At 46.5% G+C, this 72,089-nt stretch overlaps 1 protein-coding gene across 1 annotated transcript; it reads left to right on the forward strand.

Annotated features, from left to right (window-relative positions):
- Positions 1 to 11,989: 11,989 nt before the first annotated feature.
- Positions 11,990 to 37,339, forward strand: CGA (glycoprotein hormones, alpha polypeptide). Its single transcript, XM_069236765.1, has 3 exons — positions 11,990 to 12,071; positions 25,541 to 25,728; positions 37,177 to 37,339. The coding sequence occupies exons 1-3, from the start codon at positions 11,990 to 11,992 to the stop codon at positions 37,252 to 37,254; spliced, it is 348 nt and encodes a 115-aa protein (XP_069092866.1). The 3' UTR covers positions 37,255 to 37,339.
- Positions 37,340 to 72,089: the final 34,750 nt, after the last annotated feature.

The raw sequence follows: 72,089 nt of genomic DNA on the forward strand, positions 1-72,089 counted from the left end.
GACAATACCAATCCTTGGAGCTGCTCAAGAGTGCGTGATCGCGTGAGTATGACTCTACTGTAGATTGTTGTAATATATGATGGAATCAAGGGGGAGTCCAATCAATCAATCAATCAATCAAAGGCATTTGTATAGCGCACTGCTCACCCGGAGGGTCTCAAGGTGCTGGGGGGGGGGGGGAAACGCTACTGCTCGAACAGCCAGGTCTTGAGTTGCTTCCTGAAGGCGAGATGGTCTTGCGTTGTCCGGAGGTGGATGGGGAGGGAGTTCCATGTCTTGGCTGCCAGGTAGGAGAAGGATCTTCCTCCGGCGGTGGCTCTGCGGATGCGGGGGACGGTGGTGAGAGCGAGGCTGGCGGAGCGGAGCTGGCGGGTGGGCTTGTGGAAGGTCAGGCGGCTGTTGAGGAACTTGGGGCCCAGGTCGTGGAGGGCCTTGTGTGCGTGGGTGAGGAGTCGGAACGTGATTCTTTTGTTGACGGGGAGCCAGTGCAGGTCTCTCAGGTGTTCGGAGATGTGGCTGTGTCGGGGGATGTCCAGGATGATTCGTGCTGAGGCGTTCTGGATCCGTTGGAGTTTCTTCTGGAGTTTGGCGGCGGTGCCGGCGTAGAGGGCGTTCCCGTAGTCCAGCCGACTGGTGACGAGGGCCTGGGTGACCGTCTTCCTGGTCTCGGTGGGGATCCACCGGAAGATCTTTCGAAGCATGCGCAGGGTGTTGAAGCATGAAGATGAGACGGCGTTGACTTGTCTGGTCATCGAGAGGGAGGAGTCCAGGATGAAGCCTAGGTTGTGAGCGTGGTCCGTTGGCTTGGGGGTGGCTCCCAGGGCGGGGGGCCACCAGGAGTCGTCCCAGGCGGATGGTGATGATCCCAGGATGAGGACCTCCGTCTTGTCTGAGTTCAGTTTCAGGCGGCTGTTCTTCATCCATTCGGCGACGTCTTTCATCCCTTCGTGTAGGCTGGCTCTGGCGGCGTCCGGGTCGCTGGTGAGGGAGAGGATCAGCTGGGTGTCGTCGGCGTAGGTGATGATCTTGAGGTTGTGTTGACGTGCGATGGTTGCGAGGGGGCTCATATAGACGTTGAAGAGGGTGGGGCTGAGCGATGACCCTTGTGGAACTCCGCAGATGACTTCGGTGGCCGCTGACCGGAACGGGGGGAGGCGGACTCTCTGGGTTCTTCCGGCGAGGAATGAGGCGATCCACTCCAGGGCCTTCCCCTGGATGCCGGTGTTGTTCAGGCGCTGTACCAGGGTGCGGTGGCAGACAGTGTCGAACGCTGCGGAGAGGTCCAGGAGGATGAGGGCCGCAGTTTCCCCATTGTCCATTAGGGATCTGATGTCGTCTGTGGCTGCGATGAGGGCGGTCTCCGTGCTGTGGTTGGCTCGGAAGCCGGATTGCGAGTGGTCGAGGGATCCGTTGGTCTCGAGGAAGGCAGCTAGCTGTCTGTTGACGGTCTTCTCGATGACTTTGGCAGGAAACGGGAGGAGCGAGATGGGGCGGTAGTTCTTGAGGTCGGAGGGGTCTGCAGTTGGTTTCTTCAGCAGGGCACTGATCTCGGCGTGTTTCCAGCACTCCGGGAAGGTGGCGGTGTTGAAGGAGGCGTTGACGATGTCACGGAGGTGGGGTGCGATGATGTGGTCAGCCGTGTTGAAGATGTGGTGTGGGCAGGGGTCCGTAGGGGATCCGGAGTGGATGGTGTTCATTGTGCGTGTTGTGTCTTCGGTGCTGACTGGGGTCCAGGTGCGGAGGGTGGCGGTGGGGGGCATCGGTTCGGTGGTGGGGTTTGTGGTTGGTGGGCCGAAGCTGTTGTGAATGTTGGCGATCTTGTTGTGGAAGAAGGCTGCGAGGGAGTCGCAGAGGTCTTGCGAGGGAGTGATGTCATTGTTTCCGGCGTCGGGGTTGGAGAGCTCTTTGTCTTGTTGTAGTCCGGGAAGGTGTCTGTCTTATCCGCCCCTGGGTATTTATGATGGAAGCAGTCTCTGATCCTCCCGCCTCAGTGCGCAGCTCCTCTACTACTGCATCCCATGCCCAGGCTATCTCCAATGAGCATTGTCCTCTTTGGCCTCCTGGAGCAAGGTCACACCCTAATATTTAGCACATTTCTGCAGCTCCACATCCATTTAGAAACCTGTGGTCCCCACACTCTTCTCCAATTAATTGTAATCTGCTGTTTCACCAGAATGAACATGAGGTCTATGAACCTTGTCGCAACTTTATGTTTAGCCAGACTTGGGAACATCCCCAAAAGACAGATTGCTGGTTCTGCCGGTAAGGTGCGCTCCATGGCCTCCATAATCAGGGCCACTGCTCTCATTGGGAACTCCGCCTTCTGAGGACAAATCCATACCATATGGTACATGTCCATGTCCAGCAGGTTGCACCTAGGGCACTGCGACCCAGCTCCTGCGTAAAATGTCTTGATCTTTGCTGGAGTGAGGTATGCCCTATGTCGGTAGTAAGAATTGATTAATTTGAAATGAGCATTTCGGGAAATCCGGGATATCCCAGCGAGTATTCTAACCCAGTTTGCATCTGCAATACAAGTGCCAGTGTCCGTCACCCAGGTGTCTCTTAGGGTGGTAAGGGGCGTACTCATATCCAATCAGGGTGCCACATAAAGGCATGTGACCATCTTGTGTCTATCTGAGAACAAGCACAAGACTTGATAGCCCTGTAGAGATGGAGGCTCATCCTGTCCCCATTGCCATCATCTCCGCAGCAGTGTGGTGATGCTCCCTGAAAGAGTGAAATGACCCACCACTGATTGTCAGTAGTCCCAAAGCTGCCCAGTCCGCCACTCGCAGGCCTGCGTGCTCCAATAAAGGTGCCCTAGCCATCAGAGGGGTATTGCAGGGGAAAATGGGGTGACCTGGCCACTCGCTGCAGTATTCCATGCTCTGCTCTGACCTTTGTAGGCTCCAACAGGAGCTGCATTCACCAGGGCAGTGTCGGTGACCCCCTACACAAATGGTCCTCCTTGCTATACAGCATCCATCTACCTGGTAACCTGCTGCAGCTGGGATGCCAGGTTGTATGCCTCAAAGTCAAGGGCAGCAAGCCGTCCATTTTGGAGTGGATGCTGCAGTTTCACCAGAGCAACCTGCTGGTGGCCCATCCTCCAGATGAGATCCACCAACATGGAGTGCATTGGCTTGAATTTGTAGAGAGGGATCATGACTGGCAGTGTGGCAAAATAATACAAGAGTATGGCAGCGTAGCCATCTTGGCGATCGCTATTCGCCCCGCCACAAAGATAGGGAGAGTTTTCCAGAAGGGGTTAGACACACGGAGCACCAACAGCACTCTGTCCAGGTTACCAAACAATAGTGTGGTCTCGGTGTGATACAGCTGCACACCCAGACAGTGAGAGGTGTCATTCTCCCACTGTAGGTCCCCAAGCAGGAGTGGGATTTCTGTGGTCTCCTGCAGGGAATATAGACTGGTCTTTCTCCAGTTCACATGTAGATCCAACAGAAACCCAGTCATGCCAGGGACATCCATCTCATAGTCCTGGAGGAAAAACAGCATATAATAGGCATATACTTCTATATGGTGCAGAACACCCCAATGCAGGATGCTGCTATAATACTAATACTCACCTGATAGGCACCTTACTCGCCAACGGCTCCACCGTTAGGAGACAGCCCGGTTGTGTAACCCACTCCACTGCATAGGAGTCCGACATCACCCCTCCAGTTCTAACCCTAGCAGTGGGTGCCATGTACAACAAGTGCACCCATACTAGGAACTCATCTCCCAGGCCCATCTAGCACAGCACAGCATATAAGTAGTCCCAACCCGGTATATCAAAAGCCTTCTCAATATCAACTGTAAAGACCCACTCATCAAGGGTGAAAGCGGCAAGAAACAGGGCCATCTCCTATCTGATATTGAACGCTGTGCACCTCCCGGGGATGAAGCCCATTTGGTCACTGTGGATGAATTGCTGCACATAGGGTAAGAATTGTGTTGCTAGCATTCATCTCAACACTTTATAGTCGACAGGGAACTTGGAGTGGGGCCAGTAGGATGCCAGGTCCTGTACAGGGCGGCGTAGTTGGAGCAAGGGAACAATATAAACTTCCTGTTGTGGAGAGGCAATATCTGGGCATCGCACTCTGATCTGTGCATCTTAACCAGCTGTGTGTCTAACTGAGTTATTTACGCAGCATAAAACTTGACAGGTAATCTGTCCGAGCCCTGTACATTGCCTCATGCCATGGTCCAAATTGCAGCAGTAACCTCTCCAGGGGATATATCAGAACATAGGTCTCCCTGCAACTTCTAAAATCAGCAAAGTCAGCAGTCCCAGTAATAGATCCAGGGCCAGCAGGACTGGTATACAAAGTCATGTAGTACACATAGAAGAGTTTGTTTATCTTAACCGGGTCATAAATCTGAGCACTACCTCATTTAATATCTCCGATATGGGTGTGCCTTGTTTGGTGGGATTTGCTAGCCAAGCAAGTAATGCACCAGTCTTATCCTGCTCAGAATGGGTCTTGGGTATGTATTCTCTATAATCAAATTAACATAGCTGCTCAACTATAGACACCAGGTTTTCTTTGTCCTGTAATAATGTGCAGTGTACCAATGGGCCAGTGTGTCTGGGATGTGTTAATGCACATAGTGTCACCTCTTTTGCTCGTGCCTCTTCCCACAATGTCCTTTGGACCCCACCTGTCCAAGCAATACAACGTCCTCAGACGACCTTTTAAAGGCCTTCCACTCGTCTAATGCTGACACAGTGGATCCTTCATTGTTGATGAAATAGTTATGAATATGTTTCCCCAGGCTCTTGTGGAACACCTGGTCCTCCACGTTTTCACAGTGTGAGTCAGTTAGTCATACATGTGCAGGCCAGTACCCAGGGCAAGACCACCATAAGTGGGTTATGGTCGAACTGTGTTTAGGCCCAAAATTCTGAATGTTGCACTTGTGTATGGACTCCCAGGGAGCAAAGAAATTGATCTAATCACACATGGAGGTCGTGCAATGGGGGAGTAAAAAGAATAGCCCTGTTCCGTGGGATGTTGCGCACGCCAAGAATCCACTAGCCCCAATCACTGTGTCCAGTCTACTACCTTTTTGCAGTCCGCAACACTAGGTAGTCCCTTAGAGGTGGAAGTGACCTGTCCAAGGAAAGGTCTGGCACACAGTTAAAGTTCCCTCAGTGAGAATGGGTTTAGTGAGGTATGTGGTTAAGACCTTTGACAACTCATCTCAGAATTTCAGCTGGTCAGTACTGGGGGCATAGACATTAACTAGCATTAGGTTTGCCCTTCCTAGGCGCTCACTCACCACCGCATAGTGCCCCACCTTGTCCACCTTCTCTTCCAGCACTTGGAACTGCACCCCAAGTTGGATCCAAATTAGCACTCCCCACGTGAAAGCTGAATATGTATTGTATGTTAAGTGTCCGACCAGTGTTTCTGCAGAGCCCCTCCCTCCATGGCAGTGATGTGTGTCTCTTGCAGGGAAGCAATATGGACTCCCGCCTCTTAAGGTAAGCTTCAATATTGTATCACTTTGTCATGCTATTAAGCCCCCTAATGTTCCAGGAGATCACCTTAGAATCATCCAGTGTATAGGCCATTGCAGTCTCCAAGTTCAACTGACCCGCCCTGAAAATGGGGCCTCCCATGGCCACCCTTTTTGGCTCAAACACTCATGTGTGAGTCATACAGTAAACAGTTGTGGGGTTGTGGCGATCTTCGAGAAACGGAAACCCCCAGGCCTTTGTGCGCCACTCCGGCCACATAAGGACATATCTCGGCCAACAAATAGTCAGTGTTGATCCAGACGGTCATTTAGTTAAATGCAGGGTAAAGTAAAAAGGAAGGTAACCCCCCACCCTCCTCACAGCATGTTACCAAACAGCAGTGCCCAGAGTTCATACAGTGCCATCATACTACACAAGGGATGATTTTCAGTAGCTCCACATTAGAGGTTGGTAGCAGCATGGAATCAGAAGGTGCGTTGGAGCCCGAGGCCTGTAAACCTGCTCCATCGTCCAGTGAACTCAGTTCTGAGCCAGGCCCCCAAATTCTAGTCACTGCTGCCACCGCCTATAGGTGACCCTATAGAACCTGTTCCTGGGAGGGGCTGCTGGGGGATGCAGGGCCAGGGCAAGTTCTTCTCCACTGATGTCCCTGAGAATACTCAGGCACTCCAGTTACCTCTGAGTTCCTCAGGTGAGCCTCGATCCATGCCCAGACCTCCTTTCAATAATTACATTCTGATGTCCCCATGATCTTTAATTTGGCATACATATTTAACTCCCCACTGTCAGAGCCTTGTTTTAGCAGCTGAGAATGAGGAGTGTTACCACTGTACCAACAGTGTGAAGTCCAGAAATAACATAACCTTGTGGTTGTCCACAAAGATGGCCCTCTTGTTCCTGGCCATTTTGAGGATATGGTCTTGATCTTGGTAGTGTAAAAGCCGGGCTACCAGAGTTCGCAGTGGGGCATCTGGCTATGGGGGTTTTGTTGGCACTCTCTGCACCCTTTCCAATGCAAAGAAAAAGGGGAGGCCCTTAGGTGCCACCTCAAAGTGGAGATAGCCCTTCAGGAAGGAAACTATGGGGGTCATTCCAACTTTGGCGGGCGGCAGAGGCCGCCTGCCAAAGTTCCGCCGCCAGAAGACCGCACCGCGGTCAAAAGACCGCGGCGGTCATTCTGGCTTTCCCGCTGGGCTGGCGGGCGACCGCCAAAAGGCCGCTCGCCCGCCCAGCGGGAAAGCACCAGTAACGAGGATGCTGGCTCCGAATGGAGCCGGCGGAGTTGCTGGTGTGCGACGGGTGCAGTTGCACCCGTCGCGATTTTTAGTGTCTGCCAAGCAGACACTGAAAATCAATGTGGGGCCCTGTTAGGGGGCCCCTGCAGTGCCCATGCCAGTGGCATGGGCACTGCAGGGGCCCCCAGGGGCCCCACGACACCCGTTCCCACCATCCTGTTTCTGGCGGCGAAAACCGCCAGAAACAGGATGGCGGGAAGGGGGTCGGAATCCCCATGCCGCTGTGGAGGATTCCCTGGGGCCACGGGAAACCGGCGGGAAACCGCCGGTTTCCCTTTTCTGACCGCGGCTGTACCGCCGCGGTCAGAATGGCCCCAGAAGCACCGCCAGCCTGTTGGCAGTGCTTCCGCGGTCGTTGGCCCTGGCGGTCCATGACCGCCAGGGTCAGAATGACCCCCTATATCCCATCTCTCAGTTAATTCCAGGAGTCCCACAGGACTTGTGTGCTCACGGGGTGTCCTGCCTTCCGTGTCCTCTGCACTGTGTTGTAGGATGCGGATCCGCTCCATCACTTCGGTCATTTGTTTAATGAACGCCCCACCTCAGGTTGTATGTCAGCCACAGAGCGCTCCATTGTTGCCAAGCACTCTGGCGGTGGTCATTTCTAAGAATTCCCAAGTCTATGACTACTGGATCCAATTTTTGTTCCAGGGCCTCCCTGGAGTCTGTTATAGCGGTCAAAATGGAATCCAATGTGGTTGAGGAGTCATTTGTTATTGTTATGGAGCCCTAGGCAGTGGGGTAGGAGTGACGGGTCTGTCAGTGCTCAACCATCGGGCACCTTATATTGGGAGGCGCGACCCACGTCGTCGGTGTCAGCAGTACTGTGTGATAGTGAGTAAAGCTTCCCAATGCACAGCAACCCCCAGTGCCAACCACTGTGTCCACAGTGCAGGGATCCCGCCCTTGCGATGCGCCCGCTTCTCGCCCTGGCAGTGAGGCACCGACAATGAAGAAGGAGGGGGGTTTGCCCCACTGCCACACCGAGCCTGCTAGACCCACACCGTGGGCCCCAGAGCCCGGGAAATGGCCTCAGACGCCAGTCACAGGAGCTGCCATCTTTAATGGCCTCACAGCCGCAGCAGTTCACTGTTCCATCAGGATCTTCATCTGTACCACATCAGGATTGCTTTGGCTTTTCCAGTGTACTGGTACATGGTCCTGGGGTCCCCCCCACTCTCTAGACAGGCCCTCCATGGACTGTATAATGGATGTATGGAGCCGGGTAGTGGCGCGGCCACAGGCGGTCACCAATGGTACCCTTACTTCATCAGCTCCTAGGCCAGGAACCCCAGCAACCCTTTCCCACAAGTGAGGGATCACAGGGATCCATTTTATTGGACACCAGGGTGATTATGGGCATGGCACTCTATTCTCTCCTCCTGGATAAATCACTCTTTTGCCCCAGAGGGGGTCGAATCCCACCAGGCACCAGAAAATGGCCAGTGCACTGTTTTGTTTCAGGGGAAGCAGCCTCCCTGGGCATTGGCCTGTGCTCCCACTCACTCTATCGCAAAATAGTCTTTCTGCACCCATTGGGGATGGCTAGGGGGTATTTACTCCTAGAAATCCCACTAGGCACCAGCAAATTGTTCTATGTATTGTTTTGGGGGAAGTGGTCCCCCTGGGCATGGGCCTGTGCTCCCCTTTCCCTTAAATGTCGTGGTTTTTCTGACCCTCTGGGGAGGGACTAGGGGGTTTTACCTCCAATCTGCCCACCCTGCTGGTGGAGCAGAAAGCCTATTAGGTCCCAGGGAATTATTTAGTTTATTGTTTTGAGGGGGGATGCTCCTCTGGGCACAGGCCGTGCTACCCCACCACCAGCCCCCATAGTTTGTCTGCACCCCTAGTTGTAGATAGGGGGTGTGTACCCCCATTCAACCTCTTGGAATGAGACATCAGGGAAGAAATGATCAAACAAGTGAAGGGGTAAGGGCGTCTTTCCAAAGCATTAGTCTGTGCTCCCACCCCAAAACGGGCCCACCAGAGTTTCTCCTCTCCACAGGATAGATTGGAGGAATTGCCACGATTCTGTCCTTAGGGAGGCAAAAAGCCCATTAGACATTAGGGTTTTCTTTAAACACACTCAAATCATTTCTAATCTTAATACAACTTGATTATTGTGATCCAATGCATTTACCACTGTCTCAGCAGTCACCGGGGAACCCTGCTCTCAAACTGACGGTAGGAGTATAGTCATATATATAGAGTTTGAGGGCATGACCTCCCACACCAACATAAAACAGGGTGTGTGTGTGGGTGGGAGTCAAAGAAGGGAGTGGGGACTTCTCGCTGCATTTGGTAGGGGCAGGATGGTCTTTGGCAGAGATGCAACTTGTGTTCCAACTCCAGCTGCAGTGAAAGGACTACGAGCTAATCAGTCAGCATTACTGTCCCTTCTGAAAGGCACAGTACCCCACCCAGTCTAGAGTAATGAGCTTTGGTGACACACTTTGGGTGCAAACTTGTGCTGTGTGACTGTGATGGACTCTATCCTTTCGCAGAAGCGCTCCACTTCTCTTCGGCTTGAGCGAGCCTCATGCTGTGTAATTTTAATGGCAAATTGTGCTCCACTACCCCTTTAAAGGAGAACACCTCTACTTGTTTACAAAGCAGCAGGCCCAGGGTATGCTGGTTCCTTCCGGCGTGCTGCTTTTTTTTTTTTTACTTTGGACAGATATACATACGCTTCCTGGGCCTCACTGGAGACTAATGATTCTGCATAGGGGCATAGCTCTGTCACTATGATTTTGGGTGGGGGGTGTTAGCTTCAGATTACCTGACAATCACGCTGGCACATGATGTTAAAATACATTATATAACAAGCAGGGAACCGGAGAGGTGCTTAAGGGCAGTGGAAAGGGAGAGGAATGTGTATTGGTAGGTGTACTAAGTGACAGAAAGCGCCTTATTTACTGAAATAACCAACATTTTGTTTAAGTCTTTCCAAACAGAGAGAGGGAGACAGTGTGTGTACATATTTGTCTGTGTGTAAAAAATCCTGGTGAAATCTGGCAGACACCTCACCATACCCGACTGAAAGCATCAGCACCCAACTGTTTATCACAAAAAACATTTATGAGGGGGGGTTTAACACCCCCCCTGAAACCACGCCGCTGGCTGCACTATGACTTTCCATAGTGTGAGTACCTGCAACTAGTGCTGGGAGTCGATAATGCCATGCTGATGAGAGGGATCATTCCTTTCAAGGCGATTGGGCTGCAGCTTTATAGTAGTAAACATCTCGCAGGAACCTGTCAACACCAGTTTAGTTCCAGCGGTCTGAGGTTGGCCGCTGGACCTGATGTGGGCAGTAGCAACACCTCTCAGCCTAGCTGACATACCTTAAATGGCACAGAGGTAACAAATATGCTTTCTTTTATTTTTGTGTCATAACCATACTATGGCAATAGTTGGTGAGCGAGTTTACATCAAACTTTCTATTAACGGCACACATTCAAAGCAATGATCATACCACAGTCCTTAACAGGAATACAATACTTTTTCTGGACAATGCCAGCACTTCTCAGCAGGTAAGGTGGCAGTACATATACCTCACGGCTGGGCTGTCACACTTTTAATTGCACAATGAAAACTTTGATGCAGCCATAGATTTCCTGAAGGACACAGTGCGTAAAGCTCCTGCAAGCAAATTCTGCATGATATGTAAATGTGACACAAATGTGATTTGCACACGAAATTGATTTTGATTCCCCGACAAAATATTTTCCTCTTTGGAGAAGCTCTTTCCCAGCGCCCCTGTTCCGTTTGGACTGTGAATGTGTTTGTTTTCTTATGGGAAACTGTTAGCGAGAGATACGTGACTCTCACAAACTTGTGAGTTATAACACAAATATTTATACTTTTTGAGCGCCGCATTTGCGTCATTTATTGACGCAATAGCGGTGCAAACTCGCAAAATACAATTGGGCCATATTTATACTTTTTGACGCAAAACTGCGCTAACGCAGTTTTGCGTCAAAAAAATTAGCGCCGGCTAACGCCATTCTGAAGCGCCATGCGGGCGCCGTATTTAATCAATGACGTTAGCTGGCGTTAGCCGCCGGCGCTGCCTGGTGTGCGTGTAAAAAAACGACGTACACCAGGCAGCGCCGGCGTAGGGGGATATGGGGCTTGGGCGTCAAGAAATGGGGCAAGTCAGGTTGAGGCAATTTTTTCGCCTCAACCCGATTTGCGCCATTTTTTTCGACTCCCAAACCCCATAGAAATGACTCCTGTCTTAGCAAAGACAGGAGTCATGCCCCCTTGCCCAATGACCATGCCCAGGGGACTTCTGTCCCCTGGGCATGGTCATTGGGCATAGTGGCATGTAGGGGGGCACAAATCAGGCCCCCCTATACCACAAAACAAAATGAAAAAAAACACTTACCTGAACTTACCTTAATGTCCCTGGGATGGGTCCCTCCAGCCTTGGGTGTCCTCCTGGGGTGGGCAAGGGTGACAGGGGGTGTCCCTGGGGGCATGGGAGGGCACCTCTGGGCTCCTTCAGAGCCCACAGGTCCCTTAACGCCTGCCTTTTGCAGGCTCTAAAAAACGGCGCAAAAGCGGCCGTACGTCATTTTTTTTGACCCGCCCACTCCCGGGTGTGAATTTTGCCCGGGAGTATAAATCCGACGCACATGCCTCGGAGTCGATTTTTTAGACGGGAACGCCTACCTTGCATATAATTAACGCAAAGTAGGTGTCCACGCTAAAAAATGACGCTAACTCCATGGACTTTGGCGCTAGACGCGTCTAACACCACAGTATAAATATGGAGTTAGTTTTGCGTCAAAATTGCGTAAAAAAAAACGACGCAATTCCGGCGCAAACGGAGTATAAATATGCCCCAATTGTATTTTGCAAGTTTGCGCCGTTTTTGCGTAAAAAAACGGCGCAAGTGCGGCGCTAAAAAGTATAAATATGGGCCTAAGTTCTACCTTACCCTGCAGCTACGATTGGATCAGTCCTCCGAATACTTTCTGGATGTAAACTATCAGCTACCTTTAGACTGTGTATTTAAATCCCAACTGTGCCTTTTTGCGTTCCTAAATGAATTGCGAAGCATGCTTTAAGTGTTTTTGAACTATTATTCTTGTAAAATGTACCGTACAGCTTTTCTGCATATAGTTCATACAATTAAATATATGATGTGGCCAGTTCTTTACAAGCGCTCTGTTTTTACTTGCAGAAAAAGATGGATTGCTATGGAAAATACCTGGCTGTCATGTTGGCCATGCTGTCTGTGTTCATCCATGTTTTACATTCTTTTCCAGATGGTGAGTTCGCCATGCAGGGTAAGGCTATTCTCCTGTTACCATACAATGTACATTGTGATCAATATCCCGGAGCTGAGCAACATCATATTCTTCTTATAATCGTATCCTTACAGAGGCCCCTCTCAAATGAACAGTGTCCTTCCGAATTGTTTGCCACATCAGGCATCTCCAGAGAGCCTTCTTTTCCAACATGTGAATGTAAGGCATTCCTTTAGAACTCAATTACCATTTGCCTACCCAGAGGGGTAAAACTGAATGACAGGACCCCAATAAAAAAATGCAATGAAGGGCCCCTAGGATTCCAGCTTATCACATATATCCTCAGACTTTAGGGCGTGATCAGGGACATCTTCAAAATCAAGGGGTATCATTCACTGCATGATGCCCGACAGATGATGTTAATTTGTAAGTCACTCATGAAAACGTGTAATTGATAAAGTTTATTTTATTCATTCACTTGCTGATCCTGTGCTGCAGGTTCTGGTGACATCATATCTTAATGTACAAGCTGGAGACATAGGCCCTCATTACAACCTTGGCGGGTGGCAACCGCCGCCCACCAAGGTTGAACCGCCGGGCGGCCGCCAATGCAGCCGCGCTCCCGCGGGGTCTATTATGAGATCCCCGCCGGCCCAGCGGGGATCTCGGCCGCAACATGGGAGCCGGCTCCAAATGGAGCCGGCGGTGTTGCTGCTGTGCGATGGGTGCAGTTGCACCCGTCACATTTTTGTGAAAAGCTCCATGGGGCCGTAGCAGGGGACCCCTGCACTGCCCATGCCATTGGCATGGGCAGTGCAGGTGCCCCCAGGGGTCCCACAACTCCCCTTTCCGCCAGCCTTTTCATGGCGGTTCTTACCGCCATGAAAAGGCTGGCGGGAGGGGGATTCGTAATCCCCTGGGCAGCGCTGCAAGCAGCGCTGCCCTGGGGGATTTAAACCACCAGGACTGATGTGGCGGGAAACCGCCGGTCCCGGCGGCACGACCGCGGCGCTTCCGCCGCGATCGTAATGCCCCTGGAAGCACCGCCAGCCTGTTGGCGGTGCTTCCTCCAGGTTGTAATGACCCCCTAAGTTGTTTGTAAATGTTGCCAGATCCCCGAGATTGCAATTAGGGAATATAATACATTGGAGCCTACAATCCTTGTATAAAAAACTCTCTAATTTCCCTATTACAGCCATGAGACTTATCTAGCCGCCTGTAATAACAAAATGATATAGCCGCCCACCTGTATAATTTATTACAGTTAAGTTCTGACCTCACAATGCCTACTGCCGGAACCAGCAGCCCATGGGAAAAGCCGATAAAAGAAGATAATTAATGCTGTAGTTTAAACAACAAATGAAACCTGGCTTTTCTTTCTCTGGGCTGTTCTACCTGAACAGTGGTCAGCAGAAAGAAGATATTTATGGTAGCATGTTTATTTTTTGTTCTACCTGAACAGTGGTCAGCAGAAAGAAGATACTTATGGTACCATGTTTATTTTTTTTGCACTCTATAGAAATGAAAGGAAAGCTCTAATCTCTCTGATTGTTTTTGCACATTCAGAGTTACAGCATTTCTAAATCTGACTTTCATTAAACTGATGTTCATTTGGTTTTACAACAAATATCTAAATGCTTTTTGTGTGTCTATTTTTGGACTACATATTCTACTTTTATTCTTCATGTCTCCAAACATCCTATCTCCTTCATATTAGCTCCATGACTTTATAAAGGAACTCATACAAGGCTTGTTCAACTTCTAGTGCCAAAGAGCATTCCAAAAACATGATGGATCTTCAGCCTTGTTCCTCTAATTGGCCATGGAACTCCTCACTGACTTATAATGTACGGCAGAGGGTACTTTATACTGTACATACTACACAAGCTATTCATTATGTATTTTTATATTACATGTTTATGTATATGTGTAATTAGAGTAATGATTTGTTTGCAACAGGCGTAAAATGCTGAAGTATAATGTTGATTGTAGTAAAAAGTAGGGAAAAATAATTAACTAGTGAGGATTACAGGATACACATGAACAGAGTTTGATTCATTAAAAAAGGGCATTTTGGCTATAGAAATCACACACACAGTGATGCAGGAATGAAAGTACTCTCTTTTTAGAGGTCTAGTACTCACCATGTCCTGAGAGTAGATAAATCATCTTATGTGACAAACAGCAGACACGCATTTTTACTATGTGACTATTTATTTAGCAAACAATAGCCAGAATTCTATAGCTTTGCTTGAAAGAGTAAGCTCACCCTAACAGCTTACATATCATTTAGTAAGGTAATTCAAATTAAGTGTTGTCGAACAGGTATACATCACTCCTTGATCATCAGGAAATTATGGCTCATACAAAAATCAGGAACGTTGTCAGTTAGGACTGGGAACATTTGAGTTTGTGGCAATTGATTGAAAACATACCTGTGACCATATTGTTGTAACAGACACTGCAACTTTTGTGGTTCTTCTTCCTATGAGGCAGAGTTTGGATACACACACACAGACATGTGTGTTTGTGTATGTGTGTCCAAACTCTGCTGTAAAGGAAGAAACACTCTAAAAGCTGTAGTGTCTCTTACAACAATACAGTCACAGATATGTTTAATAATGTATAATTTGGATTGGATATTTGCATGGTGTTGGGGTGTTGAACGTACTTTGACATCTATCTATCTATCTATCTATCTATCTATCTATCTATCTATCTATCTATCTATCTATCTATCTATCTATCTATCTATCTATCTATCCATCTATCTATCTATCTATCTATCTATCTATCTATCTATCTATCTATCTATCTATCTATCTATCTATCTATCTATCCATCTATCTATCTATGTGTATATATATATATATATATATATATATATATATATATACATATATATATCATTCAACAAAAATTTGACCATTGCACTCTAGAAAGTCTATTTGCGAGCTTATTTATTTAGAAAAAGTGTGTGCTTCCACCACACGACACGTTTTGACCGACAAAGGTCTTGATCACAGGTAACCATTGTCCCTTTTCCTTGCAATTTATATAATCCTAGGTTTGTACCCACCACTGAAGCATTCTGTATAATGTAGTTTTGTAGAATTTTCTTACTGTAATAAAGACCTTTGTCGGTCGAAATGTGCTTGCAAATAGACTTCCTGGAGTGCAATGGTCAAATGTTTTTTGAATGATTTATTGGAGTTTGGCCGCTAACTTCCACATTTGCACCGGCAGCAAGAGTGTGCAGACTGTAACACAGCCATTTCTTGAGGAATATAATATATATATATATCTATATCTATATATATCTATATGTATACATATATATATATATATAGATATGTTCACTTAAAAAGCACCCTAAGGTAACTATAACTCGTGACCCCGCCATGCACAGTTTGTTTTTCAAATAATTTGACTTTTAATGTTTCATTAGTATTTTTCCTGATGTTATAAAAGTTGTCATGAGTGCTGCAATATCTGGGGAAACTAGCAGTGCATGGTGAGGGTGTGAGTTATAGTTACATTAGTGCGTGAGTTATAGTGACTAGAAATAACTCTAACTATACCTTCTGAATTTCTAAGGTTTTGTGCATATAACTTCAGAACCTAACTATAACATCCTTAACCTTTGTTTTTTTTAAGTGAGTTTTTTAAGGATTTAAAATTCTTATTTCCTAACTAAAATATCCCTAAAACCTTTGTTTTTTTTCAGTGAATTTCTAATTTTAATTACTATACATTAATCCAAACAACGTAGCGCATGGTGGGAAGGCCTGTGCGAAGCAGGGGCTGGCCATAGAGCCTGGCCTGTGGCCAGTCCCTGAAGAAAAACCTCTATAACCACCTTACTCCGTGTCGGCAGGGGTTTGCATATTCCCTTTAACCACCCAGAGAGTTTTTATAGAATTTGATGAATGATACACTTAGAATGATATATTTTAGTACAAATTGAAAAGAAAAATATATTTGTCAAGTAAAAAGAGTGCACTTACACTTCAGTATACATCTTAAATATTTGCATTTGAAAAGAAATTAACACAGGAATGTGACTGCTGACACACCTAGACTGGAACCTCAAACTTCAGGGTGAGTGTCTGAGACCTTAACCTCTAGACCACAGGTAAGATGTTGCTATTTTGATGGCAAATGTTTAATCACTAGGAATCCTTAACAGTCAAAACATTAGTAGTTAAACAGACACACTGCATGAGATACCATGACTTGAACCTTTTGAGTGACAGTCTAAGAGCCCTACCAGTAGACCACAAGAGATTCTCTTCTGCTATGCATCAAAGGGTAACTATAACATTTGCAAGCAAACATCTTGCTTGTGTGCCGCTTTGAAGTCATTCTATGGTGAGACCATTGGTATTGCAATGATCTCTCCATGGAATAACTTCAAAGTGGCATACAAGCAAGATGCTTTCTGCCAACTGAGGACCGCGGGGAGCCTGCCGACCCCGCAGTCCTAGACGGCTTCCTGTGTCCTGCGGGAGCCAGCATTGCTCCCGCAAGCAGGGAGCTGTTTAACTAGCAAAATATTGTCTTGCCCTGTGGAGGTGGTAGTCCCTGGGCCGTGGGGGGCCACATGGCCCCCTGCATTTTTGTCTCTGACTGCCCCAGGGAGGTGGCAGTGCCCGGGGCTAATACAAGCCCTAGGAGGAGACCCTGCATGCCCCCCTCCTTTAGAAAGCCCCTAATGCCCCTGGGACCCAACCCGCCCAGGGGGCAAAATATAAAAAAAGGACTGGCTCCCCGCGGTCCTCAGTTGGCAGAAAGCATCTTGCTTGTATGCCACTTTGAAGTTTTTCCATGGAGAGATCATTGCAATACCAATGGTCTCACCATAGAATGACTTCAAAGCGGCACACTCACACACACACACACACACACACACATATATATGTATATATGTATATTTATATATATACGTGTATATATATATATATATATATATATATATACATATATATATATATATATATATATATATATGTGTGTGTGTGTGTGTATAACTAGTTTACCAGTCACTTCAACTGCTATCTGGAAAGTTTCAAGGTGATCCGTCAGGTGGAGGCCGACAAAAAAGAGGGTTCTAAAACACGTTTTCCCCATGTAATTTCCCATGGGGATTTTAGACACGACTGCAGCCGGAAGCACTGAATGGGATTACACCAAATTTGGCAGAAAACTAGATCTCGTCCAGAAAAAGTGATTTTTTGTAATTTGGTGTAAATCTGTTCAGTAGTTTTGGAGTTATTAAAGTAAAAAGACTTCTGTATATCTAGAGACGGGGATCCACCATAGCAGGTCTGTGGATACACGTGCCAGCCGCGATAACATGATGAGCAAATCACAATCTGAGAGGAAAGTTGAGGCTGCCATTATGTGCTTCAGGACTCAGTTTCCGGGGAGGTGGGAGAATAAAAGTTAAAAGTGATAGAAGGGGTCAGGGTAGAGGACCCCTGACCCCATGAGACTGACAGAGTGGTCTGTAAGGGACCCCTCAGGGGCAGGAAGTTGTCAAAAAACATGTTTGTACTGGGGGAAGATCCGTGGATCCACAGCGGCGCTCAGCATGACTCCTTGTGTGCTCTACGGCAGATCTGTGAATCCAAACCCCAATTAAAAAACACATACACCCACTCACAGACCCACACACCTACTCACACACTCACTCACCCACCCACTCAAACACAAACACACCCATACAGCCACTCACACATCCACACAAAGGCCCGCAAAACCACTCAATCACCCCCTCACAGACCCACACTGTCACTCACACACCCACTCACACACCCACTTACACACCCACAGAACCACTCACTCACCCATACAGCCACTCCCACTTCTACTTACACACTCGCACACCCACTTACACACCCACACAACCACTCACACACCCACTCGCACCCATACAGCCACTCATGCACCCACCTACTGACCCACAAAACCACTCACACACCTACACACCACTTACACACCTGCTCACACAGCCACTCCCACACCCATTTGCACACCCATGAAGCCACCCACACAGTCACTCACACAACCATTCACACACCCACCCATAGGCAGTGATACACGTTTAGAAATTGGAATTGCATTTGTTCATACTGAATGTGCTGCTGATTTAGCATTGAATGTGTACTGTTGGTTGGGATCATTCTGCAAAATAACAGGCAGACCCCTTTTTGTCCGAAGATTTGTGACAGATTCACAGATCCATAAAATGAATGAAAAAGAAAGACTTGGGGCCTCACTATGAGTTTGGCAGGCGGCGCCATCAGACTGCCTGTGCGGCCTGAATCCCGCCAGCCCTATTAGGATTTCACTGCCGGGCCTTAACATTGCAGCCGGCTCCTAGTGGAGCCGGCTGCAATGTGGCGGTGCGGCAGGTGCAGCAGCACCCGTTGCGCTTTCCACTGCCCGTAATTCTGGGCAGTAGAATGCGCAATGGAGCTGTGCATGGGGGCCCCTGCACTGCCCATGCCAAGTGCATGGGCAGTCCAGGGGCCCGCAGGGGCTCCCCAGTCCCCCATTCTGCCCGCCTTTCCATGGCGGTGTAAACCACCATGCACAGGCTGGCAGATGGAGACTCGTAAACCCGAGGGCATCACTGCTTGCACCGCTGCCCTGACAGAATACAACCGCCGGGACTCCCAGGCTGCAGGCTGGCAGCAGCCAGGCAGTGTCGGCGGTTCGACTGTGGCAGCTCTACCACTGTCATAATGTCGCGGCCGTGACCCTGGTGGTCTGGTGACCGCCAAAGTCACAATGAGGCCCTTGGTATACTGCATTTATGGAAAGACTGCATAAGTTACCTTACCTTAATTTTGTTCATTTTTAGTTTTAAAATGTATAATAAGTATGAATGTATGAAAACATTTATTTATAAACTAGTGAAAATAATGTTACTAAATTGAACTAATGGGTTTATTTGTAGTACAATGTATATTAAAAACCAGTGACATTCACTAAAAAACAGAAGTTATAGGGATGTTATAGTTAGGAAATAGCATTAAAACACTGTAGCAATTCACTGAAAAAATAAAGGCTACATGGATGTTACAGTTAGGAAATAGATTTTTTTTTTTTAAACTTAGAAATTCACTGAAAAAAGCCAAAGGTTATAGTGGCATTATAGTTAGGTTCAGATTTTACGCACACACAACACCATAAAATTCAGCAGTTATAGTTACCTGAGGTAATTAATAGAAGTAGCCCCTCTACGGTACAATAATTTATTGTTCATACAGTCAGGCCATCATGGGCTTTGTGGCGAGGAACCTTAGTGTTAAAATGGACTCGGGACAGACATGATACATTAGATAGGAACAGTGCATCAAGCCTATTTTTCCAGCTTTCAGCTCTGTAGCAATCGTTTAATATTCTACCACTTGCCCTATACAGTTGTTATAAACACCAATAGTTCATCCCTCCAGTGAGATCTGCTTGGGTCCTGCCAAAGACTCAGATTATAATCAAACGTTGGCTCAGATTACGAAGGGTTAAACTGGTTTTGCCATTAAGGACAGTCAAGTTTAGATTCTGGTCTGGTAACCTGAAGTAATAATGCAGAAACTTTGTTTCTGCTTGTATTTCCACAAACCAGGAGACATTTCTGAGTGTTACCGGGAAATATGTAGTATTACTGTGTCATCTCCCTGTATTTACAGTTCATCTGCCGGAGCACTAGAGTCGTTTTCATAATGGAGGCTTTTTCTCTCTGACACAAATATCGTCCTGTTGGAACAAGAAGGTTGGTCATATTCTAGCACTGCCCTCCCTCCTTGTCTACTGAAATCACAATCACAAGGTTGTATGGCTGATTCTAAGGCACAACCGTTCTTTTTTACCGAAGGGTTCCGCTTTAAAAAAAAAATGTTTTACCAAGACGCACTATTAGGTCACCCATCGCTATTGTTCATAATATTTACAGAGCATGCTCATCTAGACTGGGAGCACTTTTCCGTCCAAGTTGCGCCACTCTGGAATTCCACTTGGATCCAATGAGGAAGCAATTTTAAATAAAGCTCTGAAAAACCATAGAAGGTTAGCCTAGGGACCTACATTGCTGCCTGCAGTATGCAAAAATACGCATAAAAGTATACATATAATAAAAATACAGCCCTGTTCTATTTTATGTGCCCCATTTTCTTTAATAGCTCTAAGCAGACCTTCAGGCATCTCTCAATGGTGTTCATTCTAAATGTCGACCCCAGAATACTGATGGGACACAATATCAAGGACAAAATATATAAAAAAAATATCAACAGGTAGGTAATTCTAGATTTTGTACTTCACTCCACATGTATGTACCCACACTGTAAATATATTTTCAAGGTACGTAGATGCAGAGTTAGGAATTGTACGTCTATAATTACCTTTCTTCACTTACCTTTCAATATTTTGTCCCTCGATATTCTGATTTTGGAGGTTGATGTTCAGTAGTACAATCATCTCCAGGGCTGGACTGGCCTATAAAACAATTAGGCAGTGCCTGATGGGCCGGTCTGACAAGTCAGTGTTTAGGACATTTTTTGGCTACTTGTGGGCATGTTTTATGGTCTGATGGGCCGGTTTATGCTGTTTCCCTGATATTAAAACAAACATTCCCTGCCACAAGCTAAAATCTTCACATATATACACCTTCATGCACAAATACTGTTAGAGCACTTAAAGAATAACACCATTGCCTGGGGCCTCCAAGCGAAAAACATCCCTATAATTTTTACAGATGACAAACAATGTTTGACAAAATTTAATGGGGTTGGTACGAAATGCTGAAGTCTAACTCACAAAATAATCCACCAATATATGCACGATCTAGAAGGTGGTTTATTACATTTGCAGACACCCCCACAGATTCAAATTCAAACCCATCTGAGGGAGTTCAATCTAACACCACAGACCAATCAGGACCACATACTTTTTAGAAAGAGGGAACAGGAGAGGCAGAGGCAACAGAGGGAGGGGGAGGGGCAGTGCCTCCTTCTCGGGGGAAATCCAAACACAGAGGAAAAACATACCAGTGGGACAGACACCTCACATTTCGATATATAACATTTCCAGGAAAACATTAACTCCAGCTGAGACATCACTTCTAAGCAAAGGGCTATTTTTTGTACCCTTCAAACTTCAAGACCATGTGAACTGCAAAATAGAGAGCTTGCAATTTCTCAGAAAAATAGGACTACCTATCTAAAAATAGAGATAGTGACAACGAAAGCATCACAGGGCTGAGAAATAAGTCCACCAGTTTATGACGAGAAATATAACAAAGAGCTCTCAAGTCATTAGCATCCGACTCCTGTCTAGTTACTAAGCCAGCAGAAAAGGGAGGTGGAATAGTGATAAGGGACAGTGATAAATATGACATTGAGGTCCTTAAACAACTAAGTAATATTAATCACTACATGAAACTAGAACAATAACCCACTGTGCGGCTTCAGCATCAAATTGCTGGAATCACTAAAAACGCTTTGGAGAGTAACTAGATTGCTGATAAGGAATCTGATTTCCTTAATGCACAAAATCCACGTACTCCAATTTTTTGCATTTAACAAACATTTACAAAAAAGCCACAATCCACTAGGTCGTCCAATTATATCTGGCAGTGAATCCATTCTGGAACTATTAGCCAATTATCTCGATGTTTTCCTAAAGCCATTTGTGATGCAGAACAATGCCTATATTCGAGACTCAGTGGAATCCATTGAGAAATTCGAAAATCAGCCTTTTGACCCCATGGAGGAGATAGTATTGCTTCACATCGAGCCATTATATACCAACATCCCTCAGGATGAGGCACTGACTGTAATGCAAGACATTCTTAGCAAGAGAGCCACCCCACAGTACTGACAGAGTTTTTGATAGGAGTAGGCACTCTGTATTAAAAAAAAAAACGTTTTCATGTTTAAACAAGATTTATTCTTACAAACAAAAGGAGTGGCGATGGGCTGTGCATTTGCAATGGAAATAGCAAATATCTACCTGTCCTACTTCAAAGAGGCATGGATTTATGTTCCGGTAAACAGGTATAAAGATCACATGAGAACATGGCATTGATGACATCTTTTTTATCTGGAAAGGCCCAATGAACCTTTTGATCAAACTTCACCACTGGATGAACGAAAAATGTATTGACCTTAAGTTCACCACAGGGCCACCAGGTAACCAGGAAATCCTGGCAGCCTGGAAGTGGCGGTGGTCAGTTTCATGGCAGTACCACCGCCATGAAAATGCAGACAGAGAACGGGTGCTGGTGGGCTCCGCTGGCCAGCGCCCTCCCTGTGTTCACTGTCTGCCAACAGGCATTCAAAATACTATCTTCCTTTCCACAAACTCTGTAACACCTTCTTAAACTACTTCCGCAGCAAGATCGCCCCCATTTATAACAACTTTGACCTCCAACCCACCACTCTCAACCTCAACCAACGAGCAAACTGGTTGGTTGAGGTTGTCACCACCTGGTCTCTGGTCACCACCCAGACCACTGCAGCCATCATGTCGTCTATCCACCCTGGGACACCCACCGACCCCTAACCCCACCATATCTTCTGCTTCGGAACCAACCCTATCAGCATGGAACTCATCACCATCCCCACAGCAACCTTCCCAGACAGATGGAAACACACAGAGGCCAACCCCTCCTGAGGAAACACTCTGCTAACCCCAAACATTACCGACCGATCTCAGTGATCCCCTATCCAGCCAAAGTACTCTTGAAAACTATCAACCAACAGCTCACTGAACACCTTGAACAAATCACCTACTTGATGCCTCACAACCTGGATTCTGTGCCAACCACAGCAGGGAGACCCCAATGACGACATCAGAATGCTCCTCAACCACAGAGAAAATCTAGCCCTGATCCTCTGCAATCTTCAGCTACTTTCAATACCATCCCCTACCACACCCTAATCAACAGACTCTGCAATATTGGCATACAGCAAAACACCCTCAAATGGATCACCTCTTTGCATACAGGTAGCATGAAGAGCACCTGACTGCCTCCCTTCACCGCCGCACCCAAGAATGTTATATGAAACGTAACCCATTGTAAGGATAATCCCTCATCCACATCCTGTCAATGCATTTGCCTCCTACTGCTTCCACACCCTCTGCATGCTCTGCAGAATATTCAGATGGATCCCAATCAACACCAGAAAAACCATCACGCAAGCCCTTGTCACCAGCCACCTCATCTAAAGCTTTCTACACTAGAATCGCCACACAGTTCTTCAGAAGACTCCAGACCATACAGAACACTGACTCATTCTGGACCTCCCCAAAACGACCCACATCACCCCCCACCTTAAAGACATCCACTGGCTCCCCATCAAAAAGAGATGCCAGTTCAAAATCCTCACCCAAAAAGCTCTAAATGAACAAGGACCATCCTTCAACACCCACCAACTGAGTTTCCATTTGCCCACAAGACACCTTTGCTCTGCCTTACTCGCCCTCGCACACATTCCCTGCATCTGCCACAGCCACAGCGGGGGCCACTCCTTCTCCTACATTACTGCCAAGACCTGGAAGGACCTGCCTCTCCACCTGACTTTTTGACGTAGACACAGCACTTCAAGTGCCCAGATACCCCTAATGGTGAGAGTGCTATGCTATACAAATGCTGATTGATTGATTGATTGAGAGTGGCACTATACACACATTTTAGTGTACATGTTTAGGCTCATCCTTAATTAAATAGACCTGGCACCTTTCAGGGACCCCCTCATTTTTTTATTCCACTAAAAGCCATGAGAAGGTCTATAAGATCAAAGGCTATCATCACCCAGAAAAGGAAAACATCCCACAATGATTTATTTCATCTGAATGCCCAAGTTCAAAGCTGTCAAGTGAGACTGGTCAGGAGTTGGTATTTACATATGGCCCTAGATACCCTCTTTTTGGTGGTGGCTTGTGACAAAGTTGATCCTCCTTGGACACAGCATCTATTATTCTAGATGAAATATGTTGGGTGTGGGTGCTAAACTGTAGCGTGTCTCAAAGGAAAATAGTTGCATTCCTAATTTACAGATAGCCACTATAAATAGGAGTGTGCAGTAAAATAATACTTCAATATAATTTCAAATACTGATAAGAACTGGACAGTGTTCATTCCATGTAAAGCTACGCTATGTACTTTCTAGGGCCAATTAACATCAGTTCAATAGCTAGGGATTCAACATTCTTCTTAAGTCCATATCCCATTCCTGTATAGTTTTCATGGGAATTCTTGTTATCGTATGTATTTATATGAATTACAGAAATAACCAATTTGTAAAGCTTGTATTGTGTCACCATATATGATAGTTCAGAAGTCTAATAATTTTGACCAATGATACGTCATCACTTTCTCCGAAATACTAATGAATCATAGTTAAAGCGGGAATGAATTCTATGCCTGTACCTCATTCACAGTGCAAGCTGTTACTCTGTGCTCAGTTTTGCATCTGGAAAGATCAATATTATGGGTGGAGGATCGCAGCTTTGCACTAGGAGTTGGATTAATGTATGTGGGTTTGAGGCATGCTGCCTGTGTAACATTGACAGGTTTGTGAATGATCAGAAGTGTCACGAGAAGTATTGCTTCTGACAAAAATCCAATACTGAGGTGTTTAGAATTGATCAGATGTGATTATTTTTGCATCTGCTGAATTTTGGGGGAGTAACATGCAGATTTGGGTGTTTACCACATTAAAATGCTAAAGTGCCGGTTTGAACTGACAAATTTCAATCAAGTGTGAAATTTTTACGCACCCAGTAATTATCGGGTGCTACAAACATTCACCTGCTTTAAACAGGCGTTTGCCGAGGGACTGAAACTTAGTGGACCTTTTGCAGTCAGGGCCATAGAGTGTCCATTCGTACTTTCTGCTTCAATGATAACCAGTGCTCAGTTTTAAAAACAATAAGATGTTGTCCCTCAAACTCAATAGACATATATTTTTGTGAGGATGCTCTACTCAGTGTTTACTTTTGGCAAAATGGTCCCATTTGCTTTCTGGAAGCATAACATGCGATTTATTGGTTCTCATTGGTGGTAGACCCAGGAACACCAAAGCAGTCAGTCTTCTATAAGAGGGGAAGCATAGAGGCAAGTTTGAGGAATATACAAGGCAAAGACACTGCATTTGTAGCACGTTTGCATCATGTTTTTTGTCATTGCTAACTGTTTAATGTGAGTTTTGCCCAGCAAACGATACGTTTAATAGTAAATGTACCATGAATTGCAAGAGGTTTCCTTTACCAGTATTTGTTACCAGTACATTTTCTAAACTCCATATGGTCTCGACCAGGATCATGAAGAAATAAAAGATCTAACTGACTGAACTTTGAGTGTTCTGCTCACAAATTGTCCAATTCGTAGAGATTAATAATATGTGGTTGCAGAACGTTTTTTCCATGGTCCCTGTACACCGATGCACTTTTAAAAGGGTCTCTTTATGTCTTGTTTGCGACAGGTTGTCCAGAATGCAGATTGAAAGAAAACACATACATCTCAAGGCTAGTCGGAGTTCCGGTATTTCAATGCATGGGGTGCTGTTTCTCAAGAGCCTATCCCACTCCAATGAGATCAAAGAAGACCATGCTGGTTCCAAAGAACATTACATCTGAAGCCACATGTTGTGTAGCAAAAACATTTACAAGGGTAAGGAGAAGCCACAAACCTGACTTGTGCACAGTGTGGACCTTAGAAAGCTTCCTCTATTGTGAAAGACGCATATAGCCTTCTACTCAAAACCGCAGAATCCAGCTCTGTAATTGTGGACTTCGTAAATACTGAAACTAGCAGGCGTGGTGTTTACTGGGTGCATAATCACTGCACCATTTTGAGTTTTCCTGCTTGGAACGCAACATTTGCGTTCATAATTTGTGCCCCCAATTTATCCATGTTTTGCCCCTTCATACATTGTGTCAGATGTTTTCAGGCACAATATGAAAGTGGAATATTTCAGATATGCAGGAATGACCAAAAACGTTGAAACATCGCGCAAACTCAGTTTGTTGTCACATTGCAATGAGGCCCATAGTATGCGGAGACACACATACAACCTAAAACGATGCTATAGTCAAGCAACAGATGCAAAGATCACATATTATCTGATCTTAACTGCCTAATAGTTGTTGTCCCAAGAAGGGTTATAGGGAACTTTACTTTTAGATCTATTTCGTTCCTGTACCTTCGCCAATCACACTTATTACTAGAGGTTTTTTTTCGATATCTATCCTTTTTCTATCCTTTTGTGTTGATAACCGCAGACTTCCTCCTTGAGTGTACCAAGCCTCTCTATGCTGATGACTAAGTCACTCCTGGAGGATGGATCTTAAACACAAGAGCATGCCATTAATGTACTTAGAGGAAAAGTGCAGATGATACACACCTGTTTAATCGACCATCCTAACGCAAAAAAAAATTGGATAGTGAATGAAAAAATGGTCAATGTGTTTTGTTTCATTCATTGTGTTGACCCTTGTGAGCACAAAGACACAAAACTGCCTAGATGCCACTGTGCATGAGGACGTCTTCTATTTAATGAGAGCATTTACTTTAAAATTAAAAAGTACATCCACTTTCACATGCAATTCTTACTTCTGTATTTAGTTTGCTTAAGCTTAACCCTTTCTCTACTGTTGTACTGGCTGGAGAAGAAGTAGTAAATTTCACCCTTCCGCAATCCAATGCTTTCCCTGCTGTTACAGAGAATGGAGTAGGAATAGTAAATTGTACTCCTCCAAAGTCCAACACTTTCCCTACTGTCGCTCTGACTGGAGTGGAAATTGCAAGTTTCACCCTTTCAAAATCCAACGCTTACCCTACTGTTGCACAGACTAGAGGGGGAATAGTCATTTTTAACCCTCCAAAGTCCAACACTTCCCCTCCCCTATTGTAGTTAGAGTGGCAATAGTAAATTTCATCTCTCCGAAATCCTCTCCTTTCCCTTCTGTTACACAGACTGGAGTGGGGGACAGTAAATTTTATCCCTCCAAAATTCAACACTTTCCCTACTGTTGGATAAACTACGGTGGGAATAGCATTTTTATTATTCTTAGACCTCAGTAGTTTTAATATTGTTGGTTAAGTAGTGTTTATATCATTATTTTTTTTTTTTCATATTTAACATTATTTGTTTTTATTTTAAAAATGTATTCTAATGATTATAGTATAAATATTTCATTTATTGCATATCTATATACATATATATATATATATCCACCAAAAACCCAAAATATCGAGGCTCAAACATAGCGGTCTTGACAGGGGATCGGGAATCCCATTAATATACATCAAGTATTTCCTCGCCCAATATAAAGGAAAAGTCAAGACTCAGACGGGCAGTTGCAAAATATATTAACAAAAATAGAAGTGGTCTTCCACTATATTTTGCAATATATTTTGCAACTGCCCGTCTGAGTCTTGACTTTTCCTTTATATTTGGCGAGGAAATACTTGGTATATATATATATATATATATATATATATATATATATATATATATATATAATTTCAGTTTATTAGTATGGATATCTATTCATATATATATATATATATATATATATATATATATTCATAGTAACTCATGTAAAATATAAAAAATAATATAATATGAAATAATTTTTCAATAATAATACAGTATCTTTATGTATATACACTATATATAAATATAACTATGAACATGTATATATGTATGTTTATATAAGTATATATTGAAATATATATTATATATATAGTATTACATATTAAGGCAATATATTTAATTTATACTATATTAAAATTATATATTGAAAAATTCAACATTTACTACTTTAAACTCTACATATTTTTAAAAAATCGATATTTTTGTCTAATTTTGAGCAATATTGATGCCACAGATATTTCTTCCAATATTTTCATACTTACCATCATAAGTATAGGATCACAATATTATAGTAAATGATATTCTTGAAACAATATTTTTGTCAACAATATTGTTTACCCCGATATTGTGTTAGTGGTCTGAGAGAGTTGTAACACAGCCAGTCTGATGGCCACAGAATGCGAACACCATGAAATTCAGCCAAACCATGATGAAAACAACAGTCAGAGCCAAAACTAACACCAAACGACCACATTGACTAAGAACTCTTAAAAAATGCACTTTAAGACATTATATAATAGAATATAATATCCAAATCGTCAGATATCTAAATTATTAGGTTTAGTGACATATTTTCCAAGCAAAACTACATTTGAAATGTGAAAGCAACAGCTAATACGATGTCCATGTCCATCAGACTGCAGACAGACATTCTGTGTTAATAGTGTGCCCTTGTATTAGAAGCAAACGGTCATTAAATTGGTTTCTGTCTTGGAGGGCTGTGTGAAAATGTACTTGTGAGCAAATATAATCCCTTTGCCTTGTCAATCTTCCTTTTTCTGAATAGCCAGAGGAGTATGGCTTTCATAGCGGGTGTGTACATTGATGTCTATGCAGCGGCGGCTCGTGGGAAGGAAAAGGTGTGGAGTGGGGTGTGGCGGGGGGTGGTAAACAAAAAAAATATCTATATATATTAATAAAAAAAGAATACCTTACCTTATGCACGGCACCGCATCTTATGCATCTGCTCTGCTCAGCTCCTCTCCTCTATTGCAGGCACAGGCTCCCAGCCTGCCCTGCATCCAATCCTAACATGCTGGCAGCATGAAAGCAGCATTAGGATTATTTGGAGCGCCAAGCCAGGGCCTGCGTTGCTGGGTTGGAGAGAGCCCAATGCACATATGTGTTTGGCCGGCCAAACAAACATGCACACTGAAGGGGGGTACTGTGCACACCCCTCGTCCCTGTCACAGCCCCATGGCCCCGCCCCTTTTACTATAAAATGATAATAAACATGGTTTATTATCATTTTATAGTATAAGTTTTGCTGCTGCTGGCAGGGGTCGATGCTCCTCTGCCATTGCGGAGGAGCCACCCCTGTGTCTGTGCACACCATAAAATAATTATTGTCAGAAGCCTTTTTCTGAGTAACTGCATTATTTACTTTTTACCGGCTTTAAAAGTATCCTGACCAAACAAGAAAAAGGTGATGCAAGGAATACTTGCAATTTGTCTAACCACTGGAAATCGCACAGGGTAGAATTCCAAGCCACTGTTTTTGTCCACTATGCCTCCTCAGTTTCGAGCCAGGAATATGCAAATTACTCTCCCAAATGGCCTGACTGGGCCCTCCCTGACCCAGAACATAGGCAACCCAAGACCAGTTTCACCCTGCTTGGGGCTTGTCAGTTAGGTGTAGTGTGTTTCCAGTGGCACAGTGAGCACGAGACCCACAGCCGGGCATATCCCTGCCATTTAGGGCAGTACAACAAGCAATATGAGGTTGCTTGTGTCCGTTATGGAGGGGCATCACCTTGAGGTTCGAGACCAATTGTTCTCACGAGGAGCAGAGTCAGTATTGATTTACATAAGGCGCGTCTTTGTCTAGAGTGACATGGTGCATGAGAAACAAGGACTGGAATGCAACCCAGAATGATTGCCAGTGACTGAGATTAATTAAAGCATTACATCCATCACCTTTTTTTGTTGCAGTTTACGCACTTAGTGTGACAGGTTTGCCCAGATGTGGATCCTGTGCTCATTGTGCCACAGGGTTTAATCTATACCTCATTGATGAGACCTAAGTATGTCAAAACCTATTTGGGTTGACTGTGGTCCCCTCTGGAGGTAGCCTCGACTGGCAGTTTAGGATGGACTATTCTCATAATGAGCAGGGTCAGTTCTGATTTGCATAAGGTGCGTCTTTGTTTTTATTGGCACGTTGGGCGAGAGCTGATGTACTTGAATGCGGTCGGAGCATTGCCAATGCCTGAGATTAATTCAAGCATTCCATCTACTACCTTGTTGTTGTTGCAGTTTATGCCCTAAGTGCGACAGGTATGCCCAGACATGGGTCCCATGCTCACTGTGCCATAGGACTGAAGCTATGCCTCACTGATGTGATCTTACTAGGTCGAAATCGGTCTGGGGTTGCTTGTGGTTCCTTCTAGTTGGCACTTCTACTGGCAGTTTAGAATGAACCTTTCCCATGAAGAGCAGAGTTGGTAATGATTTACATAAGGCAAGCCTTTGTCTAGAGTAGCATAGTAGACAGAAAATAATTGACTAGAATGCAGCCCAGCGCAGCTGTCAGTGCCTGAAATTAATTCAAGCATTCCATTCATCACCTTGTTAGTGCAACTAAAAGTACCCAGGGCATCCTCATAGAAAAAACACAATCATTGTGACTGATATTGTTGAGGAGGAAAAGTCACTGTAGGCTTGAGACTGACTCAAGCCCAGGGACATAGCTGCTAATAACGCAGCAGGTGGCCCAGGTTTTTGAGTGGCCCACTGCAACCAATTATGAATGTTTCAGAGTTGTGAGAGGGTCAACAGCCTGTCTGTGACAGATCAGGGAGGACGTTGGCTTTAAGATAGTCCATAAGCGGTAAGTCAACTTCTTCCTGTAGAAATTTGGAGGGAAGTTGAATAAACTTGTATTGAATTGGTCCAGGCTCGACAAAGGAGAAGTCAGGCGAGGCCTAGGAACCCACCCCAGTATTTGAGGCACATTGAGCAGTGAGGGCCGACAAACGCTCATCTCCTGACGTGTACCCCACTGGTGGGTCATCCCTGGTATGGCTGGCCTGGTATCGATGAGCTGAGGTAGAGCTTGGGCTGCGGCCGAAAATACATGCTAGAAGCCTGCAAATAGGAGCCTCATTGCGACGTGCCAAGGTGTGGAGTGGGGTCACACAATAATAATGCATCCGAAGCCCGCCGACTGACAGGGGTGGTGAAGTGGACAGGAGGTGATCACAGGCTCCCACAAGTGGACAGGAACGCCAGGCTGGGGGCAGTCTCTTTGTTCATCTTGATGGGGCCTGCTAGAGCAGCCTGTTGTTGGTTGCCCTACAGCATTCGGCCCTCATCGTCAGGAGTGACAGATCAGGCCCCTGTAGAAGGTGTATTAAATCTGGGCAAGGCCTAAATACACATAAGGACATGGAAATATGAATAGGACAGCATAATACCAATAATTTCCAGGCATTGCTTATTTGAACTAACTATTATGGCTGAAATCTATGATGTTTCTGGTAGCTGTATACTTCAGTACCACAGGTGAACTAGGATGGTGTGCTAAGAATCTATGCTGACTCAATGCTAAGCATGTTTTGATGTTACAAGAGGCCTGCCAGGAGTGCCAATGAAAGAGTAAAACTCCTACGTGATCTATCACTATTCACTGCACAGAGTACTATTTCACGCAGCTACTACACTAAACCATGCAGCCACCCTTGCTCTGGAGCATTAAACTGGGACCTGTGTTTGGTGGGAGTGGGAGGAGCCCATAGTATGGGGGTTAAGCCAAATGGTCCCACAGACTGGATGTGAGAACATGTTGATATGATCATCCCAAGACCAATCCCACATGTAATTGCTTACTTATATATATTGTTGTTATCCTATGGCGGAGTTGGCCTAAACGGATGTTTTATATTTTTTTTCTAACTGCGGTCTTTCTCTCTTTTCTTCTGCTCCGTCCCTCTCTCTCTTTTGTGCAACTGAGTTATCATGTAGTTTTTGGCCAGTTAGTCTTATATGATAGGTTGAAATGTGTTTATGGCCCTCATTAACACTATATTTCCATGGGATGTATGCATGATGGACATACTGTATGGTAAAAGGCTCAAAGGAGGACTTAGATAGTTGTACTAGCGGGAGCAGTCCTGGACTCCAATAGTCCAAACTATGGACTCCCCTACATGGTTGATCCCCTCCTTTAGTGATAGCTCACAGTTTTATAAGTTGCCTTTTTTGCTGTTTGGTCAGACAGATGTTTTCTGTTGGACCTAGAATTCGGGTGTTGTTTTTCACACTAAATATGTCTTAAAGCTTTTCAAGTTCATCATAAAGTGAGTGGTGCCGTGATAGCTGACCTGCCCTTCATGCCCAGGACATATCGTCTGTAATACAACTCTACAATACAATGACATGGAGCATCAGAGGTATGGGTTTCTCTAACAAGAAACACAGAGTCCTAGCTCAGCTGCATCACCAGAAAGCCTCTATAACATTCTTGCAGGAGACTCATATCTCCGCTCCCAAGGTGATTAAGTTGTGGACGAAATGGAGAGGGCAATTGTTTGCCATGACTTAATCAGGATACGCATGTGGGGTGGCCATTTGGCTCAGGGCTGGGGTCACCCTTTAAGGCACAGGGCACCAAAGTCGACACACAAGGCCATTACATATTCACCCATGGCATATTGGATGGGGTCATGATAGTACTGGGGAGCATACATGCCCCCAATACTGAACAAGATGTCTTCGTCCAAAGGTTGTACGTGGTACTGGCTGACTGCCACATATTCTCTGGTTTATAGGTGGGGACTTTAATGCAGTGCTAGATGTCTCTACGGGCAGGTCCTATCTCCCTCTGCCTAATACCAATTCTGTTAGACATGCGCAAGCCCTCACAAAGTGGATAACCCACTAGTCCCTGGTGGATGTTTGGAGAGTACACAACATAGGCATGCATAGAGATTCCTTTTTCTCCCCGCCGCACAGCTTACATACTCAACTGGACTGAATACTATGCCTGACACATATGATGGAGCTTTTCACTGATATGACATACCTGGAGAAAACATTCTCAGATCCCAATCCATTGGAAATTGCTGTAGAATGGGACCGATCCGGTCACCGGTCCCAACAAGGCATATGCAGCCAGCTCTACTCGAGGATTCAGCATTTAAGGAGACACTGGGCACTACCATTGGAAATTCCTCCACTACTAATGAGGACACGGCCTCCAGACCCCTAATAGAATGGGAGGTATTCAAGGTAATGAACAAAAGAGAGTCAATAGCGGTGACATCTGGGACTCAACACAAAGTACTAGCAAATCTGCTTCAAATTGAAAAACAGATAGGTGTCCTCATGCGGGAAGAGGCCATAGATGTCATGCACTCAACAGACGTACGAGAAGCTACAATAGCACATGCTGAAGCATTGGAATAGATTAGAGTGTTTGATTACACAAATTACACACATAGAATACACTCTGACAGTGACAGGGCTGGTGCACTACTTTCACACATGATCCAACCCCCAGGTCCTCCACACCAATATTACACATTTTTGCACCCACAGGGAAGCACTGCAACACACAGCTGGACATTAATAGTGATTTCCACATGATTTAAAGCTGGCCCTACACCTTCACCAGCACTTTGACATGAATTTCTAGATGATTTATGACTCCCTCAGATCTTGAGAGAGTTGTCTGCAACTTTAGCAGCCCCTAGCTCTACCACAGAATTACACATGGCCATTAAAGACAGGACAAGCAAAAAGGTGCTAGGAGTAGTTGGGCTACCCATAGAATTCTACTCTACTTTTGCCACATACTTAGTACTTCTGCTGGAAAAGCAGTATCAAGCTACACTTGATGCTGATGAGTTGACCCCCTCATCAGGTCAGGCCCTTGTCACCTCTCTGTTAAAACCTGGTAGGGACCCTGTGGACCTCAGATTAGAAAATCCTTAGCAAGGTATTGGCTCAAAGGCTGCTTCTCTTGCTTCCTGAATTGATAAACATTGACCAGTACGGATTTATCCCCGTAGGAGTACCTCTCTGAATATTAGGCACCTGTATCAAGCTGTGGAGGTTGAATTAACAACAGGTGTTTGATTCCCTAGAGTGGAAATGCCTCTTCCAAGTATTACAGAAGTTCAATCTGCTGACTACTATATAAATTGGGTTAAAGTCCTATATGCACAGCTAACTGCCAGAACAAGAATGTATATATCTTCCAAATATCCAATATCCAAGGGCACCTGCCAGGGATGTCCATTGTCGCCATTGCTATTTGTTCTGGCCATTAAACCGTTAGCACAAAGGCTGGACCAGAAAGGGACGGGTTGGAACATAACATGTGAGCACCAGACACACAAAGACTCCTTGTATGCGGATTGCCTGCTTATATAAACCTGTGATATGACAATGGACCTAACGCCCATAGCTGCAACCCTCAATTATTTGAGGAGCTGCCCAGCCTGCGGGTCAATCATGCCAAATCAAAAGCATTCGCCTTTCGGGATGTTCTACCTTACGGCACAATTCCACTCAGTATACTTCAAATCCTGGTGGCCCAACAAACCTTTTGATACCTGGGCATCCAAATCTACTGATCCCTTATAAAGATCTACTAGAAGGTAATATAATGAAGGTGATAGCCGCTTTGCGAGCTCAGGTAAAATTCTAAGACACTCTACCAATGTCTGTGGTTGGCAGACTGGCCTTGGCTAAAATGGTGATACTCTCAAAATGTTTATGCTATTTTGTTAACCTCCCTATTATAAAACCATCAACAGTTTTTCGAACATTGAAGTCTCTCCTTACAGACTTCATTTGGGCCTCGGGCTGCCATCTCATTGATCTCCAAAAATTACAGCTACCTACTGATGAGTGAGGGATGGTTGCACCAGATTATCATTCTTACTTTTTAGCAGCACAACTGCAATAGCTTTCTCACTGGCTGGCGGGCATAAACCTGCAAGAAATAGGTTATACGCCAGCTCAACTACATAAAGGCAATCTCCATGTGCGATTTTTACCGGGGGTAGCTGGTCGCCTCCAGACTTTACCTCTGTTATTGCATAATGCCCTAATGTACTGGCATTTAGCGCTCCGCATAACACAGGCTACAACCCCATACAGCCCCAATATCCTGTTATGTGGCATTCCTATGTGGGATGTGCCACAGGTACATTATCATTGGGTAGAAACGGGCATTGTGAAGCGCAGGGAGTGTATACAGTGGGGGATTTCATTGAGGAGGGAATGTTGACCCCACATCTGGAGTTCAAACAGATGCATACCCTCCCTTGGACCCTCTTCCTCACACACGCCTGTATCTTATGATTTGTTAGACAAACTGAGCATAAGCAGGGGCGGACCTAACAGACACGCTTTGGTAAGAACAATTCATGGGATGGGCATGGGTAGAAACTTAGTGAAATGGCTCTACAAAGGCATCACACCTCCTGTTGTCATTGTCCCCCCTGAGAGACAAATGGGAAACTCGGATAGCTCACCAACTCTAAAATAAAGTAGGGTGAGTTTTTTTAGAAAATGCTACGCTCACACCCTGTAATTCACAGTTCAAGTTTATTCAATATATGATCTTTCATAAGGCATACTTGACACCCTCAAAGGTTCACACACTCTTCCCCACTGCGGTGTTCAATTGTCCCAGGTGCCACATTGAAGGAGCAGATTTAATACACATGATATGAGCATGTCACTGCCTGCCAGAGTACGTGATTTGCTTCGGTCCCTAACTGAACACCCATATTGGGATACATTGCAACATTGTATATTGGGGCTCTACCTGAGATCAAAGGATCCCCTTACTGACGCATGTTTTGTAAACCTAGCATTGCTTCTGACCAAGCCGGCAGATAATGCATCAGTGGAAATCACCAGTTCCACCCTTGGTGTTGAGTTGGAGGGAAGAGTTGTGATAATGGGGGTGTTGCAGAAAGCTCTGCGTAACACAGGGAAGAATATAGGGTATTACGTAAGCGACCAATCTCTACTGTGTGGGACACGCTGCTGGAACAATTTAGATCAAGAATTGACCAATATGGAGTCTCCTAGAGTCTGGGCGATATAACTAGTGGACATTAATAATCCCTTTTCGTTTGGTGTTTTTGGAGATGACACCGCTCACACTTTGTTTTATTATGACCTTCACATGTTGGGAGCTTGACTAACTTGGTGGTTGGTTGGGGTGGGAGGAGGAAGGGGGGAGTTATTAGTTATTAGTGTATGACTCGAGCAGGAGAGGTACAAAGTGCCGAAACATGGAAATACAGACTACTACATTTCCTTATCTTGATGACTTTCAGACAAGGGCTGCTCCTCCATTAGGGTGGAGGAGCGTTGTCCCCCGCCAGCAGCGGCAGCTGTTAAACCTTTACCAGAAAACAATAATAAACTGAGTTTATTATCATTTTCTGGTAATGGGGTGGGGCCATGTAGATGACAAGCAGCGAGGGGGAGTGCTCAGCTCTCCCCCTCCCTGCACATGTATGTTTGGCCTGCCGTCTTGTGCCGGCCAAACACACATGCACAATAGGGTCTCCCCATCCCAGCAACACAGTTGCTGAGCTGGAGAGAGCCAGAACAGGCTCCCAGTCTGTCTGGGCGTGCCCTGGTTGGGTGCTCCTAGCCAAACCTAATGCTGCTTTGAGCAGAGTCAGGATTGGCCGCAGGGCAGGCTGGGAGCCTGGGCCTGCCTGCAGTGACAGAGGAGAGGAGCAGGACGGCGGCAAGGGAAGGTAAGTGTTTTTTTAATTTTATTAAATTAATGTTTATTTCCCCTTTTCCCCTGCGCCGTCCCACCCCTTCCGCACCCTGCGAGCCGCTACTGTTTTTGAGACGCAGGTTAAGTCCATACTGATCCTGTTATTTACGCCGCTACTGTTTTCAGATGCAGTTAAGTCCATACCGATCCTGTTATTTACGCTGACCTTGTGATTGCTTTATGTAAAATTTCACTCAAACTGGAATGTGTCACTGCTGATTGTCTAAGTTTTTGTTTGAAATAAAACCAATAAAGTACGTTTACAAAATAGAAACATATAATAAAATGTATCAAAATTATATACAAAGATCCTTGCTAATTAGGTGCAAATGCTAATTTATTATTCTGCTGGACAAAAGGGACACAGGCAGCGTTGTGTAGGATTATCATTCCAAACCTATGCATATGCCAGAAATACTTTCTATTTATAAGGGATTAAAATCATCGTATTTTAATGTAATTCTATAAACGATGTACTCTAATGCAACAATTCTGACATAAATTACATTGGTTGACTTCTGTACTAAAAGGAGAAATAAAAGTAAGGACTAATTTGACTTCTTTCATTTTTTCGATAGCGAGCCATTGTTCACAAATAGTACTGGTTGGACGCCAATTAATGATGCATTTTACTTAAGTTGTTCACAGCTGCCAACATATTTTATGAATGACCTGGCAATAATTTGGTCTATTTTTCTTCCAGGTTTCTCACTTAGACAGGATGAATATTGAGAACCACACGGACTGTCACTGCAGCACCTGCTACTACCACAAATCCTAAAGACTTGATCACGGGCAAACATAAACTGGAATATTATGTCTGTTATTAAAGCAAGATTTTTCGAAGTCATAGAGTTCGAAACCAACGCAGTTGTGTATGACGCATTTTTTTCCTTTTTTCTTCAGGTTCATGAAACCTTAGTTCTTTTCTTTTTAAACTGAAATAAACCATTTTGCATGACAACAGAAGGGCTGGTTTAATTACTGCATGCATTCGTTTCATGAATAGAAAAGTGTCTCAATAGAGTTAAATGTTGCCTTGTGAAGTGATGCGGATATGGAGAGAAAACCTTCTATACATACATTTTCTAGCTGTAGATAGACAGAGCTTTCTAAAGCAACTTTGAATGCTGAAAGTTACGTATGTGGTAATGTGCCCCTTACCATGCCCTGAACGGATATAGCAGGTCACTAGGGGGTTCTGTGACCATGTAACGAAGCCAGAATGAACATTATAAGGTCACAGCACTAGAAAGTAAGGCATTACTTTCATCAGTGCTCTGATGCCCAGTTGTCTTCATGGCACTACCCTCAGAAGACTAGCTTTTTGCTTAATGACACCATCATATTAACTGTTATTTTAGTATTACTAGATTAAGGCCTACGGTGGGAAGTGACGCAAGCTTCATATATGCTGCCTACTCGCTAAGAGAGCTTCCAGTGATGAGCATTATGCCACGCCATGGCTGTGTGCATGAGGTAATTGTTGTGTCATGGTGCACGATGCTGTGCAGTGATTAATAATGACACCACTGCGCAGTTATTGTTCTGGACTCCGGCACAATGGTCGTAGTCCTTCTATCACACTGTTCCGTCCTTCTGACCACTCCCATTGTCCGTGCCCCATTTATTAATCTTTTACACGTGACCCATGGGCCACACCATAAAACAAATGGAGGAGGGTTTGCGTCTGCAACACCCCTCTCAACAATAATAACATGGTAGTGCACGCATTCCCGTTCCATCACAGGCACGACACTACATCCCTCCCAAAACTGCAAAACAAAACAGATAATTCTGAAACAATAGCCAAGACCACAATCATCAGTGATTTATACTAAATAATCTCACAGTCTTGTCGAAGGTGTGGGGTTGCTTCTTAAACGGTATTGTGACTCAGACGCCCGCCCAGCAGGTGACATCAGCCCACCAGGGCTGATGACTGCGGCACTGTCCTGCCCAGAGAGTGCCTGGTCATATCCAACAGAGTCATCATTATGCAGAGATTTCTCGGGTCCAGTGTCCTTCAAGGCCTCTTCAGACTTGGCCGTACAGGAATCATTTTCTATGTCATCATCAGGTACCAGCAAAGGAGGATGAAACTTTTTAAACCAGGAGACATTACGAGCAATCTGTTCAGATTCCCTTTTTGCCACCACAAGGGATCCTTAGCGCCTAGTAACAGTCCAGGGTCTGTCCTTAAACGGCAGCCGAAACTTGCTGCCAGGTAATCTATCTCGTTAAAGCACACAGCCTCTGACTCCCACGTTCGACTGATGTGATCGCTGGTGACGGCTCACCATATTGTTAGATTGCTTCCTCTTGGAATATTCTCGGTCTTCATTCATAGGTATGGGCTTCCAGGACTTACAATGTGGGATGACATCTGTTACCACGCGGCCCATTGAAAGGTGAATAGGTGCTACTCCAGTTGTGGAGTGTGGGGTCAAATGATAATCATGAAGAAAAGAGTACACTGCCCTCTCCGGTGTTTCGCTTTTGGCTACTGCAATACAGACCACTTTATTCAAAGTCCTCATAAATCCTTTGACCTCTCCATTGGCTTGAGGCCATTGGGGTGTGATCTTTTGGTGTTTTATGCCCACGGAACCTAAGTAATCTGCAAATTAATTCCCTTGAAACGGGGGACCATTGTCAGTCTTTACCTCTTTGACCAGTTCATGGTTGGCAAATATCTTTCCCAGCTTCGGGATCACTACAGCTGCTGTCAGAGCTCTGACTAGTTCCACCTCAGGGTGGAGAGAGTAGTCATCAAGCCTTACCATCATGGGATTGCCATTAGGTAAGCTCCCAAAATCGAGACTGATTTATACCCAGGGTTTGTGAGTTGTTTCTCTGTCTCTATTGGGACAGGTGCACTAGGCTCACCAGTTGCTTGACACCAATGGCAGGAACGTACCAGCTCTTCGACTTTCTCATCCATCATTAGAAACCACACTTTGGTTCGCAATCTGCTCTTGGTTTTCACCATCCCTTGATGACCAGCATGAGCAAACTGAACCGCCCGGTTAGCAAGGCTGGATGGAATAACTAACTGGTGCCCTCGAAGAAGGCACTCATCATCACTGATTGTCAAGTCCTATTGAACCCGGTGCAGCCCTTCATGGTCATCCGCACTTCAGGGGTGAGAGCCCGCCACTCTTTCTGTCCAGTGTGCCAAGAGTTAGTCTTTACGGCTTGCAACGCTTGCTGGAGGTTGTCATCCGCTTGAGTGGCTTGCCTACAAAGCTTACATTGAGCTGGGCAGGTGTCGGGACCTTTCCGCCACACACCTCACATACTCTTCTGTCTATAGTGCCTCATCTTCTTCAGTGGGGGTGGCGAGCCTAGGGTGTCTTGAGAGGTAATCTGCCGGATTATTTGTTCCAGGGTGATATTGCACCTTGCAATTAAATTCTTGCAACTGTAGCATCCATTTTCTAACGTGCAGGGGTGGCTTGGATGCTGTGCCTTGAAATAACAGTATGAGCGGTTTATGATCAGTGGTGGCAATCAGCGGGTGTGAATACACATACAGATAAAAGTGTTTGCACCCCCAATGAATAGCGATTGCTTCTTGTTCAATTTGGGAATAACTTCTCTCAGTCTCCGTCAGTGACCTGCTCAAGTATGCTACTGGGGCCCATTCTTCTGCTTGAATTTTCTGTAGGAGCACTGCCCCCAGCCCCGTCGAGCTGGCATCCACGGCTATTGTGGTCTCTCTTTGGGGGTTGAAGTATTGGAGCGTGGTATCTGCAGACAACGCCTCTTTTGTCGCCTGGAATGCAATTTCCTGGGCTGGACCCCATGACCACGCCATCGCGGCTTTGGTGAGATCCCTCAGGGGTTGGGTTAATGACGTGAGGTCTTTGATGAAGCGGCCACAGTAATTCACTATGCCTAAGAAATTTCTGACCTCTGTAACATTCGTCGGGGGAAGAGTGTTCTTTATGTCTGCAACTTTATCAGGGTCAGAAGCAACTCCTTCTGATGAAAATGTGTACCCAATTTTTTTTCTTTTTTCTTTCAAAAACTCACATTTCTCCCTGTGAAGGGTGATGTCAGAATCATGGATGCGCTGAAGAACTTTCTTGAGCTGGGTGTGATGTTCTTGAATGGTCTTGGCATAGATCAAAATATCGTCATTGACGTTGATGACACCTGACAGGTCGCTCAGTAACTCCTGTATGGTATTTTGAAAAACGTCTGCTGCACTCGAGTTCCCAGAATTCAACCTTTTGTATCGGCAAAGTCCGATATGGGTGGAGAAGGTCATAATATATCTAGACTCCTCCGCCAGGACTAACTGGTGGTATCCAGACCTTAAATCAAGTTTAGAAAACCACTTTGCTTCACTCAACTCCCCAGTCATCAATAGTAGGAGTAAGATGTCTTTCTCTTTTTATGGCAACATTAGGTAGCCTCATATTGACACAAATCCTGACCTCCCCCGGTTGTTTAGGTTTCTTGGCCACTACAATCGGGAATACCCATGGTGTGGGGCCGTCTACTTTTTCAATGATCCCCGCAGCTTCTAGTTTCATTAGTTCTCTCTCAACAAGGGGCCTGAGGGGGAACGCTATCCGTCGATGTCTTAGAGCCACTGGTTGGATTGATCGGGCAATATGCAGGGTGATTTATTTGTTCTTTAGACACCCTATGCCTACAAAGACTTGGGAGAATGACTCTAAAATGTCACTGAGAGACTCAATGTAGACTCCAAATGTGAACGTCACAATGCCTAAGGCTTTGGCTGTGTAGCACCCTAGAAGGGTGTGTTGACCTTTCGCAGCAACGTATATGTACGCTTCAGTTACGTGAGACCCATGTGACATGGTAGTTCGGAATCTCCCTTTCATGGTGAGTGGTTGTACTTGTCCATATGCGAATACTTTGATGTGTGTCGGAGTCAGGGTCGGTAGGGGTTTCAGAGTTTGGTAAGTCACCTGTGACATTACGTTGCTGGATGCCCCAGTGTCCACCATGACTACCACCGGACACCCTGCTACATGCACCTTGCACTTGGGACAGTGAAGAGTGCATGAACTACTTGTGCCTTGTCTTCATCATCGTCCATGTCACTGCCACAGGACTGTACTTCAATTGCAGTGTTTACTGTGGTTTGGGTCACTACTCCTTTCGCTGAGCAGCACACTTTGACAAAGTGATTGAGCTTTCCACATCCTGCATACTTCTTACCCTTGGCTGGACAATAAGCCATAGGATGATTCTATCCTCCGCATCTCCCACGTGTTCTCCATGGAGGTGTTGGTCTCTTAAGTCTTGGTTTGGAGGAGGTTAGCATAACTGCAGCAGCTTGTTCAGTTTTGATTGGGCTCTGGAGTGCAGCCTCCATGTGGGAGGCTCTAGCCTTTGACAGTTCTTTTGTCCTTCCCATCGTCAGGATGTCTGCTAGAGAGCGCCCTGATTCCTTTAGGATGCGGTCTCTTAGTTTGGATGATGCACATCTCTGAATGATCTGGCCCCGAATTTCAATGTTTTCGTTGTGGAACCCACATGTAGTAGCGAGTTCTTTTAGCCTCATATAGAACATATCAATGGACTCTTCTGTGTGTTGGTGAGCTTGCCTAAACACAAACCTCTGATAGTCGACGTTGAGCATTGGCGCAAAATGTGCTCGCAGCGCTGTGATAAGTGTTAAATGCGTCTTCGGCTCTACTTCAACTATCGTTTTGGGAATGCAATGTATATCCTTTCCATTTAAGTGCACTAGCATGGCTCTTTTCTGTTCATCTTCAGTCTTTGTGGCATCAAAGTAAAACATTAAACGCTCTACCCAATCATTCCATCGGGAGGTTTGTGCAGACGGGGCACCCTCCACTATGAATGGCTCAATGAAGGGGTAAGGACTTCATCGTGTGGCAGCGGTGCACCTGGTGGCTGACAGTCCCTTTCTGGTGTGTCCAAAAGTCTTTTCAATGGCCACTCTTATCTTTATTTATTTTTTTAGGGTGCTGCAGCACAGGTGTATGTCTCTGGTGGCCTGTGAGGGTGGACCAGCCTAGCAGGGCTCTTCTCTACTCATGGGCCAGTGCCTTTGGTGCCAGGATGCACTGTGCCTTTAAGACAGCACATGGGGTGTGGCCAGCCAAAGCTCAGTGTTGAAAAGGCCTGTGTGCCTTCAAGACAGGACAGGGGGAGTGGCCAGCCAAAGCTCAGTGCTGAAAAGGCCTGTGTGCGTTTAAGACAGGACAGGTGGCGTGGCCAGCCAGTGTTCAATGGTGGACTGTCTTCGTGTGGAACCACGAGTCAAAATGAGAAAAGGGGGCGTGGCTAGCCGCGTCTTACTGGCGTGTGGTTTTCCGACGCTGGAGAGGCTCGAGACCAGAGCAGAGGCCCTCCGTGATGACACCCGTTGCCTGGGAGTCAGCGGCAGCAGAAACTGAGGCATGAGCACCACGTGCTATGGGATGTAGCAAGCGGCCGCTTCGCCGATGACAGGTGGGTGGATTAACCCCTCATCGCCAGTGTCGTGTAGTGGTGCACAATGCTGTGCAGTGATTAATAATGACACCACTGCGCAGTTTTTGTTCTGGACTCCGGCACAATGGTCGTGGTCCTTCTATCACACTGTTCTGTCCTTCTGACCACTCCCATTGTCCGCGCCCCATTTATTAATCTTTTACATGTGACCCATGAGCCACACCATAATACAAACGGAGGAGGGGTTGCGTCTGCAACACCCCTCTCATCAATAATAACGTGGTAGTGCATGCGTTCCCATTCTGTCACGGGTGCGACACCACAGTACTGACATCTTTTATGCAAGTGATGCATAGCAAGAAATAATCAGATTTGGTCTGGCATGCTTATCCCATCAAATCGTTCTGGAAAATAACTGACTCCTCATACTGATCATTCTCCCAGGCATACAAATATGTACAAGCCAACCACATTTATGAAAATTAATTTAGAAAACATGCAGATAAAAAGTAAGGCACTGAGGCGAAAGATGTGACTGAAAGCTGAAGGATGAAGATTACTGCCAGCACCAAAACTTGAGGAGAGAGGAAAGAAGTTGTCTTCTGAACTTTTTACAAACATAACAGTGTATCAATATTTGCTGGTTCCATACACAGACTGTACTGTTTATTCTTCACCTTTGAGACAGCCTTAGCTGCCTCGCTATCCTATGTTTTTCAAACAATGCATAGTTGATATGCATAAACGAGGGGGGGGCGTTGGTCAGTGGACTTCATCCATTGGTTTGTTTAATTGTCATTCACACTTTGCTTCAGTCCACCATAGTATATAGCATGGGGCTTTTGGTCAGAACATTTCACCAATTGCCTAGATTTACTTTTTTTAATTGCACAAAGTCTGACCACATTGTTCATTTCAACCTACAATAGTGCCTTTCTATTCAGTGTCAAAGCTAGCTCAAAGTGCACTTTTCTATTTTCTTTTCTTATAATAACGTCAAATACTTGTTTATTTTCCATCTACTTTTAAATGTTGCAGTGATAAAGTGACCTTGTAATATTGTAGCTGTCTGTGATTTGAGTGCTTAGGTAGGTGGTTTTGTATTCCACTCTCCTTTCCAAGGAAACCCATAATAAGGGGCACAATAGGCTGGCTTGCTAAAAAACACCCAGTAGTAAAACAGTAGTAAAACAGCCACGTCAGTGAATGGTTTTTCAAAATGCAAGCATAGGATGGCCTCGTTAAAGTGATGTCATTTTCAGGCATATGCTTTCAACAAAAAAAAAACAACAAAAAAAAACAGCTTGCCACAGTTGGATTTATTGGTTTTGCCAATGCTTGCTATATCATATAAAACAATTCTTTGCAACACACAGGGGAAGTGGTTGTATTTTTTCTTTTCGTGAAGAGCCCATATGTTGTATATTGGTTTAAATATTTATTTTATGTGGTACCATCACTGTAAGTGCTCCGTTCCTTTTCAATCTATTTATTTCTCTAGAAGACTGAATAATAACCATGAACAAATGTAAACGTCCAGCTTAATTATGAAACGCTTATTCAGACCTCTGGCATACGGGACCTAAGAGTTACAAAATGTGTGTTCTTCACACAGGATCCCACAATGTTTTTAAGTGGAGGAGCAAGACCTTAAATTCAAGTCAGATCTCATTCATTCATTAAGTTAACGGACTACATCTATCAAGCAAAAGCCTTGCTTGTCGACTGGAGAAATGTATTTTTTCTTATCAAGCAAAAACTTCTGAAAGACTGGTAAAACTCGGAAATAGAGAAACACAGGTGCTTTTGTGCAGGGGCAGCTCCTTCGCAATGGTGAAGGTGTGTCACCGCATTGGCTAAGTCAGCAGCTGAAAAATAAATATTTTACTATTGTTTTATTTTTCAACTGCTGACTCATCCAGCATGTGTAGGAAGAGGCTGGGCTGGCCCATGGGAGGGAGGAGGAGTAGGAGGAGTGGAGTCAGTGCACTAATGGCCATATTTATACTTTTTTAGCGCCGCATTTGCGTCGTTTTTTGACGCAAACTTACAAAATACAATTGTGTTTTGTAAGTTTGCGCCGATTTTGCGTCAAAATACGACACAAATGCGGCGCTAAAAAGAGTATAAATATGGCCCTAAGTGTGCATGTCAGTTTGGCTGGTGTCTTAGGCCAGCCAAACTGACATGTGCATTTTGGTTTCTCCTAACTGGCTGTGCTACACAGCTGGGGTGGAGAAACTGCACAGACCCCATTGCACTGTCTCCGAGACAGACCAAGGCGCTCACACCAATTCTGGTGCTGCTCTCATGCTATGTATAGCATGAGAGCAGCCCCAGGATTGCGAGGGAAGCCTGTGCTGGTGCCCCAAGGACTGCTGGGACACCAACACCATCAAGGGAAGAGGATCGAGGCGGCCAGTGGCGGCAGCAGAAACAGGTAAATGTTTTTTTTTTTAAATTAGAATTTTATTTCCCCATGTAACCTCTCTCCCCTTGAGATTTGCGGTAGCCGGTGCCGCTTTTGTGACAGGCGTAGGTCTTAAGCCCTACTCATTTTAATTTAGCTCACTCACTCTTCCTAAATGACTGAGTGCCAGTGAAACACCTCTGTGCATATATGGTATTTGGTCTTCTTGTATGTTTCTTGAGTTTAATATTGTGGCTAAATGGTGCACATGGATTCGTTTTATGAATAAACATGAAGAAATGGACTAGGAATCATGGATCAAGTGTACAACTTAGTAGAGCTGGTTCTCACATGGGGCCCTGTATTTGACGTGATGACATTTAAGTTTATAGCTTTTGTTTTTTACTTTTACGTGTATGTTTAGCCTTTTTGTAGACATTTTCAACTTTAGCAAATAGGAATGCAACGTAGACGCAGAAGACTCGGGTTATTTGCCCAGAATTACACAGTCTGCTAAATTTGGTCGCAAGGATTAGAACCAATGTCACCTGAATCCAGTTGCCACATTAGCCAGTGACTGCATCTTCTTCTAAGTATAAGCTTGTTGACCCATAGGGAACACAGGTTTCTCTAACTTTCCAGTATCACTGTGTGTCTGGAGGAGCTGGGACAGAGCCACACGTGTGCCTACCTGACATGTGGCTGACTGTGCCTCAATCCTATCATCCTTTCCTTATATCCAGGCACTTTGTGTCCAAAAGGCTGAGTCAGCAAAAATCTGAACTTTTTATGTGGGGTATTATATGTCACACAGACTTCATATAGCACCAGCATGCAGCATTGAATTACATATATACATCAACAAATGCTAGCCTGTATGATGGCTAAATAATGTGCACAACAGAAAATTCACAAGTTTGAATCTTGGTAGGGACCCCTTAACTTTTCACCCTTCCAAGGTCAGCAAAATGAGTACGTTGAATTTTACTGTTGTAAAATCAGGATTTTGTAACACATGCTGTAGTCTCTTCTATTAACCCATTTTAATTTAACTATACGCCAATGTACACCTAAGTGGAGCATTATAAAAGCTTTGGATCGACCATGAAGCAGGCGTGGTTCAAATGAACTGTGTTATACGGCAGTAATGTAATGTAATGATTTTTTAAACTAAAATATTACACACATAATAAATTTGACTATCCTATTTACATCTTTGTACCATGGGCACCAAGGGTCAGATGTAGGAAAATCCAATTTTGCGACTTGCAAATTGCGAGTCTGACCGACTCGCAATTTGCAAGTCGCAAAATTGGATGCAGAAAGGTGTCTCAGACACCTTCTGCGACTCGCTATGGGGTCGCAAAGACCCACCTCATCAATATTCATGAGGTGGGTTGCATTTTGCGACCCCATAGCGAGTCCCTGCACTCACAGGGATGGTGGCCTGCTGTAGTTTGCAGACCTCCATGTCTGTGACTGCTTTATCAATAAAGCAGTTTTTTTTTTTTCATTTTGCAGCCCGCCAGTTGCAAAATGAAAACTAAACCGAAACCATTTGGTTTAGTTTTTTTCAGAGTAGGCAGTGGTCCATAGGACCACTGCCTGCTCTGAAAAAATATTTTTTTCGACATTCACAAAGGGGAAGGGGTCCCATGGGGACCCCTTCCCTTTTTGCGAATGAGTTACCACCAGTGTGACACTGGTGGTAACTGCGAGTTGGTTTGCGACCGCATTCGCGGTCCCAAAGCAACTCTGAATTGCGATGCGGTCGCAAATAGGAAGGGGACACCACTTCCTATTTGCGAGTCGCATTCCCAAATTGCGAGTCGGTACCGACTCGCAATTTAGGAATGAGCATCGCGTTCGGCCCCAAACTGCGATTTTTGCAGTTTGCGACATGAAAGCGGCTTCGTACATCTGGCCCCAGATCAACAAAATGACACCATCCGCGAAAGTGACATCATACGCCTTTTGACATTTACTTTGGCTTACACGCATGCTTACACATATACACACATTCACACACTCAATCACATAAAAAACACACTTTCACCATCAAGCATGCATACAACAACCATTTGAAAGTATTTTTACTTATCTTAGGTGACAGATACTGTCATATTTGAGCTAATTGTACCCCATTTTTTATTACACTGATAGTGAATAATACTTTTTACTATTTGCATAATAGAAATAATTGATAGAAACCCAGGAAAGTTGCGCCCCAGCCGTCCATTAAGACGTGCTGCCCCTATTTTCCGGGCACTGATTTTGCCACCTTTGACACCAGGGGTCGCAAAGATTGTCATGGATCACAAGGGGCAAATCATGGGTCACAGATGGGATCCCTACCGACCCGTAAGTGATGTCCATGCTCTGTACAGTTAATGAACGACTTTAGCCAAAATAGCTAACAAAATAAAAGTCCTAGAGGGACTCAGGCTGACTACGCCCTACTCTTCCTCGAGGGTACAAACAAAAACAAAGATAGCAATTGGGGATTCCTGCCACCTTCTAGGTTTGCCCTCTTTCCTCCACTGGTACTATCCTTTAAGACTAACAGTCACTGTGCACTACTGCTGGTGTGTACCCCAGCACTCTTTCAATGCAAACCTGTGTAGGAAAGCAGCCTATAACCCGTATCAGTGTCTGATGGATTTCTGCTGGCTGGCAGGCGCTGCATTGATTCCTCTCTGGAAGTCAGGCTGCATTGTTCCGGCTTGGCTGTGCATCGATCCGGTGATGCCTTGTGTCAAATTTACGGTCGCTACACTGGTGCTGCGGCGATCTTCTCATTGTGAAGTCAGACTGCGTCGTTCTGATTCGGCGTGCAGTGACATTTTCACCGTGGTGCAGGCTGTGCGTCATTTCTAGTAGGCTGTGCATCAAATTTCGCTGTACAAGGAGTCCTTCTGGTAGAGATGAAGTCTTTTTGGTCCCGAGACTTTAGGAAACAGGGGGCAAGCTCTATCCAAGGCCTTGGAGAGAACTTCTTCACCACAGCCAGAGACCAGAAAGGCAGCAGGGCAACAGCAAGGCAGCAGTCCTTCACAGAAAGCAGTCAGGTGAGTCCTTTGGGCAGCCAGGCAGTTCTTCTTGGCAGGATGCAGGTTCTGGTTACAGGTTTCTTCTTCAGGAAGTGTCTGAGTTGGTAGGGGCAGAGGCCCTGTTTATATACCCAAATGTGCCTTTGAAGTGGGGGAGACTTCAAAGAGTGGCTAAAAAGTGCACCAGGTCCCCTTTCAGTTCAATTCTGTCTGCCAGGGTCCGATTAGGGGGAGTGGCAGTCCTTTGTGTGAGTGCACTATGATTTGTAAACCTCTCCCCTTCTCCATGACTCCACTGCAGCGTCCTGCTATAGTCACAGCAGATCCTCTCTCTGCCTCAACTTTAGCCTCCTCCCGCTACTTCAGCCACCACCCCTCCTTTCCCCTGCTCTGTTCCTCCACTGCTGCTTTCTATGAGAGCCGCAGTGGCTTCTCTACCCTGCTCCATGGCGTAACTGCAGTATCCTACCACAGACATATCAGATCATCTCCCTGCATCTACTGCAGCCTCTCTAAAGTCGGACCTTGAGGGGTGTTGCTCGTGGGGCCCTCTAAGTCAAGGAGAAGTGGTAGTTCTGAGGTAATGTACCTCATCAATAAATATAGGACTGGTCGGCGCAAATGGCCGATCCGGACTAATATGGCAACAGGTGTCTGAGTTTGTTACTCTGCAAGCCAGGGGAATTGAAGGTCCTAGGCGTCAAGCGCTCCCTCGCTAATCCTTCACACCGCAGACGTCACATTGGTGATGACAAAGGTGTATCACCTGTGCTCAGTCCGCTCACAGCCATCAGTACATTTTCCAAGTGGCCGCTCCGACCTGGCCCAGGAACTCCATCAGCCCGTGTGGAGGGCTGAGGCTGCATTTGGAGGCTCCACTTCTGCTTTTCATTGGGCTGCGTCGGAGCCCATGCTGGAGAGAGGCCCTCCTGGCACCGGGCACTGCCTGTCTGCACCTGTCACAAAGGGGAGCAGCACATCCTGGGGGTTCTACAACACCACAGAAGGCTTCATGGCCCCATGCCCAGCCCTGTCACACTAACAAAAAGCAAAACATTAAAGAACAACAGAATAAAAAGAAAGAAAAGAAAATGGAAAATAAACACACTTAAATAAAAAAAACAAGCGAGGATACACAAAATAACATCCAGCAAATAACTAGGGCACATACAACATGTGAGAGGAAAACCTGGCATAAGCATGTACATAGAGAGGGCTCTGGCCATAACTATCACCAGACCACCAGAGCCCCACCTGGGTTACCATGGTGCATACCTAGAGAGCCCAAAGCCCTCAACCGTTGAACTGGTGCTCCACAATACAGGTACTCCCACAACCCACAGTCAGCCCCACATGGCTCACCATGCCTCCCAGGTATAGAACAAGATCAACATTATGGTCTCTGTCCTTGCCCTCAAGTCCTTCATAGTGACTGCCACTCCATCCTCCCAAGCAGCCAAATTGAAGACGTGGGTTGAAAACTGGAAATGTACTTTGCTGCTTTGTGCATAGACAATGACAGGAAACACCCTATGCCCCTACATCTGGCAGGGGAAGCACTCTACATGCTTTCAAATACTGGTCAAAACAGGGCCACTTCACACATATACCAACCTCAAAGCCATGTTAACAACAAAGTTGGTGCCCCTTGCCAACCCTGATTATAAACATTTTTTGCTCCACCAAACCAGACAGGCCCTAGTGGAATCCATAGATGGGTTTTATGCCTGCCTTAAGGAACTTGTGAGAACATGCACCCTGGTGGATAAACAAGACGTAATTCATGTTCAGTTTAACAGGGCTGCTTGTCAGGGAGTGAAACCAACCAGAACCCAGAATGTGCATGGCTGATATTTTTATGCCCATGAGGTTGAAAGAACTTTCAAAATTCGGTGCCTCCCACATAGAAGCTGCTCTTCAACGATAGGTAAAGGCAGAGCCCATCAACCAAGTCACACAAGACTCATCAGCTCGCAAAAAGGACCACCCGAAGATGACCCAGGCAAGTAGGCTTTGCATGTGGTTTGGCAGCCCATTCTCACATGTGGAAGAATGCTCAGCAAAATTAGAAAAAGTGCTCGGAATGAGAGAAGATGAACACTATGCAAAGTTCTGCCATTCCACCCCTAGAGGCTTCAAAGAAAGCTATCAAGGTCATGGAAACACCATTGCCTCTATCAAAAGATGAAGACATGAGTGACAATACCTCAGATGGCATTGTTCACATAATCAATGTTGTCAAGCTGTCCCAGAGATGGACCTGGTCTGCACCCAGATGGCAGATCTTGCTAGACAGCCAACTCCTCATTGTTCTCATTGATACAGGGGTGTTGATAAACATCATGCCGCAGGCACTTTGCAACTCCATGCCCAACCTGCACCAACCAACTGTCTAATCTGTAGGTCTATGCCACAGACATGTACCTTTTCATCTTTAGTCTAAAGTGGAGGCTGAACTCCAGAAACTTGAGGCTGATGACATCATCAAAAGAAAGGAAGGACCTACCCTCTGGGTGTCACCCATTGTCGTGGCTATGAAGCCCAAGCAGCCCGGGGAGATGAGGCTACGCGTAGATATGTGCATACCAACATGGCTATCAAAAAAGAGAGGCACCTGACACCAACAGTTGATAATATAGTGGGAGAACTCACAGGCTGCTGTTGGTTTTCCAAGACGGACTTAAGATCATGGTGGCACCTGATTCTACTGCGGTCAGAGTCACACCACGTCACAACCTTTGCTGTGGGTCTCGGTCTGAGTCAATACAAAAGCCTCAGTTTCAGCATATCCACTACCACTGAGCTGTTTGCTAGCAAAACTCTTAGGAGACCTCAATGTAAGCAATGACATCCTGGTACATGTGCCAACCCTTGAAGAACACATGAACCAACTAAGTGCATATGCATCCAGCTCAAGAATGACAGACTCACCTTACGCAAACAAAAGTATTAATTTCTGAAAGAAGAAATATGTTGTTTTTGGATGCCACTTCTTGGTGAGAGGACTCATGTCTGACCCAGCCAAAGTTCATGACCTCCAGTCAGTTTCAGCCTCAACCAAGAGCAGGAACAGGCTTTCCAAGCACACCACCGTGCATACTTTGACCTCAGGAAACAGATTGAGCTATCAGTAGATGCAGGCCCCATTGGCCTGGGAGCAGTATTATCACACAGACAATCATGCAGGCAGTGGGCTTCGATCACATATGCCAAGAGAGTACTCACCCCTACCAAGCAAAGGTACTCTCACATCAAAAAATAAGCAATTTCAATTCATTAGGGCTGCAGGTGTTTCCATCTTCACCTGTATAGTCATTCATTTAGAGTCTAAACTGATCACAAGTTCCTTGCCCCCCTGTTTAGAGGAACCTCAGCAAAGCCTCCCCCGAGGATCAAAAATTGATCCTCCAGCTGCATGAATATTGTTGGAAATGGCCTTTCTGCAGGGTCACCCTCAAACATTTTGCCTTCCTCCTTCTCTTTTACTGATCTCATATTTGCTGGCTTTAGGACTCTGTGCACTTTACCACTGCTAATCATTGCTAAAGTGCATATGCTCTCTCCCTAAAACATTGTGACATTGGCTCATACCTAATTGGCATATTCAATTTACTTGTAAGTCTCTAGCAAAGTGCACTACATGTGCCCAGTGCCTGTAAATTAAATACTACTAGTGGGCCTGAAGCACTGAATGTATCACCCACATAAGTAGCCCCTTAACAATGTCTCAGGCCTGCCAATGAAAGGCCTGTGTGTGCAGTTTCACTGCCACTTCGAGTTGACATTTAAAAGTAATTCCCAACCTTAAACTCCCCTTTTTCCACATATAAGCCACCCCTAAGGAAGGCCCTAGGTAGCCAATAGGGCAGGGTGCTATGAAGGTAAAGGCAGGACATGAACATGTGTGTTCTATATGTCCTGGTAGTGTAAAACTCCTAAAGTCGTTTTACACTGCTGTGAGGCCTGCTCCTTTCATAGAATAACATTAGGGCTACTCTCACATATTGTTTGAGTGGTAGATTCTGATCTGAAAGGAGTAGCCAGGTCATATTTAGTAGGGCCAGTGTGTTAATAGAGAATCATACTTATTGGTGAAGTTGGATTTAATATTACTATTCTATAAATGCCACTTTTAGAAAGTGAGCATTTCTCTACACTCAAATCCTTCTGTGCCTTGCAATCAACATCTGGCTGGGTTAGTTGATAGCTCCCTTGTGCATTTCACTCAGACAACCCCAAACACAGGATGCTCAGTGACACCTGCACACATCTGCATACTGAATGTGTCTTCCTGGGCTGGGAGGGTGAAGGGCCTGACACTTACATGGCAAAGGACAGTGGGCTGCCCTCACACAATGGACTGCCAAACCCCATACTGGGACCCTGGCTGACAGGATGGAACTGAAAGGGGACCTTGTGCACTTCTAAGTCACTCTTTGAAGTCTCTCCCACTTCAAAGGCACACTTGGGTATTCAAACAGGGTCTCTGACCCTACCAACTCAGACACTTCTTGACAAGATACCTACTGGGAAAGAAACTCTGAACCAGAACCTGTAACCTGCTAAGAGAAGCTGCCTGGCTGCCCGAAGGACTCACCTGACTGCTTTGCTGAAAAGGATTGCTGCCTTGCTGTTGCCCTGCTGCCTTGCTGCCCTCTGGCTCTGCTGAGAAGTGCTCTCCAAGGGCTTGGATTGAGCTTGCTTCCTGTTTTCTGAAGTCTCATGTCCAAAAAGACTTAGGTGGTCATTACAACATTGGCGGTAAAAGGCGCTTACCGCCATGCAGAACACTGCCAACACACCGCTGCGCCCGCGGAAATCCGCCACAGCTATTATGACCCACAGCACGGAATCCGCCAAAATTCAGACACCCACACAAGTCCGCCACACCAAAGGTCAGTGATAAACTGGCGAAAACAAAACCTCCACCGTCACGGCAACAGAAATATGCCCACACTATCACGACCCACGAATCCACGCGGCGGTCTTTCAACCGCAGTATTCCATTGGCGGTACACACCGCCGCGCTAAAAATACACACACATTTACAAAACACAGCCACATTGGACAAATTGAAATACACACACCTGATACACATACACACACCACTCCCACACACCCAATACTATATAAAACACACACCCATATCACCCACAAACCCCTACGACCAGAATCACCGAGAGAAGGGCAGAGAGAGGCACCACCATCAACAAACTAGCATCCACAGGCACACAACACCATCACCCACATAACTTCCATGCTCGCTCCTCACACAACACACCACTACATATCAGCACACTTATCACCACACACACCACCCCACACCACCCCATGGCACGGCAAAGACACCCCAGGTTCTCGGAGGTCGAGCTCAGGGTCATGGTGGAGGAAATCGTCCGGGTAGAGCCACCGCTATTCGGATCACAGGTGCAGCACACCTCCATTGCTAGGAAGATGGAGCTATGGCGAAGAATAGTGGACAGGATGAACGCAGTGGGACAGCACCCAAGAAATCGGGATGACATCAGGAAGAGGTGGAACGACCTACGGGGGAAGGTGCATTCCGTGGTCTCAAGACACCACCTTGCAGTTCAGCGGACTGGTGGCGGACCCCCACCTTCTCACCCACAACTAACAACATGGAAGGAGCAGGTCTTGGCGATTCCGCATCCTGAGGGCCTCGCAGGAGTAGCAGGAGGAATGGACTCTGGTAAGTCAAATCTTAACTATTACATCCCCCACCCAACCTGCATGCCATCACATACCCCCACCCTCACCCCATCACTCCAACTCCTCACAAATGTCCCAATATCACAAACCACACATCCCAACACCAAGCCCTGCATGCAACAACAAAGCATGGACAACCAACACCAAAGCATGCCCACTGCACAAACCCATACACCGCCCTAAACCATCCTCACACAAGGTCACACACAGGAATGCAAGCACTGGGGCACACGGTCAACCACCCATTGCTCACCATGGCACACACAGATGCAATAATCATGCTTTTACACCCCTGCAGGACCCCTACCCAACGTCACCGGACAGGAGGGTTCAGACATGTCCACAACACCAACAGAAGAGGCCCACAGTGATGACAGCAGCTCTGTCGAACTGGATCCAGATTACCAGCCCGGCCCATTGGGGACCTCTGGACAGTCGGTTCCCATCACACAGTCACAGGCCACTACAGAGCTTACCCCCTCTGGAAACACCAGCACAGCACCCACCCAGCGGGCCCAGACCTTTGTCCCCAGGACACGTCAATCCGCAGTGTGTCCGCCACTACAGGGAACCCAGGCTAACCCACCACCCCAACAACAACAGGGACCTGGGGGCAGTGGCAGTGGGCACACCGTTCAGGGGACAGAGGCACAGGAACACAGGGGAACTGGGAGGGCTGCTGTGCGACAGGGGGAGGACAGGCCAAGGGAACCCACTCTCCACGAGGCCCTCTCCAACATCATGGGAGCCTACCACCATTCCCAGGAGACAATGGCAACGGTACGGGCCAAGTTTCAGGAGACCCAGCGGCTGCAGAAGGAACAGTATCTGGGCTTCAGGGAGGAACTCAGAGCCATCAATTCCACCCTGGGCACCATCGTAGGGATGCTGAAGGAAGTACTCAACACTAGGAGGGACACTGTGGAACAACAAGGGGCCCCTGACACTAGCCTGGATGAAGAACTGCGCACCACCTTCGCCGGCGCTAGTGGACAGGAGGCACATCCACAGGACTACCACACCAGCACCCCACCCCCTGCAGAGGGAGAACCACCCCGCAAATGGTCCCTGAGATCCAGGACAAAGACAGGGAACGATGCCAAGACCCCCGCCAAGAAATGAGACCACCCTGAATGTCATCTTTCTGTCCCACTTTGTCACCCTGTCCATCCTCAAACTGCCCCAGCTCCACTTCCTATGCCCATTTGGGCAATGAGAGACCAATAGACTGGACTCTGCCATCGACATACCTCCACCATCACCCCTCCCCATTTTGCAACCCCCTCCAATATTGAGCACTTAAATAAACACCCTTGAAGCACAAAACAATCTGGAGTCAGTCTGTGATTTCGAATTAGTGTATTATCAATTACTGTGGCAAAATGCTCTTACAATTGTAATGTCAACATACCTATGTCACACAGCTCAAGTCCATGAGGAATCAAAGCAGATGTCACACAGTGAGACCCACATCTGTGAAATCGTAAGGGAAAGTGACAACTCAGTGACCATACACTGGGTGAAAACGACAGACAGTTGAGAGGTAGTAATGTTAAAGTACATGTAGTAGGCAGGTTTGTATTCTTACCTGTGTCTCACTGGAAATATTGCAGGATCACCGAGTCCCTGTTGTCGATGTCCTCTTCTTCTGCTTCCTCGTCTTCACTGTCCACAGGCTCCACAGTTGCAACAACACCGCCATCTGGACCATACTCCTGTAGAAAAGGCACCTGTTGTCGCAAAGCTAAGTTGTGAAGCATGCAGCAGGCCTCGATGATCTGGCACACCTTCTTTGGTGAGTAGAATAGGGATCCACCTGTCATATGGAGGCACCGGAACCTAGCCTTCAGGAGGCCGAAGGTCCGCTCAATTATCCCCGTGTTCGCCCATGGGCCTCATTGTAGCATTCCTCTGCCCTTGTCCTGGGATTCCTCACTGGGGTCAGTAGCCATGATAGGTTGGGGTAACCAGAGTCACCTGCAAATGGCGAGGGACAACTGTTAGACACACACTAACCTGTAGGGATATCCCCAGACCCAGACTACCATTCCCACTGACTTGCTTCCAGGTGCTCACCTAATAGCCACACACAGTGCCTCTGGAGTTGCCCCATCACATAAAGGATGCTGCTATTCTGCAGGATGTAGGCGTCATGCACTGAGCCAGGGAACTTGGCATTAACATGGGAGATGTACTGGTCGGCCAAACATAGCATCTGCACATTCATGGAATGATAACTCTTCCGGTTTCTGTACACCTGTTCACTCCTGCGGGGAGGACCAAAGCCACATGTGTCCCATCAATGGCACCTATGATGTTAGGGTTATGTCCCAGGGCATAGAAATCCACTTTCACTGTAGGCAAATCCTCCACCTGAGGGAAAACGATGTAGCTCTGCATGTGTTTCAGCAGGGCAGACAACACTCTGGACAACACATTGGAAAACATAGGCTGGGACATCCCTGATGCTATGGCCACTGTTGTTTGAAATGACCCACTTGCAAGGAAATGGAGCACTGACAGCACCTGCACATGAGGAGGGATTCCTGTGGGATGGCGGATAGCTGACATCAGGTCTGGCTCCAGCTGGGTACACAGTTCATGGATTGTGGCACGGTCAAGCCTGTATGTGATGATCACATGTCTTTCCTCCATTGTCAATAGGGCCACCAGCGGTCTGTACACCGGAGGACGCCGCCATCTCCTCACATGTCCCAGTGGACGGTGCCTATGACGGACAACAGCGAGCACAGAGTCAACCAACTCAGAAGTAGGTACCCACAGCTTACACAGAACACGAATCATAATCCGAAAGGTGGCCTGTATGTGTGTTGAGTCTAGGCCTAGGTATGTGTGACGCAGTTACAAATAAAGCCATGTGGGCCCCTGAAATGGCGGCTGCCTGACCTCTAAAGTGGGACAATGGGATGTGAGGTAGTTGCACTGGCATTGTACACCGTCGCGGTAGGCGGTCGAAGACCGCGGCGCAATGCTGAATTGGTTAACATTGGACCCTATGGGTCCCAGGAGCCAATGACGATGTACGCCGGCGGTGACGGTACACACCGCCGCGGACGTGACCGCCATTTTCTATCTGTTCAATCACTCGATACCTGATCTTCGACAGGAGAGGACCTACACTGCAAGTGCTGCTGTGACCTCGGTCTGGAAGAGACAATGGCTCGAGTGTCTGGGGAAAGGGCCCCTGCCTTCACATCGTAGGAGTTGGATAAACTCGTGGATGGGGTCCTCCTCCAGTACACGCTACTCTACGGTCCTCCAGACAAACAGGTAAGTACTCTGGGAGCATGCTGTATGGGCTATGCCTGTGTGGAGAGGGGTGGATGTAAGAAGGAAGGGGGGAGAGTGCAGCGTGCATGAAACGATGGTGAGTGCATGTGCCACATGCCAAGGGTAGGGATGGTGGCCAATGACTGTGATGGTGCAGTTGGTAAAAAGTTTCTCTTCCCCCTGTACAAATCAAGTAGGTCAGCGCCCACCAGAAAAAAGATATTTGGCTGCCATCGCCAAGGACGTCCGGACCCTGGGGGTCTACCACAGACAGAGCACCCACTGCCGGAAAAGATGGGAGGACATTCGCTGCTGGAGCAAGAAAACGGCGGTGGCTCAGCTGGGGATGGCCTCCCAACGTGGGAGGGGTGCCTGTCGCACCATGACCCCCCTGATATTCAGGATCCTGGCGATGGCGGACCCGGAGTTGGATGGGCGCTTGAGGGCATCACAGCAGCCACAAGGGGGTGAGTACACTCTCATCCGGCTAATTTAGCACTCAGTGGAGGTGCCTGGGTGGGGGGGTGGGCTGTGGGTTTCCCTAGGCCAGGGCGAGTTTAGTAGGCAAAGTCCCTCCGTAAGGCAGGCCATGTGGCACCCCACCCCACCTCTGTAGAGTGCCAAGTACACCTAGTCATGCCCCTGTGTCATCCATGTGTGCAGATGTCGTCCATAGCCTAGTAGGCCATGTCCCAGGGATTGAACAGTGGAGCCCAAGAGCGCGGCATAGTGCAGGGGGCTTTTGTGCCTGTCGTGTCCGCCAACGGTAGCGGTAATGCATGCACTCAACATGTCTTTCTTCTGTCGTCGTCCCCCTTTTTGTGGTCTCCCTGTTCTTGTGTGCATTAGCATCGTCAGGCGGAGGAGCAGTGGCACCAGAGCATGAGGGAGCTGCATCCCACATGTCCATGGAAGGCGAAACTACGGACTCGGAGTTCACCAGTGGGACGGAGGGCGAGGGGAGCTCCACGGCGGGGACAGGAGCTGACACCAGCGACACGGACTCGTCCTCTGATGGGAGCTCCCTTGTGGTGGCGGCAACATCTGTGCCCCCCCCATCTCTAGGTACAGCCGCCACCCCCCCTACCAGCACCGCCCTCCCAGCAGCCCCTCAGCCTTTGCCCCGTGCCCGCTCACCCAGGAGGGGGGGCATCACCTTCGCCCCAGGCACCTCAGGCCCTGACCAGGTCACCCCTGCTGCCCTCAGTGAGGACGCCATTGACCTCCTCAGGTCCCTCACTGTTGGGCAGTCTACCATTTTGAATGCCATCCAGGGTGTAGAAAGGCAGTTGCAACAAACAAATGCATTCCTGGAGGGCATTCATTCTGGTCAGGGGGCCCTTCAGCGAGCTTTTCAGACTCTGGCCTCAGCACTGATGGCAGCGATTGTCCCCGTCTCTACCCTCCCCCCTCCAACTTCTTCCACCCAGACCCAATCCCCTGTGCCCCAGCCTATCCCAAGCACACCTTCAGACCAGCATGCACACACGTCAATACACAAGGGAAGCTCTGGCAAACATAAGCACCACACATCCCACAGGCACTCACGCAAGCATCACACACATGCAGACACACCAACATCCACTGCCTCCACTGTGTCCCCCTCCTCCTCGTCTCCCTTTTCCCTCCCAGTCTTGTCTACACTCACACCTGCATGCACTACATCTACAGCCACTACTGCCATCACCAGCACACACACCACCACACCCCGCTCACGTGCAGTCACCACCCCCACTACCATCCACACGTCCCCTGTGTCCTCTCCCAGTGTGTCTGTGACGCCACCTCCCAAGATACACAAACGCAGGCACACACCCACCCACAAGCCATCCACCTCACGACAGCCTCCAGCGCATGCACCAAAGTCACCAAACGAACACCTCCTACAACCACAACCTCTTCCTCCACTCACAAACCCCCTCCAGCTACCCATCCCAGTGTCTCTAAAAAACGTTTCCTGTCCAACCTTGACCTCTTTCCCACACCTCCCCCACCCGTCCGTCTCCTAGGTCCCGACTCTCCAGGTCCCAACCTAGCACCTCAGCCACAACATCTCCGGGACCAGTGGTGCCTGTAGTCACCGGAATCTGGAGTGCACTTGCCACCAGGGCAGCCAGTGTGGCACAAAGCCACAGCACGGACAGTCCCCCACCTGTCAAGCATCAGAAGTTGGCCAGTGCCCGGCGGGAGAGGGGAAAGACTCCTGCCACCAAAGCCGCTCCCAGGGGTCCTGGTGGGAGTGTGGAGTCAGCTGTGACACCTTCAAAGGTGGGGAAGGGCCACAAAAAACCCGGCAAGTCTGTGAAGAGCAGCACAGCGGAGGAGACCGGCATCATCCCCACTGCCCAGGAGCCCACCGCCATCATCCCAAGCCCCGCTGGGATAGAGAGGACCGCCAGCACAAGCCCCGCTGGGCTAGAGAGGACCGCCAGCACAAGCCCCCCTGGGACAGAGAGGACCGCCAGCACAAGCCCCGCTGGGACAGAGAGGACCGACAGCACAAGCCCCGCTGGGACAGAGAGGACCGCCAGCAAATGCCCTGCTGGGCTAGAGAGGACCGCCAGCACAATCCCTGCTGGGCTAGAGAGGACCACCAGCACAAGCCCCGCTGGGCCAGAGAGGACCGCCAGCACAAGCCCTGCCAGGACAGAGACGACCGCCAGCACAAGCCCCGCTCGGACAGAGAGGACCGCCAGCACAAGCCCCGCTCGGACAGAGAGGACCGCCAGCAGCTGAGTCGCTTCAAAGGAGCCCGCCACCTCAAGCACCGCTGAACAGGGCACTGCCGCCTCAAGCACCGCTGAACAGGGCACCGCCGCCTCAAGCACCGCAGAACAGGGCACCGCCGCCTCAAGCACCGCTGAACAGGGCACCGCCGCTCCAAGCACCGCTGAACAGGGCACCGCCGCCTCAAGCACCGCTGAACAGGGCACCGCCGCCTCAAGCACCGCTAAACAGGGCCCCGCTGCCCCATTCACTGCTGGCCCCTGAGAGTCAAGGGCACTGACGCTACTGAGTCAGTCACGAGCAGTATGAAGCACTCTGGGCACCAGGCCCCCTCCAGAACCAGTGGAGTATCACATCCACTACCTCTGTCCTTATGAGGATGAAGCACTCTGGGCACCAGGCCCCCTCCAGAACCAGTGGAGACTGTCATCCACTACCTCTGTCCTTAGCAGGATGAAGCACTCTGGGCACCAGGCCCCCTCCAGAACCAGTGGAGTATCACACCCACTACCTCTGTCCATAGCAGGATGAAGCACTCAGGGCACCAGGCCCCCTCTAGAACCAGTGGAGACTGTTATCCGCTTGAGAGACTGTGGCTTTGCACTCCCCAGGATGCAGCAGTGGGCAACCCACCCACTGTAGAGACTTGAGAGGCTGTGGCTTTGCACTTCCCAGGATGGAACAGTGGGCACCCCACCCACTGTAGAGACTTGAGAGACTGTGGCTTTGCACTCCCCAGGATTGAACAGTGGGCATGTGGCCCCCTCGTGGATTTGACGTCGTGCACTCAACCGGCTGAGTTGCCCCCCCTTTCCCTCCCCCTGAGGTGCCTGTTTTCTTGCTCTCTGATGCCCCTGCAGTGTTCTCTCCGTCATGGTCGGGGATCTTGTGTGGGCCTCACCCCTCCCGTGTGGGCCCAGTGTTCTACGGACTTCATTGGAGCACTACCTGGACTACTAAGATTGGTGTATATTTTGTTTATGGTGTATATATATATTTTTGCGTATTTGATTTTAATAGATTACAATTATTTGACTCATTTCCTTTTGTCTTTGCATTCTTCCGGGGGGGGTTGGTGGGTGTAACTATAATGTATTGATATGTATTAGTGTGTGTGTTGTCGTGGGTGATGGTGGGGGTGTTGCGTGTTGCATGTGTGTGTCCCTGTTTTTGCCCTCCCCCACTGTGTCGTAGGTGCAGTACTCACCATTGTCTTCGCCACCGGCGTTCGTGCTCCTGGCAGAGGAGCAAGAAGGTGAGGGTTGGAAATATGTGCAGCTCTGGTTCCATGGCGTCCGGATTCCTCGTGGGGTGTGAAGAGGTGAGCGTTTTCCCTTCGAAGTCCTGTTTCCGCCGTGTTTTTGTCCGCGGTGAATCCGCCCCGGAAAAGGTGGCGGATTGGTAGGTTGTGATACTGTGGGCGGTACATTGACTTCCGCCTGTCTGTTGGCGGTGACCGCAAAGCTGTTTGTCTGTACCGCCATGGCGGTCGGAGTGTTAAAGTGGCTGTCTTTGTTGGTGGTTTCCGCCACTGTCGTAATTCCAATTTTTTTACCGCCGGCCTGTTGACGGTCTTACTGCCTCTTTAACACCGTCCGCCAGGGTTGTAATGACCACCTTAATCTCTGCAAAGAACTCCTTGTGCAGTGAAAATCGATGCACAGCGTGCCGGAATCGATGCACAGCCTGCCCTGCGGTGAGAAAATCACCACATCGGCGAATGGGAATGACACCGCCCGGCTCCCGGAGTGGAGATTGACGCATTGCCAGTATGGCGACCGGAACTTCAACGCACGGCCCACTGTATCGATGCAGAGCCAAGCCGGAACGATGGAGCCTGACTTCCTGCGACAGGAATCAACATAGTGCCTTCCATGAGACAGAAATTTCCCCGCATCGCCCACCAAATTGAGCCAGCTCCTGTGACTTCACCCTGCACGCCCAGGATCCAGGATTTCCTTGCATTGTCCCTGGGGCATCCAAATACACCGCAACCTGAAGAGGATCCAAGTCTGCGCGTCGGAAATCAACACAAAGCCCTTGTTGCGTGAAAAAGCATCAACGCATTGTCTGTGTGTCTCCCAGAGAAACCGACACACACCACCCCGTTTTCCACGCATCTCCTCCTCTGCAGTCCCATGCAGATAAATTAGACGCATACCGGTCAGGGGGAGTAATATTTTTATTTTAAAAAATCAGACGACCTGCAAGCACTGGGTCCAGTCTCACGATGGTACAATGCCGTCTGCTGTTCTCGAACCCAATTCAGCTGCAGGTCATTTGTGCAGGAGGCAACAACAATGCACACTTGTGAGAGATTCTGTTTTCCCCTCAAATGTGCTGTGTCTGTCCAGAAGTGTGGCCCCATTCAGCTATGGGGCTTGTGTAATAAGTGAGTCGACCAGGCTGACTGGCAGTGCAGATGGTCAGGGCAAGCAGCACCAGAGGGCACAGGACATTGATTACAGGCTCCAAATAGAGTCTAGTGATTGAGTTTTGCAGACAAAGTTGTAGCTGCTTCTCTTTCCAAGGGCAGATGCTTGGCCGTCCGGCTCTCTGCAGGAGTAATGGGCTATTTGCCTCTCATCTTCCGCACAATGTTGGAAAAAACATCTTCAAATGCTGAACTCAATACAGTTCAGACAACAGCCAGTTTGCAGAGAGAACCATCAAAATAAGGAGCAGATGATCTGGGCGAATGCGACCCCATCCCAGTCTGTGTTCACAAAGCCCTTGGTAGCATGTTTTGGTAGACTGGATTATCTTTTATGAAAGCGCCCAATCTATTTGACAATAACCCCTACCATGTCTAGCTGGTGCCTCCTTCTGCATGTTCAGCACAGTTTGTATTGTGGAGCTTAGTTTCTCCTGGCAGGATTGTAATGCTCTCGTGTTTCTTCCACTGTTTAGATGAGGTTGTGCTGCTCCAGGTCAGTATTGCCAGATTTTGAGACCCATCCCAAGCCCAAAGCTGTCCAACTACAAGCCCAAACTCAGCCCAAAAACAGAGCATTGTTAGTCCAAAAACCAGTCAGAAGATGAAACTCAAATTATGCCAAAATAGCGTTCAGAAAACATCTTAAATTATATTCTAAAGTCCATTCAATATACACATAGTTGGAGGAGGTACACTGGACACCAATGGGCTTCTAAAATCATCCCTAAATTCCATTAAAACGTTTGACGACCTGTCCCCACTATGACTTTCTAATCTGAACTTCTGTCACCACAATACAAACTTGAGCTTGGTACTCATGAATTAACTTTACATGAGCAGATTATAATCAGCCTTAATGAAATCTGAGAACTGGAATGTCAAACTTATTTCAGCAGGGTGGCTCCAAATAGAACATAGAATGGATCTTGCAGAGGTAGCACCAGAAAGTGATACATGAATTAAGAACGCATACCATTACAACAACTTTTGTTGTAAAAGCATGCCTAGTAAAAGCATATGTTGAAACAGCATGTGTGGTTCTGCTTCACAACCTCCCCCCACACCCTCCATGAGGCTAAAAACTACCCCACCACTAATAGCTAAAGTACCCCGACCCCCCCACTAGCCCTGAGCCCTAAAAAAAAAAAAAATCCCAACTCCTCCACCCCACCCCTAAAAACTACAGTACCTGACCCACCCAACCTCCCTGAAGCCTAAAAAAAATCTACCCTGACCCCACCCCGCCCCGTAAAACTAAATTACCCAACAGCCCCATCTGCCCTGAGCCCTCAAAAAACACTATCTAGACCCCTCACCCCTGCCACAAAAAACGAAATTACCCTGACCCCGCAACCGCCCTGAGCCCTAAAAAAACTACTCTGCCCCCCACCCCTGCCCCTAAAAACTATACAACCCAACATCCTCACCCACCCTAAACCCTAAATCCACCCTCACTGCTAAAAACTTCCCGCCAACCCTGCCTCAACCCCACTTACCTCACAAAGTCTTCTCCCGATCCTTTCTCCTCTTTTCTCCTCCCTTTCTTAAACCTTCCCCCACCCCTTTAAAAATAAACTTCCCGACCCTAATCCCTAAATCAAAAAATACCCAACCCCCACTACCATCACAAAAAAAATCCCCGGACCGCCACCCCTTCCCCTTGAAAAAATAGCCCAAAAGCCCTTAGTCCACCCCCACCCCTGTCCCAGCCTCACTTACCTTAGAGTGACCTCTCCCGATCCACTCTGGCTTTCTCTGCGCCTTAACCACGCATATGTTTAATTTTTCACATGCATGGTTAAGGTATAGAAAAAGCCATGCGTTGTTCCGACAAGCGTTGTTACACTTGCGTGTGAAACGTCTACGTTGTTTGCAACACGTTGTTAAGGTCATTTCCCTCCTCACTCGGACCATTTCCCTTCCCTGCACTCCGAAGTACTTCACCATGACAAAATAATCTGGCACTAAATGTAATACAATTCCTGTGTTGTTGCCTTCTTATTGGAGCACAAGATAGACTAAAGCTCTTAGTCTTGGCATAAATCAGATATGTTTGTTTGACGTTTAAAAGGCCCCTTTTCCGAGAACATTTGGCAGTACCCTTTCTTCAACATCTTAACACTGATGCTCTCTCAGCTCTGCTGACACTGTCATCACTCCTCTTGTCCCATCCTAATCCCTTTCCCTTCATCATTCGGGCTGTCCCGCTATCACACCACCTCTGACCTGGGCAATCTCATGAGCTAGTGCTTCTGCTTTATGCCGATCTCAATGAACTTTACGTTCAAACTGACTTTGAAATAGATACCTGTATTCATGTTGTTAACTTTAAGGACTAAAGCACTTATCAATTTCTCAACAATAACAGTACAAACTGCAAGGTAGTCCATGTCATCAAAGCAGTCACTGTTTACGTTTCACAAGGTTGTCTTCATCCCCAAGAATATTAGCATTTTCCAGATTTTGAGTTTCTGTTGTTTTATTTTCATGCAAGATTTGGCTATGGTATTGTACGTACTATAAACAAAGTTGCCTGGGGTGTCTCGGTGAGTTCAGAATAGGCACTATTCAGAGCCCTCAGGCTGAAGGCAGTATAAGTTTCTTACAGTGCCTGCCAGGGGGTCATTAAGGATTTCAAATTAAATGCACATGCAATCCTTGGCTTCTCTATAGAGTACAGATTGATGATCACATATATGCCAGTTACAAATGAAAGCCTCACGACACGTGTACAGCAGGATGCTGGGTCATGACAAGTTTTGCATGCCCATCCGGGCGAAGTGAGGCCAGGGCTTTAGGGCCCATTGTATCCCTACATCTTTCTAAAATTATGTGTTTGCATACCTCTTCCACCTTCAACACCAGTTTTCACTTTTGCTTATTCATATTTTCTTTAATCAGAGCAGGATGTGAGGGGGGTCTGGCACTTATTATTGACCTGGATCTTGAATCGGGGGCAGCATCACTGAAATACACTGACTTTGTCCTAGTGTGATCTTCTGACACCACGACTCCTTCAGCTTCTGTTGCACATTGTCTGCTTTGGCTTGCACAGCAGACCTTGACCAGGAAGGCCCGCACCACTCTCACATACCCCTGTTGGGCAGCCGCATTACCATCGCAGCTATGAGAGCAAGGATAAGGTGTAATCATTGAACAGGATACGCCCTCCTAACTTTGTTACATTATGGGCCTGTATACTGCATTGTTTCCCCATCCACTCCACCAGAGGTAACCAGAATTTTCTCGCCTTAGACACACCCCTGGCCATATCCATTATCAAGGTGTAACAAAGTGCTTCAAGCCTTTCTGCATACAGAGGAGGCATTTCTCCTACCCATTTCCAACATATCTCTCTTCTGGCCAACAGTATGCAATAGAAAAGTAGTTTCTGCGTATCGCTGCTCAACTCTTCAGACCTCTCCATTATTCCAAAGATATTTAAAGAGAGGCTTACTTTGATGTCGACCCCCACTACACTCGAGTCGGTCTTACCAAGTTCTTCCAAAAATGGGTGTGTTGCTGGACACTCAATAAACATGTGGATATCGGTTGCATTTTCTAAACCACACTTTGCACATTCAGCCACTCCCACTTTCTTCATTTTTGTAAGTTTATGTGGAGATAGGTAAGCTCTGTAAATGGAAAAAAGATGATTTCTGCTTTAGGAGGTGGGTTTGGACACAGCGAACAAAGTACGCATTGATACTTGCCACAAATCGTATAGTTGCTCCCTCGGTAAGCAACCTCCCCAAAGATCTTCTGCCATCTTGAAGTCCCCATCCACCAAGTCTAAGATTTCCCAATACTAGGTAGACACTTCCTTAGTGGCAGGGGGTCCCCTCAATATCTTCTTTTCCAGATGATTCATCAATCCCAGATTTGCTCGACTTCTCTGTGACCAACCTTTCAGCTGAACATATTTTAATCTTGACAATCCCTCTCCCCGGTCTCCTTATTTAGCTCATCCAAGGGAACTGACCTGCCATCCCTAAAGGGATCACCCCAGTGTTCCATACCTGCTTTCCTGATTGGGATAGCCAACCTATCTTCAAGACACTCTGGGGTACCTGGAGAGTCCCAGATAGGAGCCCAGTAGCTGTAGTATTCTGCATTCGTTGCTCGCCTTATACTGTACCAAACTTTTGCCATATCTTGCAGTACTTTCAGTTTTTCCTTTTTGAAAAAGTTTGGGTCTCCAAGTTTAATTAAAAAATGTTTTGCAGCCCCTTTTACACCACCTACCTTAGCCTTAAACATGCGCCCAGTCTCTGAGAAGTCCAGAGAGATAAAAAGCATCCTTACATTCTTAAGTTGAAAAGCCCAAGCATAATATCGTAGATCTGGCAATGCAAGACCCCCTTTTTCTCTCCTTCTACTCAACGTTTACCATGTGATCCTTGGCCCTTTTTATGCCCATTTAAATGAATATATAGCTAGTTGGATCTTCTCTACGTACACTTTAGTCATTTGTAATGGAATTGTATTACCATCTTTACCAAGCTTATTCTCCCAAGTATTGACAAAGGGAGATGTACCCATCCCTGCATCAGTTTACTGCATTCTGCCATTCTGCAAGTTCACCACGGGAATCTGCTTGATATCCTGCACAATCATGAGACCCAGATATCTTATTTCATCTTTAATTTGCAGGTTGTCCCTCCTCTGATTCCAAACCATAATGTCTGTTTTCCCTGAAATAACATGGTATCCCAACACTTTGCAAAAGTTTATTGCTATGTCCAACACTGCAGGAAGAGCTGTTTGTAAATTTGATGAGTATACCACAAGGTCGTCAGCATAGAGAGAGACTTTTTTCTCCCACCCTCAGCAGCACAAGGGGGAAATTGTTTGGTCCTGTCTAATCCTCATAGCAAAGGGTTCAATATAAAGATTAAACAATATTGGGGACAGCGGACATCCTTGCCTAGTACCTCTGGTTATTTTGAAAGAGGAAGTTAGGCTCCTTTTTACCAGTACCCTTGCTGATGGGTTTTGATAAATTTGACTGACCATCCTACAGAATTTCCCACCAAGATTATAATTCTTTACAATTGTACTTAAATAGACCCAATTAACTCTGTTGAAAACCTTCATTGCATCCAGCGTCATAACCGCAAGAGGAGAATCATAAGTCGTAACTAGATCAATAGCCCCAATTAAATTAAGGATTAATTTGGGAAGAAATCTATTTTTGGTAAACCCCTTCTGATCTGTATGTAGGAGTCCTGCCACCACCCTGCTTAACCTGTCTGCCAACACCTTAGCAAACATTTTTATAGTCACTATTTAAAAGTGTTATCGGTCTACATGACTCAAAATGTGTCGAGCTCTTTTCTGGCTTCAAGATCAGGGTGATAATTGCATCATTCCAAGATACTGGTAGTGGCACCCAATCATCAAAAATCTCCACAAACAGGGCTGTCATAGCTGTTACTATGGAATCCACTAAAACTTTATACAGCTCCACCGGGATGCCATCCGCCGGGCAAACAGCTTTACCCCCCCTTACTTGCTTTCAATGCTGACCTTATTTCTCCCTGGGAGATTTTTTTATGCAAATAGGCCTGTTCTTTGAACGTTAGGCTAGGTAAAGTATCCGTACCCAACCAATATCTCACTTCTTCCTCAGCTACTATCTTCTCCTCCATATAGAGCTCTGCAAAATATCTCTGAATGGCCTTCTCTAAATCTTCACTACTTGCCCACTTTACTCCACTCTGCCCACAGACAATCTCTCGAATGGTGTTACAGACTTGCTCTGTCTTAGATTTCCATGCTCTCAATTTTCTATACTTTCTCCATATTCAAAATGAGCCAAATTGCTTACTTCCCATCTCTTTCTCAATCTAGCTTGCAATACATCTTCGAGCTGCATCCTAAGTTGCCTCAACCTTTCCCCCTAGCCAAGCTTGCCTTCAACATCTGCTCTGGCTTTTAGTTGTTTCTCACATTCGGCCATTTCTGCTTCTAGAGAGCCTACTTCATTCCTGTATTTCTTATTTCTAAAGCTTGTAAAGCTAATCGTTTTTCCTCTTATAAATGCTTTATAACTATCCCAAACCACATTTATAGAGGCTGTTCCCAAATTGGCTTAAAAAAAATCTTCTGTCTCAATGCGAAGTTGGGATACAATATCGCTATCAAGCAGCAATGTACGATCCAAAGTTAATCTTCTCGCCTCGTCTTTTGAGGACGGCTTAATCATTAATACTAGAGCCACATGATCCGATAGATGGGTTGCTGAATAAACCATGTCATCAACTGCCTCCCCTAAACACCTGGTAAGAGAAACTAGTTGATCCGGGGAGCATGACCATACTTTTTATTGCTAAATGAGAAACCTTGCTGCACCTCCACTCTCTGTCTCCAGAGATCGCACAATCCAAACTCCTTCATCAACATTTTTAGAAATGCATGCGATTGTGGCGTGCCTACTGACCTACATCTCACAAATCTATCCAATTTATTATCCAAAATCACATTAAAATCCCCCGCCATTATAACTGGATCTGAAAAATCAAGTAAGTGAAAAAAGACTTTTCAGTAGTTCAATATTATCGCAATTTGGACAATGGAACCCAACTAACACTAATATAGTGTGATATATTTGAAGTTTAGCTATACTCCACCTCCCTGATTTATTGGATATTGCTCCCAACCACACCGCTCTAATCTGCTGCAAAATCAGGATAACAACCCTCTTAGTATTAAAATGATGGTCTGTACATGCAAAGAATTAGACCCATTTTTGAGACTTGTACAATTCCGTACATTCAACTCAGAAATGTGTTTCCTGCAGAATTACTATCTGGGCTGGATAACCCCTCAAATATTGCAAAATCTTCCCTGTTCTCTAACTAATACGCAACACATTTACATTCCATAACAAAGTCAGACTCAGTCTACAATTTTCTCCCTGATCTATATCACTTTTCCCCATTTATCAACCCACAACTAAACAAACTGTAGTATATGAGATGAATTAGGATTTTTATCTTTTTATCCCAAATGCTACCCACCCTGTGCTCCCCACACATCGTGAAGCTCCCCCACCCACCCTTAGAGAACCCATCCCTGAATACACAGGGACCGGATACTAGCCCAATTTTAGAGCGCCTCCGGGACCCTGGCCTAAAAGAGAAAAGAGGAAAAAGACCCTTCAAGCTTCAGAGCTCCCACCCTTAATGACCTCTAGCAACTCATCTGCTGCCCTTTGATCTCTCACATTATGCATTTTTTGTTACTTGAAGGGAGGCTGGGAATTTGAGCTGAGCCAAAGCGCCTAAACTTTTAAACTCATCTAGATGCTTCCCCTATTCCCACTGCTTATTATGGTTGCTCTGGACAGATCTGACCTGACCTCAAAAGAGAAATCCTTCCCTCTTAATGATTTTATTTTTAATGCTTTTAACAGAATCTTCTCTTTCAGAGCGTAGGTCTGGAAATTTAACAGGATTTTACTCTGCTTCTTTTTACTGGGATTTCTCTGAAAGGAATCTCTATAAATCCTCTGAATGCCCATTGCAATAACTTCATCACTTTCTTCTATCGGTACTGCAACCTTTATGACAGAAACCACATAATCCTTTAGATCGCCTCCTTCCACCCCCCTCAGGTACTTTTTGAATTCTCAAATTGTTCCTTCTTGAAATATTTTATAGCCATTCTAGCTTGTCCTGCATTTCCTGCTCACTACCCTTCAACAACTGAATTTCCTCCTTATTCTTCTTAATTCCTCTCTCATGACTCCCATGTCTCTTCAAGGGCCTGAGGTCTTATAGCCAACAAATCAAACTTTTTTTCAAGAGCCTCACAGACCTCTCTGATATCTCCTTGGTTTGCTTCCGAGACTGCAAAGCCCTTTTTAATCTTGCTCGATAATGATAGAATCATGGACTCTAGGGAGGTGTTTCAATGTGCAGAACCAGCTATAGGCTCCAAAAGCTCCTGTATAGGCTCCTGCAAGGCAACCTGGGAAGGGGTTGCCCCTGTGGGGGCGGCTGCCATAGGCCTATTGAACTGGCTGTCTATAATTGCCCCGCTCATAACTACAGGACAGGCCTCTGAATTTATCAAGACCTTAAGCTTACTATTTTCTCCTCTGCACTTCACCTTATCATTTCTGCTTTCCATAGTAAGCAAGGAGAATACCTTCCTATTAATTTCTTCCTCCACTGTTCTAAGGGATCTGGGGGATCTGCTAATATCTCCTACAGTTGGGAGGACCTTAAAGTAAGACCTCAGTGAGGAGGCAATTTTCGGTTTGCCAGTAGAGGGAGCTCTTTTTTTTAATTTTCCCACTTTGCCCTGTTTACTTCTGAGCAATTGATTTCTGACTTTACTTATCCTCGAGGTTTGTTGTAACTGTTGTGGTTGTAACTGACACTGAACTAACGAGAGACCCTCCACAGTCCTTGGCTCCGAGGAATTTTGACCACTTCTCCCCCTGGAGCCTGTCAGTTTCCAGCTCCCACCCTTCAATGCACACTCCTCCGTGGAAGGGGATTTCTCAGTACGCTTATGCCAGGAGCCTACCTTTCCTTGCCGGTTGCTTCCCTTCCTATGCGGTGCCTGCCTGCTTCACCCACCACCTGCCATGGCAGTGAATCTGCCAGTAGATCCTCCTATCGCCACCACCGCAGCCTCACCTTCCACCTCGACCGCTGCTGTTGCCATTGTGACTGTGCTGGTGCTGCCCCCGCTCCACTGGAGAGGAACACGCACTACTGCTCTGCGACTCCTCCGCAGCTCTAGGGTGGCACGGAACAACCCTACGGCCCTGTTGGGCCTATTCGCATTTTTCACAGAGCTGGACAAGGTAAATTGGCACATTTAGTACCCCCAGTCCTCCCCTTGCGTCTGCTGGGCTTCCCAGACACCTCACGCTGTAGCGACTGGCCGCAGCACATGCCGTCATGTTATCCCCAGGGAGTTTCTTACTGTCACTTTCATCTAGGCCCAAAATAAAGACCTCAGCTAAGGGGCCATCAGCCCTCCTTTTGTTCAAGTCCAATCCTGGCTGAGTGCTATCTGGAGTCTAAGACCTTGATATATATCTGTAATGGAGGTAAACAAAGACACTCAGCTTGTTATCACTTCACAAGTGCAAAAACAAGACTCTGATTTAGAGGCCCATTTTTTACTTTGTTCATTAGCTGTATGTAAGAGATGTGCATACACTGTAAGAATGTCAGATGGATGCCTATATGAGTAATTAGACCAATGACATTAATAATACTTACTAATTTAGTTTTCTTTTCAGTTTCTTTTATAGTGCTACTCATCCTAGTGTATAGTGCTTTACAACACACACACATATTTTAGACCTGTCATCTTTTGGTGTGCTTCCCCTGCCTTTTTGCCTATTGGACTACTATTTGTATGGTATACTGGAATTTGTTTTGGCTGGTTTATTGTCTCTGCACACTTTACCACTACTGATCAGTGCTAAAGTGCAAGTGCTCCCTGTGTAAATTGTACTGGTGATTGTGGTTTAACCTTGATTCGTATATTTGATTTAGTAG

This window comes from Pleurodeles waltl, chromosome 5 (assembly GCF_031143425.1).
Source record: "Pleurodeles waltl isolate 20211129_DDA chromosome 5, aPleWal1.hap1.20221129, whole genome shotgun sequence".
Classification (NCBI taxonomy): Eukaryota; Metazoa; Chordata; class Amphibia; order Caudata; family Salamandridae; genus Pleurodeles; species Pleurodeles waltl.

Coding starts and splice junctions, on each gene's coding strand:
- CGA (XM_069236765.1), top strand. CDS start 11,990: ATGGATTGCTATGGAAAATACCTGGCTGTCATGTTGGCCATGCTGTCT. Junction 12,072..25,540: donor TTTACATTCTTTTCCAGATG/GTGAGTTCGCCA, acceptor TGTTTGCGACAG/GTTGTCCAGAATGCAGATTG. Junction 25,729..37,176: donor TAGCAAAAACATTTACAAGG/GTAAGGAGAAGC, acceptor TTTTTCTTCCAG/GTTTCTCACTTAGACAGGAT.